General features: G+C 38.6%; 1 protein-coding gene across 1 annotated transcript; it reads right to left on the reverse strand.

Annotated features, from left to right (window-relative positions):
• Positions 1-2315: 2315 nt before the first annotated feature.
• Positions 2316-46587, reverse strand: LOC127650136 (forkhead box protein O6-like). Its single transcript, XM_052135339.1, has 2 exons — positions 45742-46587; positions 2316-7258 (listed from the first exon to the last, which is right to left on the reverse strand). The coding sequence occupies exons 1-2, from the start codon at positions 46207-46209 to the stop codon at positions 5600-5602; spliced, it is 2127 nt and encodes a 708-aa protein (XP_051991299.1). The 5' UTR covers positions 46210-46587; the 3' UTR covers positions 2316-5599.
• Positions 46588-72089: the final 25502 nt, after the last annotated feature.

Raw genomic sequence — 72089 nt, forward strand, 5'->3', positions numbered from 1 at the left:
TTATAAGTGCAAATCAGTGATTTATGCTGTGGCTGTAAATAACTTATAAGTCATTAATAACTCCCTTTGTAAATGCTTAACAAAGAGAATATTGAAGTGTTACCAGAATAGTTAAACCAAAAATGAAAATTCTTTCACTATTTAGTCAAAATCCCGAATCATCTGCTGTTATTTTATTCATGAAACACAAAAGAAATAAATCTTTACCTACTCTAACTGTTTTCCATATAACACCAAAATAGATGCATTATGATAGTAAATATGACATATTCCAAGTCCTCTGAAGCCATACAATAGCTTCATATGAGAAACAGACATAAATTTCAGTTGTTATTCACTGATAATGTTGTCCTCACAAAGTTTGCCTCTAGCCTGTGTTCTTGTACAGAATTCAAAAGTGGTGCATGACTTTCGGCTACTGCACATGCACCAGTGCAATTTTGGTGTTTTAATTCTTAATCAATTTGACTGAATCAGTGAATAATTTGAAGCTAGAGCTAACAAGCTTCAGTGGTGAACATAATCAATGAATAATGATTTGAATTTGATCTGTTCCTCACACAAAACTATCTCATGTCTCAACAAGTAATCTGCCACAATTACTAATTATTTCAATTAAACCAGAATACTTCAACAAATTGTAATCACATTACTAATTACTTTACTTTTAAGATACTTTTGAAACACTTCACAGAAAATATGTTTTTTTGCTTAGAAATAATGTCTATTTAAAACTAATTTAGAAATGTTTAATCCGTCATGTAGGGTACAACAGGGATAAAGACCTTAAGGAAAAAACTATTCTGGTCATAAAATGTATCAAAATGTAACTACTGTAATTACCCCAAATACTATTTTTTTGACTTATTGGACAGTTTTTTATTTTTTTTTTAAATAATCCCCTTGAAGAAAATTGATGATGATTTCAAGTATTTTGTTTCAAAATAAATGTGATCATTTCCAGGATATTCCTTAGCCACATACATTTGGATCAGGATTATTTTGCAGTGTTTAGTGACAAGCAGGTGTTTAGGAAAGTGTTGTGATAATTTTTGTTGCTATTTAGTGTTTTGGGAGAAAATAAAATCAATGGAGCCTTTCACCCGAAGGAGACTTTAGCCCTATTATACCCTACTTAAAAGTAATTAACTTTATTGAAAATCAGTAACTGTAATCTGATTACTATTTAAAATGAAATGTTACACTACTTTTTGACTAAAAGTAATTATATTACAAAAATATATATTTTTTGCTATGTAATCAGATTACATCCAACATAGTTTACGATTTAAGACTCAAAACAAAATACAGATGTCATATGAATTATTTTATACTTTTATCCTGCTTTTTCTGTCCTTTTTGGAGTTTGACAGCCCCTGGTCACTACAAGATGTTGTTGTTGCGTGATAAAAGTTGCGTAACGTTTCTTCCAAAATTTGAAAATATATATTTTTTATATATTACAACATGCACAGATTTGGCTTGACTAATGAACCAATTTACATTTTTGGCTGAAATATTATCTTAATATTTGTCAAAGTTAAATTTTGTTTTTATGGTTATCATTTTCTCAAGGGAACAGGGGAGGAGTGGTATTATGAGTGAGCATATGTTTCCAGTACGGTTTCTCCTTTTTTTTCTCTTTTTCTCTCGACTCAGTTGTCCGTCTCTCGCTCATGCACAGTCGCCTGTGGAGGCGAGGCAGAGCCAGAGATGAACGGAGTCAATTAGACAAGCAGCAGTGTGTGTGTGTGTGTGTGTGTGTGTGTGTGTGTGTGTGTGTGTGTGTGTGTGTGTGTCTCACAGAAAGCCATGGAACAGTATGGCTCTGCAGATGCTGGCATTCCCTCAGTGAGAATGCTTCCATTGGGACGAGTACAGCTGTGCTACAGCATCAGGGGTGTTAACGAGCCTTATCACACACACACACACACACACACACACACACACACACATGTTGGTGCAGCTATCATTATGAGGACTCTCCATAGACATGATATTTGTACTGTACAATCTATAGATTATTTCCCTTAACCCTAAACCTAACCCTCACAAAAAACATTCTGCATTTTTACATTTTCAATAAAACATTGCTTAGTATGTTTATTTTTAAGTGATTTCAATTATGGGGAGAAATGTCCTCATAAACCACATTTATAGCATAATACCCTTGTAATTACCAGTTTTTAACCTAAAAAAGGTCCTTGTAAACCACATAAACCTGCCCACACTCACACACTTACAACACACACACACACACACATACACTCACTCACACACACACTCACACAGCTCAAGATTTTCAAGTTCTCTTTTGTTTTATTTTACAAGCCACAAGATGAGCAGATACATCATTAAAAAAAGAAGAAATAAAACTGATATTTGCTTGTCAAAAAATATTATACAATTTTCTCAATACATATATTTGTACAGCATGGAACAGAAATGAACTGTAATAGAATCATGATCTTTTCATATAAATTTATGGGATACAGGAGCTCCATACCGTCACCCACAAACCCATATTTATACCCAATAAATATAAACTGTGTATATTATATTATTGATAGCCAGGCATAGTAAATACCAGGGCACATTTTCAGTTAATTTTCATACTCATTTCAGGTACATCACTGTGCTAGACACACACATACTCACACACACACACACACACACACACACACACACACACACACACACACACACACACACACACACACACACACACACACACACAAACAAACACACATGAAGCAGAGTACAGAGGCAAGCGTGGGCCAGCAATCAAAATCACAGCTGGATAACAACAGATTCCTGGCCACCTCAAAAAGAACATAAAGATGGGAATGAAAGAGAATGGGATGAAGACAGGACTCATTGTCCTTGGCAGGAAAGAAAGAGAGAGAGAGAGTGCAAAAGAGGGATGGCTATCTGATCAGGCTGTGTGATAAACGCTGTGGAGAGCCACTTGACATTTGGCCTGATTCAAACAGCTCTGCTGAAGGAAGCTACTCTGACTGACTCTCTCAGGCACACAAACACACATACACAACTCATTTTTCATTCAATCTAGTGCTGTCCTTTTCAACTCATTTTCTGTCAGATGTTTTTCTCTTTTGTAACCACCCTACCCATTTCTCATCAAATTTTAAGCAGAACATAAAGATTGCATCCAAGTCGTACATCTGTGGGCGGTTTTTCAGCCTCTGAGCAAGCACCTGACAGCATCAAAAAGGGGGAAAGATGCACTTTACATCACATCAATAATGGTCGACCAAAGCAAATAAAGATACAAAGAGGAGACAAAATAACCAAAAAGATATAGCGATATCAAGGACCTAATAAGTAGTTGTTACCATCACAACATTTTCTTTCCTCTTGGGAGTGTTGAAAGACTTCACATATTTAATAAAGACTCTCTGCACTCCAGAGCTTTACATAAAGGTTTGACAGTGGTCAGATTTGATGACTGGCCATGAATTACAACTTTAACCTGGTAGTCAAGAAATCAGTACTGAATTAGTTTAGTAGTGTGCATGGAGGTATTATACTCCTGGGATTATGGAACATTGTGGGGAATCTGATTTCATAAAATGGCATTTGTTGATGCTTAAGAAGAGAGATGCTGATTCATGTGGTCATTTTTAAGGCTGTACTTTGTAAGTTTCTGATTGTCTGAGAGCATTGACTTTCTCTTTGCCAATGCAGATATTCCATGTTTGGCAAATAGTAATTATATTTGAGCCTGTACCCCTTGACAAAATGGATGCTTGAGCAATTTAGGCACTGACTCTTCGCCGTCATTGAAAATCTATTAGTTGCCTCATGTTCCTTCCGTGCTAGTCAGACCTCTATGACATCTAAAATGTTTTATAATTAAGAATCAGTCTAAAAGATTTGGTTTTATCCTTCATTTGTAACAGTGATTTAATTCTTTCAAAGTGAGTGTTTCCATTATTTTGTCCTCTCCGTGTATGTCTAGTGGCCATAATAGGATAAGACAATTGGGAATTAGATGCATAAATGTGGCCCATATATTTCCTCAAACCTCACCAAATCACCTCATAATTAGAGTTGTCTTTCCCTCAGAAATCTTGGTGTTATGTTACATTCAGAATGAGAAAATACACACTTGCACTTAATTACTCGAGTCTGTGTAATCATATAAAGGCAATATGATAGGACCTGCAAAGCCTGCAAAGACAAGATAGCACCATTTTTTTGCTTGCTGACTGAATTAATCAGCACACAGTCCTGGAAGATGGTGGAGTACAGTCATTCTGTAAAATTGCTGTGACATGGAGCCAGATATGAGATGCTTTTCTTACAACCTTGAGGTTGCACTACTATCCAATGATTATTTTGTCAAGCTGATGCAAAGTTAAGATACATTTCCAAAGTCCAGCTCTGTCTTAAATGATCGCACAGTTAATGAGGACTGACAATGCTTCAAATATGATCAATCAGCATTGATAACCTAAAGGCAACCTGCATAGGCAGGATGATAATGGAGGATGATAATGAAGCCAATGCATTGGCTGCTGAAGGAGGAAGGTGGCCACAGAGTAGCTAAGCTGAGGTGAACCAGGAAAGAGCCCTGCACAGGATGTGCAGTAGTGTTGGATCGTTCCTTATTTCATCATAGCGAAAGCTTTATAAATTCATGGAATGGAGAGAAAGGGGGCAGAGAGTGAATATTTGCATTTCTCCTCATCCTCCACTATCTCTATCCACCCCCCCCCCCAACACTCACACATACACTCACACACACATTCACTTACTGCAGAGTGACTTTAATCATCACTTTCGCCAAAACACATTAAGTCGTTGTGTGTCCGGGGGAAAAACAGCCCTGTTCACTCCGAGTATCACGTTCTGTTTGCAACAGTGATGCATAGCCTGTGCATTACTTCGGAGATTAAAAAGGATATGTTGAATATCAATAGAGTGTATCTGATGGATGACTGTCCTGGCCCACAATAAAGGGACATCCACTAGACCTCCTTGGGAGGAGGTATGTACATTTACCAAAGAAAAGCAGTTCCACACTCACACAACAAGCACACAATGACAAATACACAAATGACGGCACAGACAGCCAGACAGCAATAGCAACTGTTCAATCCTGTACTCGTGTTTAGCAAAATGACACCAATGCTTATTTTTAATTTATTTTTTCAGGAAGGATAACAAAGTTGTTTGCATACATTAAACCCATGCCAGTGGACAATGTGATTTCCTTCCAGGTCGCAGGGTGGTCGTTACAGCATCAGAGTGGATGGCAACAGATGTAAAGTGCTTTGGAGCTTTTGCCCAGATAAGAGATGGAGGTGATGAATAGAGCACAAACTGAAGGACATGAACCACAGAAACAGTTTAAGGCTCTATGACATTATTCCACAGCAGGGAAAATACAGTGAGAGGAAGGAGGGGAGGATTTCGGGGGGGGCAGGGAAAAACTATGAGTCCAGAATCTGACATCAGCAAAAGGGAATCTTGGTCAAACTGTTTATTTGAGTCCCCGATTTGACCTGCCACCCTTCAGAAGGCTGTACGGTTGATGGATTGCCTATATGTAGGTCCTAAATCTCAGCAGAGTTCATCCAGGAACCCAGCTCTGGCTGTTGTGTGATTGTTGAGGACCCACAAAAGCCCCCATTCCCATCCCCAAACCCATCCCCAAGCCAACACCCTGTGACAGTGACCCATCAAAGTTAAAGTCTATTCCCTCTGCTGAGTCCATGAAGTCATTCAGGAGAATGGATTCAACATCACAATCCAGACTGCTTTGGTGCACATCCATTTCCAGCTCAGAGTGCAAACGGCTGTGAGGGTCCTGGTGATGGTTAGCTTGATGGTTGCCAAGGTAATTAGGATTATGTGATGGGTGGTGGTAGTACCCATGCCAAGGTTCTGTCATACCCTGGTGGAGGGGAGCACCTGGGTAGGACTGATGGCGAGGTTGTGGCGCCGAAGCCAAGCGACAGGGGTCCTGGGGCACATCCAAGACACTGGCAGGGTTAGGAGGCAGCACAGTGGAAGGGAGGTGAGCACGAGGGCCATACATGTTCTGCGATTTGTGGTTGTAGGGATGCAAAATGTCATTGTTGACCCTGGAAGAAAGGTCAGGTTGTCTGGAGTTGTTGTGATGCAAGTGATTGTGCATGTGGTTGGGACTGGCATTAATTTTGTGGTCATGAGATTGAATGTAGTCATGTCTACGTTGGTGTTTGTGGCCATGACTGTAGTCAAGACCTGGATGATGCTTATTATGAGCTTGATTGGAATTGTGATGATGGCTTGGGTTTTGCTCATGATTCATTCCATGGCCGTTAGAAAGGCTTTGACTGGGATTGTGATTGTGGCCTTGCTCGTGGTTATGATTGTGATTCTGGCTGTGAGCATGCACAGCACTGTTAGATTGTGACATAAGTGAATGGGATGCTCCTCCTTGCCCTACAGCCATGTCCTTACCACAGTATTGTGGCCCCCCAGCAAGCAGACTTTCAAGGGCATTGTTCTCTGAGTATGCCCTGATGGCATGCTGGAAGGTGGAAGGTTTGTTTTCCTGGATGGTCTGCATAGGTGTATGATGCCTAAGCATGCCCATGGATGGCTGGCCATAGACTGTTCCACAGTAGGAGGACTCTGCTTTGGGTCCATAGTGGTAGCCGCTGCGCTTCTGTGGCAGGGGCTGGGAGTAGCCCTCTTCCAAGCTGATGGCTCCTGTTAGATCAGCGAGGTGTGGGAGCTCGACAGGTGGACAATGTCCCCCTGTTCCCACGGCTGGAGATCTAGTGCTGGTAGGGCTAGGGTAGAGTCGAGGAGAGGCTGAGCAGGATAACCCTCCTTCTTCTGGTTCATCAGGTTCTGTTTCGGCCAGAATGGGTGACAGACATCCACTGAGCGTTGATGCAGAGGAACTGGTTCTGGAGTGCAGGTCTGTCCAGGCATCAAATTCGTCACCCCCCACTCCCATTGTTCCCTTTCCAGCTGGGCTTCCATGTTCTGGTGATCCCTGTATTCCAGGTGCTCCAAGCTCACGGGCCATTCCCACCACTCCAGCTCTCTTCCGGCTGACCCGGCCTCTGCTCTTCAGGTACTTGGTTCCATTATCCATAGATACAGCTCGTCGGCGGGGACCTTTGCCCATCTTTCCACCCTCTGGGTTAAGCATCCACCAAGAACTTTTTCCTGTTCCCTCATTCTGCACACGAATGAAGCGGGTGTGAAGGGAGAGGTTGTGTCTGATAGAGTTCTGTAGAGAGGAGAAAACAGGATACATTAGAGATCAGTTTAGAATTGATATATGTTTGCAACACCACTTAGTGTCTTACTCTTATTTAGGACAAGACGAGGGTACTTGCTTATTCAAAGAAATATTCAAATGTTTTGGTGAAACATTTAAACGTAAGTGGCATTCAAATCAATAGATACAGTATTCAAAATAATTCCATTCAGGTTGATAATATCACAAGATAATGCAAGTTCCTGTAAAAACTCTTCAACAGTTGGAAGCTCTCAGTGCAGGAAAAGGTGAAACCCCTCTTGGCTGCACAGGCAAATCAATACTGTAAGCAGACCTACTCCTGCATGCTGCACGCTTTCTCTGACTCACACTGCAGCTAGCCAAGCCGAGTCCACACGCACATCAAACCGTAGTCAAGGTTACCCAAATGAATCACACGTGGCAACCTGAACACAGACGCATCAATCGATTGCAGTCTTGGGGAAATATGAGGGAAAGCCAGAGAGTGAAATTCAAAAGTGAGAGTGAGGTGTGATTCTGGCACACTAGCTATTCTGGAGGAGCACAAGATGAAGGAAACAAAAACCAGAGAGAGAAAGAGAGGCTTCAGTGATGCAGATATATCAGAGAAATGCATTTCTCCTTTGCTATAATACAAAAATGGAGTAAAGAATGTAGATGAATTAGAGAGCAGCATTGAGTGCTACATTACACTATAATTTATGGGAATGTCTCAGTGTAAAAATCACACAATATTAATACAATGTGTTCAGAATATTTATCTTCCACTAACACACATATACAATAGCTAATTTTGATTAGCAGGGGAATGGATCTACTAGGCTCAGAGGACCTCAGATAGAAGGTGGTTAAAGAAAAAGAAAGATCTTTCTCTTTGACATCTACTGATAGTGTGGTGTCAGTATTTAGAGTACACTAGAACAACATATCTTTGGTTTTTATCTCTCTCTGGAAAAGGGACAGGGCCAAATCCCTCAATCTGCTACTCCCTGTTGAGTGCTCTCGCCAAAGTATGCTTGTGTTCACACCAACTGATCTATATCTCCCTCCCTGTCTCTCTCTTTATCTCTACAGCAGGAGAATCATATCTGTCTATCAAATTCTCAACATTACCAACAATCAATATAATGTGTTGACATGTGTACACAGCAACATTAATGTAGTGAAAGCACCACACCTTACACACATACACACTCAGTCTCTCACACTCAAAGCTTCAAGCCTTTCAAGGGTTCACACCCCCTCTCCATCACTCCACCCTCCCTCTCTCAGATTCCCTTGCTCTCACATTCATTCATCTCTTTCCCTGTGTCCCTGCATCTGTTTATCACTATCTTTTCTCTCTCTCTCTCCATCCAGCCACAAATTATGGCACTAATTTCATTCACCTGCTCTGACAGAATACAAAAAAGCAAATAATAAAAAAAAAACAAATCTACTTCGTATACCATTATGGTTTGAGTGCGTCTATCAGCCTATCTATACTCCATAATCCCCCATAGCACACGTTTATGGAAAGCCGCCTCTTGTTTTCCACTGTGATTCTGAGAACCATTACCGCTCATGAGTGGTCAGATATCAGTCACTGAAAAGAGCCAATTACCTTGGCAAAATTTACACTACAGCTGGATATCGACTGTAAAGAAGGCTAATCTGAGAGTGCGTGCTGTTTCAGGGTCACCTCACACCTGTGGGGCTAATTATTCCTCCAACAACATTGGTAGATTTGCTGCATCCATTCAGAGCAGTGAGAAATTGGATAAGAAAGATGTATTTATGTCCCCTCACCCCCAGGAAGGGCCTTTATTCTCTACCAGCTATTCTGCCAAATTACACACGCCCCCGTGCTAGTGAAAGAGCCTTATGCTTCATGGGCCACCTTAATCAAAGCCAAATTGAAGCATGGAGTCACGAACAGGTTCTGCATGCCGAAACGACCTGCATGAGGTGATCTAAGCACGACGCTCTGACAGCTCCGGCAACCACGCTCTGTTGCAGGGGTAACCATGACTACTGTGGATACGGGAAGAAAGGAGCTATATGTGAGAAGTGGGGGAAAGAGAGAGGCAGATGCTGTTTGATGCTGCAGGTATACTGCAAACAGACATTCATCTCTGACAGTCAGACGACTCACCCAACTCACAAGAGAGTTTCAATCATCAGCAGTCACACCATCGCTTGAGCTGTCTCAGAGGAACAGTGATTAGCAAGTCAACTATAGGCTGCACAACTTCTTAGTATCTATCAGCACCCCGCCACTCCACGGATCAACTCACCAAACAGCCGTCTACACATTAGTTTTTTGTAGAAAGCTCAAATTGTTTAAACATGACAAACTCACAGACTTGAAAGGCCACGCATCATCGTTTAGTCAGTGAAAAGATCCACTCTTCACCCTTAGTGGCTCCATTACGATTGGGAGTATAAGGCAGAGCACTGGGTGCTTTTCTTCGTGGATGTGGTGTTTGATGAAAGCAGTTTATTCATGAAGTCACAATTGCTGTGGTGGTAGTGTGGCCAGTGGTAAGTGTTATAAATAGAAGGTCTCTGGTTCAAAATTTGACCCAGACACCTTCAATCTCATATGCCTCTGAGTCATTCGCTGGTCAGTCATGTAGTCAGTCATGTCACCCACACATTCTCTCCAAAATAAAAATACTCACTTATCTTCAGCTATAAAAGATAAAGTGTGTAACTGCTGTCCCATTAGTGCAACCTCTTGGTTGAGTCAATGTTGCTCTGTCGCACTCAGGCCGCTCAAACAAATAGACCAATATTTTATAGTGCTACAGAGATAGGGTACAGATACAGTTTTTGATGAAATCAACTTAGGATTTACTTATAGATATCTCTGTATATTAGGCTGGGATAGGAGAACCAAAGCTTACAAATAGTGCCAGTGATTTGTTGCAGTTATACTTGCACATTAGGTAGTTCACACAGCGATTTAAATTCCTTTTCAATGAGAGTCTGCTATTTTAATGCAACTTGAGTTACAGTGATCGTTGGCGAAGCAACAATATTGCGCAGAGTTAACGTTATGCAAATGAGCAACATTAAGATGGGGCGACTACCAATCGGAGTGCAGACAGTGAAGCTCATGTGATCTACAGTTGGATAATGCTATTGAGTAAGGATGCCTAATAGCAATCCAAACTAAAGCAACTTGGCAACCTCCAGCAATGTATTGTTTAGCGTCCAATTAGAACATTGTGATAGAGTCTGGGTAGGTAATGTTCAAAAACTTACATACACACGCTCACTCATTGAAACACAACCTGATATACAGGCACTTTCAAATATGCCCAGCAAACAGGAAAAATCTGGCAATCAGTTTTAATCCCACTCTAGCCTACATAATCCAGAGAAATCTGGGGCTAATCCTGGTTAAATCTGGCTGCCCCACGGCTGACTGTGACCTCTGAAATGCAACAAAGTAATGGGGGTTGTAGGGATCACATGCTGGCCAGAGAGGAGGTGCGTAGAGAAATAGTGATGATGGGTGTAATAACTTGCACAGGGATCAAATTGTAAAATCAGGTGAATTTCATAACATGAGCGTTTAGACTATAACGGATATATCAGATCCTGGGTAATCAAGCTTCTTTAAAGCTAAAGTGTTTAATTTCTGGGCCACTACTTTAATTAAAATAATGATTGTTTTTAAACAGGTTTTGAAATATGACTGCAGACCCATAGTGTTTTCAGGGAAATCAATTTTGGGATGATGTACATATAGTTGTCTCTGCATATTAAGATGGGACAAGTAAAAGTATTTTGACATAGAAATTCTGCTTTATAGATCTAAATGGCATTGGTCATAATTTAGGCGTCTTGACAGATTTAAATGAATGCTCATTTAATTAGTCAAACTGGAGCTTATGAAATAAGTTCATTACCTATTTGACCGCCTGGCGCCATTGGTCAACCCACCCTCTTGTTTTCACGTCAGACTCGTCTGCCCACAACAAGTCATGAAAGTCATAAAAAAGGCTAATTTTACATGGAAAGTACTGACGTCACAATAAAAACCTTCATACAGTGAGAGAGGGAAGGTTTCAAAGCTTACATTAGATGTAAAATCAAATAGAAACCCCTGAGAGAACTCAAGGAGAAATTGTGATAGGATTCGTAAGGTGAAAGGACATATTAGGGCATTATAGTAAAAATATTTATATATTTTAAAAGGGGGTACATAAAGATGTTATAGTAATAACTACTTATACTAAGATCTGCATTTTTTGAAAATCAAGAAGGGAGCAGTCACACGTGATGATACCGACACGTTTTTACATTTACATTTATGCATTTGGCAGACACTTTTATCCAAAGCGACTTACAGTGCAATTATTACAGTGACAATCCCCCCGGAACAACCTGGAGTTAAGTTCCTTGCTCAAGGACACAATGGTGGTGGCCATGGGGAACCAGCGACCTTCTGATTAACAGTTATGTGCTTTAGCCCACTACACCACCACCACTTTTTAGTGTTCTGGCTGAAAATACCATCTGAGACCATTATAAATATCCATAGTGGTTTGTCTGGTTTATGCTGGTTTGGTGCTGGTCTAGCTGGTGAACTAGCATAGCCAGTTGGTTCACTAGCAAAACATACTGATCAATCAGGATAGTCTTTCAAAAGTAGCAAAGGAATTAGAAGCCTGTTGACCAAACAATTATGTCTTTTTCAACAGGGCTATCATCATTGATGCAGGCCTTGGTAGAACTTCACTCTAGGAAATGAACTGGATTTGGAAGGTGCATAGCAAATTTATGACAAGGTCAAAAAAACCACAAAGTGCTTATTAAATCATTCAGCTACTCTCAGGTACAAAATGCAATGATTGCAGTAGCCTCTCTATGCATGCGTTGTGTCTTCATTTCTGTACAAAGAGGTTTAAGACACTGGTTAAGACACTGTCTATCTCAAAGTTTTAGCAAACCATTCCGGCTACCATTTGTCAAGTGATCTGTTTTTCATTTTGAGGTGCATTCTAATTTGCTGAGCAGTCTCCTCAGAGTATTCATGGCAGTGTTCTGTTTTACATTCTGCCCAGTGTTCCATTCAACGCGGTCCGGATTGGGGGATTGTTCTGTCGAGCATTCTTGTGCGCTCGCAGGACTGGAAAAACCGTTTTCAGCCACGTTCACCCATAATTTATTAATCCATTTCACACAGCCAGCAGTCATTATGCATGCTACTGTCAATGGGTATCTCTCTGCCTCGCATTTATTTGATAATAAGCACAAGTGGGGTAGGAGATAAAAGCGCTGACTGCTTTCATTGTGCGAGAGGGAGAGAGTGAGCGAGAACTCCTGCAGGCGAGGAGACTTAAAATGAGAGTTGTGTGTGGGAACAGGGCGCATCTGCTAAGCCTGTCTGGAGGCAATCGATGGAAATTAGCCAACACTAAAGATGCACTTCCTGTGAATGATGTCACGGGCGGTGCTTGGCTGTTTGGGGAAAAGCAAGAACACTTACAGGTGATTAATGGGAACAGTGGAAGGTGAGCGCAGACAGAGGTGTGATCAACGTGACGGATGTGGCAATATGAAATTACTGGATCAAACAGGCTACATACATGATAATGATGCTAACAAAAGTATGCTAGCAATATTATTTTTGGGTAATATAGCATATATGTCATGTATTAACAGAGACAGGATATGGAGGAGGAGGTAGACCTCTCGTAGGACAATGAATAGTGGAAATCATAAGGCTCAATTTGGCGGTATCACCATTTTAACAGCTCCATCGCCTGTTTTATTTTCTCATTTACTCGTGCATACACATTAACTGGACTATATGCATTTTTTTAGCACGATTTGAGCAACTGAAGCACAATTTATAATGCCATTGTCAGATTATGTTGGTGATGCTGTTGAAATGTAATCTTGATGAAAAGTTCTGGAGACTTTACCCATTTCAAGAAAATGCCTGCCCATGGTCATTACCAACATGGCCACATAGTGAACAGACTTGACTTAAAAGGGATAGTTCACCCAAAAATGAGAAGTCCCTCATCATTTATTCACCCTCATGCCATCCCATGTGTGCATGGCTTTCCTTCTTCTGCAGAAAACAAATAAAACAATTTAGAAGACTTTTTCAGTTCTATAGGTCCATATGCAATGCTAGTGAATGGGTGCCAACATTTTGAAGCTCCAAAATGCACATAAACACTACATAAAAGTAATTCATAAGATTCCAGTTGTTAAATCCATATCTTCTCAAGCAATATGATAGGTGTGTGAGAAACAGTTCAATATTTAAGTCCATCTTCTTTTGTTTTTGGTGATGTGCATTCTCTGTGCATATCTGGGCAGGGGGGAGAATTAATGGTAAAAACTGACTTAAATATTGATCTGTTTCTCACCCACACCTGTCATATAGTTTCAGAAGATACTGATTTAACTACTGGAGTCTTATAGATTACTTATAGATTATAGATTAAAAATGTTGGCACCCATTGCATTGTATGGACCTACAGAGCTGAGATATTCTTCTAAAAATCTTAATTTATGTTCAGCAGAAGAAAGAAAGTCATACATATCTGGGATGGCATTAGGGTGAGAGAATTTTCATTTTTGGGTGAACTACCCCTTTAAAGGGACTTAATGTGTATATTCTGTTCACAAATACACCACTTCAAAAGTTTGGAATCACAAAGACATTTTTGTTCTTGAAAGAAACTGATGCAAAAACACTAGCATTAGCAATAGCATAAACATTTGTAATGTTGCCATTTTTATCATTTTTATATTTTATTATTATTATAAATTAAATTTGTATGATGTTAAAAGCACCATTTTCAGCAGAGATTACTCCAGTCTACTATGTGACATTTTTGTAACATGCTAATTTGGTACTCAAAAAACATTTATTTTTGTTAGAACAGCTGAAAATGCTGAATTGCTCAAGTATTGAGTACACTTGATTTCTTGCAAGTCACCTTATTCTTACAAGTCAAATTTTGGTTTTGAATCCCCAATTCTGAAAAGTATGAAAAATGCTAATAAAAACAAAGATTTGTGATTTGTAGATTATATTCACCCTTTGCTATATTGAAAGCACTACAACTACACATTATATGATGTTTTACCTTGTGAATTTTATAGTTTTGTTTTATTTTACAGTAAATTCAAATCAGATGATTGCAACAAGCTCCAAAAATGTTGGGACAGTTGAGTGTTTACCACTGTGAAACTTCACTATTTCTTCTAATAATGCATATTTAGCATTTTAATTTTCCCCCATTCATCCATTATGCAGGACTTCAGCTGAACAATTGTATGGGGTCTTGGTTGCCATATGGTATGCTTAATAATGAGCCACACATCATCAATTGGATGTGGTTTGAAGTTGTCCTGTTGGAAAATGCAGGAACGTCCCTGGACAAAAACTATATATCTGAATGGCAGTATGTGTTGCTAATCTTTTTTTACATATATGTCTGCATTAATGGTGCCCTCACAGATGTGTTACCCATGCCATGGACACTGACACCCCTGGCCCATACAGACACTGGCTTTTGGACCTGACACTGATAACAGCTTGGATGGTCCTTTTCCTCTTTGGCCCAGAGAAGATGACAGCTGTTTTTTTTTTATATATATATTTGAAATGTGGACTCATCGGACCAAAAAAACACAATTTCACTGTTCTACTTTCCATCTAAGGTGAGACTGAGTCCAGAGAAGTCAGCAGCACTTCTGGACAGTGTTGATGTATGGCTTCTCCTTTACATAGTAAAGTCTTAACTTGCATCTGTGGATGCAACAATGAATGGTGTTGACTAACAAAGGTTTACTAAAGTAATCCCAATCCCATGTTGATGATATCCATTACAGATAGATGATGTTTTTTAAGACAGTGATGTCTGAGGGATCAGAAATCACGCACATTCAGAAGTGGTTTTCATCTTGCCCTTTACACACTGAGATTTGACCAGATTCCTTGAATCTTTTAACTATATTGTGCACTGTAGAGGGTGAAATGCCCACACTCCTTCCTATTTGTCTTTGGGGAACATTGTTCTCAAAGTGCTGGATTATTTACAAGTCTTGAATGATCCTTGCTCTTGAATATCTCGGCTGTTTTTGGAGGCTCCTTATATACTATTACACAATTGTCTCACCTGTTTAACATCTCCTGATTCACATCAACTTGTTATTTTAACTTGTATATATATACAACTTTTTTTGGAATTGGTGTTGTAAAAATGGCCAAAAATAAACACATCTCTCTAGAAATTCATCAGTCTATTGTTGTTGTTTTTTTGCACTAGTGTCTTTAAAAGAATAAATCAATCTGGATCTAACCAGGATAGAGAGTGATGTGTACGGCCCAATTGCACAACAACAAGCAGACAAGAACATCAGAGTCTCTAGTTTGAGAAACAGACTCCTCACAATTCCTAAAATAGCAGCTTCACTCACTAGTTTCCATTCACTTGTTGTCCCTGTTTTGTTATCAACAAAGTGAAAATACGTATAAAAAAAAAAGTTTATTGCTAATTGTGCACATTTCACCTCCCAGATGTCCCTAATTGTTTTTATATTACTTTGTAAAATGGGGAGAGTATTGAGACATTTCATTGAAATTAGCCAGCTTACACTCATCTTCATTTCACAAATAAAAGCAATCAGAAGAGGAGGAATTGCAATCATAAGGGAGAAGTTGCCCTTCTGATATGACTGTAATATTGGTCCTGATGGTGCACCTATCGCAGGTTGGCACCGGTTCCGACCCGAAAGCAAATCATCATGGCCCTGTTCAAGCTGACAACCTGCACCAAGTAGTGGAGAAACTCTCAGTCTCAGTATAAGGATCATCAATCGATGTGTATATGATGTGTGCACAACTATTAAAGGAATATGATGCGGTGTATTATCAGGGTTTACAAATGAAACATTCCTGATATTCAACAGGCTATTTTGAACAATCATCTAATCTAAAACATTACCATCACAACTGCATTATGTCCCGCACCAGCAACTTTTAACCACCAACTGAACTTGATTATCAAATGAATTTTAGCGTCATAATGCAATGTACATGTTCTGAAGAAGCACAGCAAATGCGATCCGATGGAAAGAAGGTTATATTTAAAATATTTAAACGTTTTAAAATGTCCATAATCGTTTTCTGAAAGTAAACTCGGCATTGGACAAATAGTTCTGATAGTTTATAGTCTTGAAAAAAGGCAGAACATTCTGAGAACGTCATTCAGATGACTTTTTGCATCTACAGAACAGGGTAAGGCTAATTTCAGTTTTTGTAAAGAAATGGCACATATATATATATATATGCCTAACAATATAACTTCTTCATTTGGTCATTTATTTTATTTAATACAGGGAATTTTGCCTGCATTTCATAGAATTGGGCTATGTGTTAGTGTTCCAAAAAAGCACACTAAAGCTTTTCTCCTAGTATTGTGTATTACATTTTTTATTTAAAACATAGATCTTTGTGCATAGAAATTATGTTTTGTGGGCTAATGCCATGACTGCCATCTATTATTGTGAATGGTGTGGAAAAGGAACTTTAACAAATAAACGGATTGCTTAAATGATTAAATCAATCGCAAAGAGTGGCCATTAATATTTTCTCCTTGTACTTGTCGATGACAGGTGCATGATATGAGATATTTGTGTCGGCACTCATGGAAGTGTCATGATGCAGATGTGTTTGCAGCACTTTTTGTCTCAAAAAAACCCTTTGATGGAAACATAGTTAATGACCAGTACACAACAAACACCAGTTTCATGAACAACAGTGAAGAGAAGACTCTGGATGATGCCATTTTATGCAGCCGTTCAGAGATAGGATTGAGTGGTGAATGATTAGAAATGAGTATTATCGCTAGATTAGTCAAAGTTTGAGCTGTTGAGCTGATGTTAGAAATGCTTGGTTGGATAATCTGTGAGAAGTGTCCAACAATTACATCTTTGGGAAGAGTTCTAGAATAAATTGACTGCTAATATGTAATCATATAATGTGTCATTGCTGCAAGTAGATGATTCTTGGATGATCAGAAGAGTAGGGTAGTGTACACTGTGTGAGATTTGTTTCATTTTGTTTAAAATCTTCTACTTTATAATCTTAATGCTTGTCCATGTAGAGTTATTTAATGGTTTGTTTCTCTGTGGTGATAATGGACAAAATCAACAACGAAAAGTTAAAGAAATAATAAAAAATAGAACCACTAATGATACAACTACAGTACTCATATCCTAAAAACAGAGCAGAGCCATCACTACAGCTAACTCTTCCCTGTGGAATGCCCGCCCTCCAAAGGGACCAGGGAGGAAGGGAGGGGCCGCGTCTGGAGCTTTAGCCTAACCTGAGAGAGGTAGACTGGGAACGGAAAAGAAGCCGAGGCCCCTGGGGGCCTGTAGGTGGGAGCAGCTAGCTAGTGTGCTCCATCCCCTTGGACTGAGCACTAATTGGAGCTGCTGGCTGAGCTGGGCCATGTTCCCTGGGAGAGGGGAGAGCCTGAGGGATGGAAAGGGAGTTGGAGGAAGTGAGGGATGGACGGAGAGAGAGAAAAAGAGGGGAGGAATGTTTAAAAATAGAGCGGGCAGATTAAGGAGCATCTGAGAGCGGTGCAGGGGATCGGAAAATCCGCCCTACGTGCCAGAGCTGACCAGACCTTCAGGGTATAAAAGCCATTTCTTCACTGTGGGGTAGTGGGCATGGCATAGCACAGCCACCCCCTGGCAAACTTTTGACCGGTCATCGCATGGCATGAAGCCCAGACTGGGGCAGCACTATGAGCTGAGAGCAGTGTTGGCCTGAACCGATGACAGTCACTAGCTAAGCTTTCACACAACAGGTGGAGAGTACAGACACCTGTGGGAGATCGCACAGACTCTGCTGTCTCAGAAGAACTGAGGTCCTACACCTGGGTCTTACATGCACAGATGCACACTTCTTGTCACGATATAAACGTTGCTATAAACAATATTTGATTAACACAGTAAAGACTACATCATTTCAAATATTGGCCCCATTCATTTCCATTGTAAGTGCCTCACTGTAAATCAGATTTATTGTAATTTAAAATAATGTTTTTTTGGAAATCAACATTATGCCACATATTCTGTTGATTGAGCTTGACTTGTATTGAATCTGGAATATTAAGTATTAATATGATTATTTTTACTTACCAGATTGTCATTTTTATAACATTGCAACTTAAGTTAAACATAAGGTTTATGCTTCAGAAAAAAACAATGGAGTTGGATGAAGCACAATTCTAGTTGTGATATAAAATGAGCTATAAACAATGTGTTTTTTAAAAGAATAAGGGCCATATTTTACGAGCGCTAGCATTTTAAGTGCAGCACTATGCCATTAGTGAAGTTTTTATATTTTTGTGCAAGCATGCGCTGTCTCTAGGTACAAGTATAGGCCAATGGTCTGGATTAAGTGCAATTTAATTCTGAGGTTTTCTCTGTTTATTCCACTGTCTGTGTCCTATTATATAGTTCATTACCTCAAGCACCAGCGATATAAACAAAGACAGCACATTGATAAGAAGTTGGTAGTGTAAATGGACTGTATGAAATGAATTAGAAGAATAGAAATATGGACTTTCTTTTATGCATTAACTGTTTCGTTGATGATTGCCGGCATATTTATATAACAGTGATGCTCCTTTTATAAAGCATAGAAAATGTGATTCTTGTCAAGATTTGGATGAATTATTATTCATAATTTTCATCTACACGAATCATGGCTGGTATTAACAGTGATTGTATCGGCACACACTTCACTTCTACTGGTCGATTTTGATTTTGAACAATGACATTTATTTATTGAAAAACAAACAAATTAAAGCAAATATATTTCTAAACTCAAATTACACTTCATACAAAATGAAAATATAATCAAAATAACAAAGTGGCCAAAAAATCATATTCTAAAAATTCCAAACATTTTATCCTCTCCAAATTCTTCCACCGGCCTGATTAAAAATCACTCAGTGACAACAGGTGGAAAAATACCAACACAAATTAGATCATACATGTTACATTTAAACATAAGAATTATAATTGAAAAATAAACCATTACTATAGATAGTTTAACACAAATCTCTTTAACACATTTTAGTTATTTTTTCATACTCTAGTATGTTCCACTATATTTTCAGAGTTTGGCCATTAACTTTATTACCACCTGCTGGTGGAATCTCAAAACAACAAATGCAGGAACTGAATTTAAACGTTGCTCTAAGTTAAAACATGGTTTTCAAACGTCATAGTACAACAACCTATTTCTCAGGAAAATAGCAGTTTGCTCTTTGCGTCACTTCATTAACATACGATACACCCAAAGTTTACGCACATACACCCACAGATAGCGCAAACACTCCCACACATGGCAAATTGTGCTTAGAATTAGCACTCTGACGAAAATTGGATGTCATTGCGCTTAGCGAGCTCACGAAAATAGAGCCCTACATGTGGAAACTGTAAACTAAAACATTTTCTTAATCAGTAATTTTGTGTTGTCTTCCAGAAAATATCAGAACGTCCTTAAAACATCATATATATATATATATAAATGTGTGTGTGTGTGTGTGTGTGTGTGTGTGTGTGTGCTTGCATAAACTATTAAGACTTGTTTTCAGAGAACATATCTTGAATTATGTCTATTTTTACTGAAAAGATTGGCAGTTTTTTTTTTTAAGTTTAAATGTATAAATGTCAAATATAACACTTTATTAATCAGTATATTTAACTTCCAGTAAAAATATCCGAACATACTTAAAAGAACATATAAAATATGTTCTTGCATTAGACATTAAGACTTTTTTTTTTAAGAATATTAATTAAGTTTATGTTAATTTACTACAATGGCAAATATTACAAAAACACTATAATGGGTTTTTTTTATGTTATTTTTTTCATTTTTTATGTTTATGCTTTAAGAAACAGTGCTACAAGAAAACACTAGAGTTGGATGGAACACACAGCTTGCAATAGAAACTTTGCTCTGATAGAACCACATTTGAAAACCACAAAAAAATATACATATATATATTAATTTGTCAAACTAATTAATATCAAACTTCAATGACAGAAAGGTAAATAATAGATAATAAATATATAGTTAAATAAGAATAACGTGCTGCTTGGAAACACTTTATCTCGCAAACGTTTTTAAAGTACCCAGTGTTATCTTTCTCTTCACAAACAAAAACACAAGCGCACACAGCTAAGACTGACTTCATCAACAAGCACAAAGTCAGCCTCTGTTCTAGGCAGAGCATGCACAATTAATTAGTAAATCATTAATTAAGTCACGCATCAATTATTTCGGTTGCAGGGTGTGGAATGAGCTGATCGCTTTAATCAAACCCCAAACAGATTGGGAAGCACCTCGTCATATGACTGTTAATTAAAACTCAGCTATAGTAATGCGGATAAAATTTATATTTTAATATGACATATTCAAATTCATGTGATAGATTCATGATTCAAAAGACATTTTGCATTCTCTTCAGATTTGGAGACCGTGGGTCTCATGACAGTCTTTACAATAAGACAGGCACACAAAGATGCGCTCTGTTACATACATGCACACACACACACACATTCATGCTCTTAGCCTGGCACATAGGGTCCGCTCATTACAACAATGCCAAGCTACTGGTTGCTAAGGAGACCTGTGGGAGAGGGAGGGATCCTGTTGCTATGGCAGCAAGCCTGCTTCCTGCCAACTGTCTTTCCCCAAGAGACCTGACCATAGTAGGCAGAGAGAGCAAGAAAGAAAAGAACACAGGGAACTGAATGACGAGAGATGGAGCGAGCGTGAGGGTGTGTTGAGGTGAGGGGGTGGGGTGGGGTGTAAGAGGGGTTATGGGTAAGATGTTGAAAAAGAAAGACTTTATAAAGAACACAGCAAGCAGGGTAGAAATGGAGGAGGGGTGGTAGACAAACCACAAAACCAGGGGAGAGAATGTGCTGTGAAAATTGATAGAGTTCGAAACAGAGGAAGATAAAAGGCTCGCTTGTAAAGAAACCGTGCGACGGCGCCTACCAGAGTACCATTTTCAGACGCTCTTTCCCATGAAGCGGCTCGTTGGCTTACCATGCCGCGTCCTATTGTGCTAGTGTACTAGTGACTGCACAAGATGGCTGCAAACTACCTCTAATTGTACAAAGTGAACACTCCAGTGCACTAAATGCCACCTCCCAGAGTGCACTGTCATGAAGTGACACTTGTTAACAACTCTAAAACTCGCTTTTCCAAGAGCCTGAACTTTCCCAAACACCAAACTAGTTTCTCTTTGGTGACTAGTTTCCATTGTTGATAAAGATATTTTCATACGCCCCTCCAATAGTACTAGTCGGTCATTTGAGTGTCATCGAGATGAGAGGTGGTTTGTGAATATGGATGGGTTACCCGATAACGTTGCAACTTAAGCTTTTACAATCATCTTATCGAACTTCACTCGTTATTTTACGATGGTGTAACACCTGTTTCTCAATCCAGCACATAGATCTCTCTTAATAAAGTACTGCAGGAGCTGTCCAGTCCAAATTGGTTCTGATCACTTTCTCCAGAATGTCCAGGCGTTTGTATTCTCAAAATGAAAATAATGTGGAAATAATCACAAATATGGAAGTTGTTTGTAACCTTGTTGAGGCACCGAACTGTATTAACTATTACAGAATTTAGTTAAAGAAATAATGATGGCTTTAGAAAGATGGCATTTGAGATGTATTGATGCGCAATTATAGAGATTAATGAAAGTGACACAATAAATCCATTCACGCATACACGTGAATGCTCAAGACGTGAATCATAAGGGGCTCCCATGTAGCCTAAAGTTTTGTTACTTAGTCTGGAAACTTAATAAATGATGGGCATCAGTATTGAACTACTCATAGGCCTCTCTAAATATTAATAAATCATCTGGTTATAGTTCAAGGCGCTGCATACTTGTGGCTTTACTGCCATTATGCATCATGCAATTTGTTACTGCCTTGTAAAAAGATTATAGGCGAGCCGATTTGAACCAGCCATTGGAGGAAGGAAGAAGAGGAGGAGGATGAAGAGAGAGAGGGAATCTCTCATTGCACATTCTCACTCTAATCTTCTTTGTTAACCACATTTTAATTCTTTATTTTGGCATATTTATTTAAGTTTTAAACTGCGTGGTCACATTACTCACATATGTCTTCTTAAATAATCTGCATATGCAGACTGCGGAGACTGGCGACTTCATAGCGATTTGCTTTCCAATGATCAAAATATATTCATACAATTTATTAAATGTCCCATTGTCTTTGATAAACTGTGAAAGAAGCGAGAAAGATGTTTAAGTTGCACTTAATGGACTTAAGATTCAAAAGTGCTTGATTAAAAAAGTCATGCTCAGCAGTTCACAGTATGATAGATATGCTTTGTTGTCATTTGTGAGCAAAGACTTATGGTGCTTTAACACTCAGCAGTGATGAAGTCTCTTAGTAAAATTTTAATAAAGGATAATTAGACTTTTTGACTGCTTTCAGTTCAATAAAATAACTTAAAAGATGGTCATTTGGCGTCATCTGCAGAAGCAAGGGCGTAACTTGACGATTTGGTCAGTGAACGAATCAATGAACGAATCTGAATGAATATTTTTGGTGAATGGAATCAAAAGAACTGAGGCACTGATATGAATTAAAATCTCCACTGCTAGCCAACATTTAAATTACACAACTAATTTGTGTGCTTTCCAATTCATTGTAAGTTGCCTTTCTGTTTAGTGGAGTTTGGTGTAATAGCTTTGGGAGACCACAAGGGGTGATGCCAATCGTGTCGATGTAGGACACATCGATGCAGGACATGTCGATGCAGTGCAGGTGGCATTCCAAAGTTGTGAATCTAGTCACCATATACACAGAAGTTACGAAGGTAATGGAGTGGTGGTGGCGTAGTGGACTAAAGCACATAACTGTTAATCAGAAGGTTGCTGGTTTGATCCCCACAGCCACCACCATTGTGTCCTTGAGCAAGGCACTTAACTCCAGGTTGCTCCGGGGTGATTGTCCCTGTAATAAGTGCACTGTAAGTCGCTTTGGATAAAAGCGTCTGCCAAATGCATAAATGGAAATGTAATTGTAAGTGACGTTAATAATTGTGCATGAAACTAGCATATTTGTGCAAACTGAACGATTACAAATGGTGGTTAATCAAATAAGTTTGGCCTTGAGTAGGTTTCATTCAAGCTGTCAAACCACAAAAAAACATACTTGGCATTGCAAATGCATTGTGTATGCTATAGGAAAAAATTGTTTCTAATTTTACACGTTGTCCGTCCGGTGCACATTTTAAGATACCCGGCCGCTCACACTTTACCAAATTTGTGTTGACAAATATGTATGAAGAGACCAAACCTACTGAACAACGAGTAGCCTGTAAGGCGGAGTGCCAATGTGTTTACATTCAAAGGCAAAAAGTAAATGTATGATCTTTGAGAAAATCAACAAATGAACTTTCTCACAATTAGCAACTCTTCCTGAGGCATCACACCCCACTGAGCGAAGACTGTAAAATCACACCTCGTTGTTGCTCTTACACATCTGTCCCATTCTCTCCCCTCTTCTCCTCATCCATTCCCCTTCAGCCCAGAATCACCTCAAACTCACCTAAGATCTGTATGTAACAAAAGACCATATCTGATGTATACAAATAATGTAACTTGTGTAACATGTTTGGTATCATTTAAAATGTCTCAGTGCATCTGGTATAGTGTTTTGTACCCAGGTTTGTAAAACTTAATGACAACAAAGTTATAAGGTCTTTGCCAAATACTGAATAATTCCGGAGGTCTAACCCCTCCTTGAAGGTGTAACACCAGGAAGCCAAGAACCCTTTTACCCCCAAATTCTCATTGATCAAAGGATAATACCATTTGGTACACAATGTGTATTCCCTCTGGGTATTTAAGGAAAGCTGGCCCAGAGCTCAAGGTTCTCTGTAGTCAGATGATCCCACACCTCAATGTGTGTAACTGTAATAATAGGAATCTGCATTCAGATTTCTCATGCTTTGCAATTACATGTAGTTTTCTCAACTGCCAGGTATGTTCTTTGACTTGTTTCTTTAACTTGTGTTTTAAATCCTACCTGGCAAATAAATTATTACTTTTTTATTTATTCTGTATTCCTCTGAAATCATTTATATCAATACTGGGTCTTTAAAATAGAAGAAACCGCTCTGGAGGAACCGAGCAGGAGAATCCCATTTTAAGAATCATTTCTATCATAACTGAAGCTTTAATGTAGGAGGAAGCCACTTAAAGACAATCAGTTTGAATCTCATTAGAAACTGATCAAAAGGTAAATGAATAGAAGAGGATTCAGAGTAATCAATAACTTAAATGATTAAAATAAAAGAATAATCAGAAAGAATTTAGAGCTTTAATCTAAATCAGAGGTCAATTTAAAATTGGAGTCAGATTAATATAAAATTGGAGTCAGATTAATATAAAATTGGAGCCAGATTAATATAAAATTGGAGTCAGATAAAATTAATAACGGGATGAATTCGTAAAGTGCAAATTATTAACAATAATTGCTTTACTTCAGTGCTCAGAAAAGACAGAACAACGCAGAGACCTTCAAGGGGCAAATCTATGTATTTTTAGCAGTTTTGCCTGCCATTTTACAAGCCCTATTTATTTCTTAGAAAATGCTGATGTAGATCAATAATCTTTTGTCAAATGTTCTGATTATGGTTGTGTGAAAAAGGCTTTGATCCCATGCCAACTAGCTACTCTACAAGCTACAATCTAAAGTAGCTAACTACATTTAAGCTACTTAAATGGTCATGAAACCAGAGAACACATTTTTTGGGATGTTAACAGTTGATATTACTAAATTCTGCAATAAGAAATTATCGTCTAATATATATTCTATATATATATATATATATATATATATATATATATATATATATATATATATATATTTATATTTTTTTATTTTTTTTTTTTTTTCATGTAGCTTCAGTGTTTTTTGGTTTGTAGCTTGTAGCATAGCTAACTACTTTTTTAAGAGGGTAGCTTGACTGTAGTTAAACTACTTTAAGTTATGAGCAGCTTCTAGCTTAGGAAGCTACAGTGTCTAAGCAGCTTCTCCAACACTGGTGCTGACAATACTTATGTGACATTGTCACAATACTCTGTTGTGTGTTGGACAAATTAGCTTGTTACACTATATTGAAAACAGCTGAATTATTGTCACGTTGCTACTTTTTCTGTTGTTAGCTACACTCCCAAACGCTGCTTTTTTCCTCATGAAGTGCTAAAGCACAGCGCTCACCTATCCAATCTACACCTGATAAAAGATATGTGTCATGGCAGGTGTTAGTAATAAAAGACATGACAGAATACAAATTAATTATACTGCACTGTACAAAAGAATCATTAAACAAATTCAGGGCAGATGCAAGAAATAGTCACGTCAAATCAACACCCCTGCAAAACACAGCGGTGCAACTGTGGAAACAAACATCCTGAACCAGAGCAATTGGGAAATGGTGAAAAAGTGGAAAGGCAAAGACAAAATGAGGTGATATTGATCAAGATAAGGAGAAGACTGTCAAATGAGGAGAGAAAGGGAGCAAATTTACTGTCTCCGATGTAAATGAGTTTTTGGCTGCCGTCAGATCAGAATTAGTTCCATATTGCCTTGCTCTTCTCTCTTTGTGCTGGTTTTTGGTTTGATTATGGCTCTCATGACAGTGCTGTTTAAATGAGAGGCATAGGAACACTGGCACATATTCTCCCACAGATAAAGTGGAAATAAAGTTGGATTCGGGGGGTGGGGGGACAATGGAATCTCCGAATTCTTTTCTAAGCAAAGCACATAGACTCAAAAGACATTTGGATCACAATCGATGAGAATCAGGAGACATCTCTCTGCCTCTCATCCCTCTCTCTGTCTGTGTCTGTTTCTCATTCAGAGGGAATGTGGCATCTGTCTCAATCTTCCAGAGCATGGGAGTATAGCCTTCCACATGGACACACACACACACACACACACGCACGTATTGTTGTTTGTTTTTAAGTACATATTTTAGGACGGCCATTATTGACTTATTCATGCATGTGCTTATTTCTAGAGCACAGCGTGTCTGCAATGCCCGATCCCGTCGATTCCCCCTCCCTCTTAACTGGAGTTGGTGGGTTCACTTGGGGTTCTCCCATATTAACTCTCTCGTTCTCTGATGTCTGTCTGCCTAATGCCTATTACCGTAACATTTATTCAGTCAACCTTCCCAGGTGGCTATTGTATTGCACAGAAGTTATTTCAATATTGCTCATGAGACTTAAATGGATAGTTTTACCCAAAAATGAAAATTCCCTCATCATTTAATCACCCTCATGCAATTCCAGATGTGTATGACTTTCCTTCTGCTGCAGAACACAAATTACAATTTTTAGAAGAATATTTCAGCTCTGTAGGTCCATCACAGAACTTCCATTGTATCACTCCACAGCACCCATAGCTAACAGTTACAGTATACACTACATGGCTGAGTGCATAGTGTATACTGTAAGTGCATAGTGTATACTGTAAGTGCATAGTGTATACTGTAAGTGCATAGTGTATAGCACAGCTGTATTAATGTTGTCTAGCAATGTTCTGTTTATTGTTCTTTGTCAGGCTCTTTTTCTTCTTGTGGGAGGATGCCATTTAATGATTTTATTTCCAAAATATAACATTTTAATGAACATTTGTGTCCTTAATATTCTAATAATTTGGTGAACATGTTATAAAAGCTATAAGTCACTTGAGGCCGTGACATATTGTGAATATAGTCATGCTTCCTCAGAGACTATTTAGCAGAGATGGGTCACTTCTCTTAAAATGAATGGAATAAATCATAACGGCCATTGGACGTCTTAAGAGAGTCCCGCTCGCTAAAGTTAAAAGAGCCAATCAGCTTTTGGATACAGGCGTCGCCTGTCAATCAACTCAAGAACACTCTTTTATCATAATCTTGACCAACTGTTTTGGAGGTTTCGGACTTTCCCCATTTAAGTAGATAGAAGCTGCACTTGTACGCCCCTTGTTTACATAGAAAAATAGCTCCTCGTGAGTGTTCCAAAGATGGCCGCAGAGTGGCCTGACTTGCTAAAAAATACTTTGGCTTTGTGTCGTACCTAACAATGCCCTTCAGCCATGACTATATTCACAACATAGCACAACCTCTCTAGCTTTATTGCTTAAATAAATCCTGATGGCCATTAAACCCTACTGAACTTTATGTGCAGAGTCTCTAATGGTGGCAACTCCTTAAAAATGCTACACTGGTGTCCACTTTTTATTAAGGTATATTTTCAAAGGTTACTAATTTTGAATGAGTGTTATTAAACATTTATAACAAACATAAATTGTTTTTTTTTAAAGTATTGTATTCATGTTGTTAAAACCGAACATCCATTATATATAATGCATTTGTAAACCAATTACTAGTCATAAATTAACCCTTTATAAATCCTTATTCAAGGGAACATCCATGTAAGGTGTTTTCAAAACGTGGCATTACTGGCTCTTTTGATCGGAAGAAGCATCTCAGAAGCTGACAATTTCCTCAAATTTCTGTTTAGGAGAAACAATTGAGATTTGGAAAAGATCTAATTTACGAGTTGTAATTTTTTTAGGGGTTTGGTCCGCATCTCATTCTGTGAACTGAATCTATGGGAAAGCGTAAGGTAGGTCTGCATTTCTTCAAACAAAGACAGCCCAATTAAGTCAGTTTGAGTTAGGGTCTGTGCTCCAGAGAGAGGGGAGGAGAGGCGGAGCGGGAAAGAAAGATGCAGTCCATAAGATCAGTGTAACGATGAGGAAAAAGAAGGGGAAAATAGAGGAAGAGAAGTAAAAGCGGAAAGCTCGAGCGACTTTGTAGCCGAAGCGAAGCAACTTTTTTTTTTTTAGCTCCTCAATGGGAAGACGTATGAAATATTAATAACAGCTCTAGCCATCGACTTCAGAGGCCCACGCTAAAACTTAATGTCTAATGAGACTCAGCTCATGAATTGCTAATGAGGATGCTTGGAAAGTGTGTTTTAAGTGTTTGTGTGTGTGTGTGTGTGTGTGTGTGTGTGTGTGTGTGTGTGTGTGTGTGTGTGTGTGTGTGCATTGTGGGGGGGAGGGGTCATTTGGTAGTGTGTGTGTGTGTGTGTGTGTGTGTGTGTGTGTGTGTGTGTGCGTGTGTGTGTGTGTGTGTGTGCTGCGTGGCGGGGGGGTTATGAGGAATTTGAAATCTTTTGGAGACTTAACGGAGAACTTCATTAAAAGGCGGAAGTCTATACACAATCAGAATATTTAACAGCCGTTATACATACTTGCATATCACTTCAGTAAACATCTACAACCAAAAAGACTTGCATTTATTGACCTTAGATTTAGCATATGTATCAGGACACCCTTTTAGGTCATTAGTTTAAAAATAAAATAATATACTAAAACTCTCTTTTCAATCAAAACTGTTCTGGCATGTAATGAATGTTGCTGTTAACTCTGTTTTTTATTATTATTATTGAGATTCTTAAAATACATTAGAAAAGACATTGCTAATGTGCCTCTGGAAATCAAGTCTTTGCCTTCACGTGCAATCGGGTTGTTTGCTACTCACACGACTTTAAACTCAAAGATAATTTTGATACCCGACTTGGGAGGATCAATCAGCATGGTGTAGGATATTACAGATCCTCCAGTGAATGATAGGTTTCTTTCATATTTCTTAATTCAGTGTGGACCATATGAAAATAGTTCTCTTTCTGTGAGCACTGGAGTCTGGAGATACAGTCGTGTTAGGTGTAAGTGGATGTACACCCAGTGTAAAACAAAATCTGACCTGTATTTCTGATCTTTGCCACATATTTCCACCGAGTCCACAAAGAATCGTGGGTCCCACCTAACATTGGTTTCTTTAAATACTTAGTACTTACATTAAGCATTGATACAATGTCCATATTGTGTGAGCAGGCTTATGTGTTATTCTGCAAAACACTTGTAAAATTTGCATTAGCTGTCAAACCTGGAGTAAAGATGGGGGTTAGGGGAAGGTTCAACAGTGTAATTACATGAATGTTTGTCACTGTGTTACTGCTTCATGCTGCTCTCAGTTCACTTTATGTGGGATTTCTGTGCAGCTGCACATTCTGGCACAATTCTGTGAGCGCGTTTGCGTGTAACGTTACCGTGGGTTAAAGAGAGCCTGAACTCTACATGCGCTGAAGTGCAGCGTCCACTTATGCACATTTAATGGAGAGATTACGCATCAATGTGGGTTTATTCATGTATGCTGGATGAACAGGGGATATGCCGCTCTTCATATATGTCTGTGTGTGTGCGTGTGTGCGTGTGTGTGTGTGTGTGTGTGTGTGTGTGTGTGTGTGTGTGTGCGTGTGCGTGTGTGTCTTTCCGCCTCAGTGGCGCTGTCGGTGGGCATCGCTCAGATTCAGCTCGGCAGGCCGAGCACATCATTAACGGAGACAGGAGGAGAGAGAGAGAGAGAGGGAGAAAGGGAGAGTGACACAGAAAGGAAGACAGATTAGACCGATGTTAGAGAGAGGGAGAGTTTGGCTATGCTCTAAATGGAATACTATTGTACTGTGTTTTAAAAAATAGGCTGTATTCAGTGTACACTTCAAAATATGCAGTGTGTCAAACAGTATGCATTACACAACATGTCGAACAGTAGTATGTCACATTTATGTGTCACATGACCTCATTGCCTGCATGTTAAATTAAGTGTTTGGCACCCAGTTATCCTATCACCGATAGATATCGTGTTTTTAACTCTTAAAGGAATTATTAACCCAAAAATGGAAATTCTGTCATCATTTACGTACCCTTATGCCATGCCATCTCAGATATGTATGACTTTCTTTCTTCTTCTGAACACAAATGAAGATTTTTAGAAGAATATTTCAACTCTTTTGGTCCATACAATGCAACTGATGGGTGCCAAACTTTTTAAGCTCAAATCAGCATAAAAGTAATCCATAAAGTGTTTGAATCCATATCTTCAGAATCCATTTGATATGTGTGTGTGAGAAAAAGATCACTTTCACATTTTTCATCCTCTGTTTTTGTGATTCACATATGTTTATGGATACCACCCCCTACTGGGCAGGGAGAAGAATTTATAGCAAAAAAATTACTTTTTTTAATTACTTTTATGACCTCATTCCACACCCTTTATCTCATCCATTTTTTGGAGTTAAGCCCCACCTCTTTAATATTCCTCAACTTTTGTCTTATGAATAGTGTAATATATATATATATTCTAATTGCTTGATTACCAAAACCCATTAAGTTTAATGATCCGAGGTATGTAATAGTGTATCTGTACTTCCATAAATCATATTTTTATATACGTTTACGCATAAATGTTATACATGTTATTTGTTCCTTAAGGGGGATTTATTGTTTCAGTGATTGACTTGATTTACACTTGACATTGCTTTTTGATGAAGAAGCAACATGGAAGTAAACTATAGCAAGTACAACACCTGAGCATTATGATCTGACTATTGACATTTGGGTTTACTACTGAAATGATGTAAGTTGTATGTCTGTTTAGACTCAATGGGCCTCATTCATGAAACTTTCATAAATAAATACATTCTGAGTAATTTGGCATTAAATGGATCTTCAGGAAAATTTTCCTCCAGATTCACAAACACTTAGTTTTGTTAGTTAAATGTGTGTATGTTAGTGAAATCCAATCATTCATAAATATAAGGTGTGTGCATGCCAAAACGCTATGTAAGGAAGGCACCAGATGTGCTAGTAAATGCAAATAGGGATATATGGGACAGTAATGAATGTGTTTTCAAATGAAGCGCATTCAAATCACAGAACGCTGTTTTAGCAAACACGCTGGTGTGGTCACATAGAAAGTGAGGTGGAACTTAAGCCTGATTTATACTATGGAAGAAGCCAAACTTTTTCTCCTAGATTAACTAAAGCACCCTAGGTGAACACAGCCGACATTTATACCATGTTTTAAAATGATTTAGTCTATGGTGATGTCACATGTTTAACGCACAGTTCTAGCCACTGAAGTAAGGCCAGTAATGCAGGTTTTCTCTCCATTTTAGCGCTTCTTTGCTTTATTAAACGTGTCATGGAGCCCCTTCCACTATTAAAAACTCCAATCTCTCTCCACTCATTTATCGTGGCCACACTGTCTTTGTGGAGTTTGTGCTGGGAATCATATAAAAAAGCATACTTCTGCACAATCTCTGAGAGAGTTATCCATTAATCTCTTCAAAATTATCCATTTTAACAACAGTTACCTAGGTAACAACCTCAGCTCAGAGTGCATCGCCAGCATCGTTGTTGAAACTTCTCAGGTAGGCTAAATTAATTGATGGTAATATTTGGTATTTCCATTGCAACTTGAAGACTCTTCAGAGAAAATGCTGTAACTCTTTTATCAAAATGTTGTAAGCTAATAAAGATTTGCAAGCCACAAATTTTTCCTGTTGCATTGTGAATGCGCCTGTTCACGACACGTATTTATTTATGTTAAACAGCATTAGCACTGACCGTACATTATCAACTGAATGCAATTTATAACCTAAATAAACTTATAAACCTAAATTATAGAGCTCATGTCAAAAGAAACTGCCCAAACATTCACATTAGAGGGCATTGCTTATTTTGATTTAATTTGTATTTATTTTTTGGAGAAAATGCCAAGCACTTATGCTGGAAAAAAAATAAAATAATAATAATAATAATAATAATAATATATATATATATATATATATATATATATATATATATATATATATATATATATATATATATATATAAAAAAATAATAATATATATATATATATATATATATATATATATATATATATTTATATATATATATATATATATATATATATATATATATATATATATATATATATTATATATATATATATATATATATATATATAAGCATTTCTCCTTATATTCCGCTCATTGTTTCTTTTCCTTTACATAGCTTTCACTAGCTATGTTTGGACCAGCGTACTCAGGTACTATTCTGTTTTTCTGCAATATATATACTGTGCACAGTATGCATATGGAAGTATAACAAAGCACAGTGCACAGAAAACGTCTTGGTTACTGTCGTAACCTCTGTTCCCTGATGGAGGGAACAAGAAGTTGTGTCGATGTAGTGACACTAGGGGTCACTCTTTGGAGCCCCAAACACCTCTGATCTTTGAGAAAAGGCCAATGAGAATTGGCAAGTGGAATTTGCATGCTACTCCCCCGGACATACGGGTATAAAAGGAGCTGGCTCGCAACTACTCAACTAGCTGGCCGTGAGGCGAGCTGGTCTCATCTTGGAACTCAACAGGGCCAAATGGGGCATGCTGGGGAATGGGAGGTCCGCAAGGATTTACCCGGCGGAGCTATGCTCATTGAAGTCCCCAAATTGCCTCCAGCGGCAGCTTGGCCAGCCTTGTACCCGTAAGTAGAAGGTGCAGCACGGGCTGGAGAAGAGATGGAGTGATGTGGTACAGGGGGATGTGGAGCTGAGTGGACTTGCCGATGACTGGTACCAGCAGTGTCAAGATCGGCCTCTTTGGAGGAGGCTTGTGAAGGATGCTGCTGGCCAGTTGGAGGCAGTCGCCCTCCAACAACAACGGAGGGCAGAGGAGCGACGCTCACAACAACGAGCAGAGCGCAGGGTGGCTAAAGCACTGCAAGTTGGCACAGTAGGGGGCACAGGTGGTGCATCAGCCAGTCATCTCAGTCATTCGACCCGTGTCACCGGTTGGATCTGTTCCATGACCTCCTGCCAGCGGGCTTTCGACACGTCACGTGGCCTAAACGTGCACATAGCCTGGCACAAGCATCGTGGTGACGTCACCGCCACTTAGTGGCGAATGGCGGTTGTTTGTTTTTGTGCATGTGTGTGTGTGTGTGTGTGTGTGTGTGTGTGTGTGTGAGCGTGTATTTATCACTTTGTGGGGACCAAATGTCCCCATAAGGATAGTAAAACCCGAAATGTTTGACCTTGTGGGGACATTTTGTCGGTCCCCATGAGGAAAACAGCTTATAAATCATACTAAATTATGTTTTTTGAAAATGTAAAAATGCAGAAAGTTTTCTGTGAGGGTTAGGTTTAGGGGTAGGGTTAGGTTTAGGGGATAGAATATAAAGTTTGTACAGTATAAAAACCATTATGTCTATGGAAAGTCCCCATAAAACATGGAAACACAACATGTGTGTGTGTGTGTGTATGTGTGTGTGTGTGTGTGTGTGTGTGTGTGTGTGTGTGTGTGTGTGTGTGTGTGTGTGTGTGTGTGTGTGTGTGTGTGTGTGTGTGAAATAGGGATTACACTTGGAATAATGACAAGAAAACTTATATATATATATATATATATCCATAAGGAATATATATATATACAGGATTACTTTTGGATTTTCTGTTGTAATATAAATACTAATCCTTAAAGGGACAGTTCACCCAAAAACTAAAAACCCTGTGATTATTTCCTCACCCTCATGGTCTTCAAAACCTGTTTAAATTTCTTCTGTAGAACCCATAATTAGATGTCAGGTAGTATGTTAGCTTCAATAACCACGCACTCTTATTGTACGGCGAAAAAAAAAGATGCTAAGAAAGTCTATGGCGACTGAGGCTAACATCTCTCTTTTTGTTTCATGGAAGAATGAAAGTCATATGAGTTTGGAACAACATGAAGGTGAGTAAATTAATTTGGGGTGAAATAACCCTGTAAAGGATCCTCTAAGAATCAGAGAATATCTTAATGAATAAACTTAAATTCTAAAAAATAAACTGAAAAAATGAATTTTAGTTTTTTCATTAGGATTATACTTGTTCTCATTAGTATCCTTTAATATTGGTTTGTAATTATGATAGAAATTCCAATTGAGATCTTGAAAATCGAGAAAAATGGGAGATAGATCATGCTGTTAGTGTGTAAAAGATGGAAAGATGGGAAGCATTAAAAGAGACACTGAGAAAGTAAGAGACTGGCGAGCAGAGAGAGAGACACATGGAGATGAAAGGGACACAGGGTTCATTCCAGGCTATGTGTCATGTCTGAGAGTTAGCAGTGACATGGGCAGCATATTAAACGCTTGGGTCTGAATCCTGACCCATTTTCATCAAACTGACAAACAAAATGCACACACTGTCTTCTTCACACACACACACACACACACACACACACACACACATCACCACACCGATACACACGCTTATCTACCGTTTAATGACGCAAATAAGATATGTGAGTCTACTGAGCCAGAAAGAAGAAAATAAAATATGTGGAGAACGAAATAGGTTGTATTTCCTTTCCTAGGCAGGAAATACCAGTAATATAAAATGTAAGACTGTTAATGGAAACAATAATACAATTTTAATCGAAGTACTTAAGGTATGTGCTACTAGATCAAGATCATGCAGCTTGTTGTGGAAGAGGTGATCAATAGAGTGTCACAAGTCTGCTTCCGGAAGTAAAAATCCCATTCATTTCCATTGGGGAATTGATTATTAACTGAGTCTAAAAAAAACTTTAAAGACAGACCTACGGTGAGCTCAGAGGTTGTTAATCGGTGGTATATGCCTCTGTGGAAGCCATCAGTGCATGTTATTTCAACTACATTTTGTAATAAAAATATGTTTAAAAGCAAACATTCTGGTGAAGAACTACACTACACATGATCCTGAAGATAATCGATCCACCAATCAGAGAACCGCAGAGAACAAAGTGCAGCAAAAGAGCTCTGCATCACACCATGAATGACCCAATCCAGTTGCTCTCCCTACACTACTATTTTTGTATATACGTATCTGAATTTTATACTTTAAATATATTGTTCATTTACTTTATCTTCATGGGTGATCAGACCATCAAATTGGTGAAAGAAAATCCCACAGATTGACATTGAATGAGGGAACTGGGCCACATATAGAGACCAGACTCTCACAGAGACACAGGGGGTGGAGTCTTTAGATTTGAGCCAGTAAGCAACCACCAAGAACACCTTAAACCAAAAGTGGGCTAAACAACTACTCAGAACACCTTAGCATTCGCAACATCTCCATGAAAACCTAGCTTTTTGCACAGCCAAGTACAACTCATATTTTCTTCAGAAATGTTTGTAATCTAGCTTTGATTACCAGACTTTATGCTGATAGTCAAAAGTCTGGCTTGCGAGACTAAGGTCAGACAAATGCTCAAAGGAGCCCAAACCATGTTCCAACCCTCGACTGGAGCTCATGCATGCCGTCGTGCCGCACTGTCAGGCTTTTCTATGCGCATGCATTAATCATGGCTGCTCGTCTCTCGCCCATTACAGCTCATCAATCTCCGTTTGCCCGGCACTCTGGAGGGGAGGAATCTTATGTAGATCTGATTAAATATGTAAGCACCTGATATTAGCAGCACATGCAAGGCTTCAGAGTCAATTGTCTTTAATGCATACAGGCTCTTGTAAGTTGCTAAGAGATTGCGGTCAGGGCTGAAGGTCAAAAAGGGTCAGACGTTTTGGTGGGTTCAACTAATTTACGCTGATATTGAGTGATAGTGAAATACTATGTGCTACAAGCATAGTTTGGCTGGCTGATATTGCTAAAACAAATAGAATCTTAATTCAAAGGGTAAACATACAAAATTCATTTTCATTTCATTAATTTGAATTGTATTCAAAGGGTAAACATACTAAATAGTTGTATAAAAAAATTATATATATATTATATATATAAAATATATATATTTTTAATCATTTAACCACACCAAGATTTCTCAAAAACAAGACTTAATATCTCTGGTCATTTTGCTTTTAAAGTAATATTTCTTGTGTTAAGGATGTAAAGATATTTTAACCATAGTATCTGACAAAACTTCTCAGCAAGGAAATGAATTTATTGTTTTACTGAATCAATATTGAAATGGACAGTGGCTGATTCACAGAAATGAATTGAATTTACCAACTCTAATATTCATTTAATCAGATATTTTAGTAAACTAAATGCTCTAAAAAGCTAAGAAATAAGAACTAATTTTCATTACTTGAACCGTTTTAAGTCCCTGGTCAGCAAAATCATTGCAAATATACTGTGAATATTTGATATTCTGCCCAGCCCTAACAGGTGAAAAATCCCACCAGGGAATCTGATTATATTACAAGGTCCATAGCAACTTTACTGTAGCATTTTTTCCCAGGTACTAAAATGGAAAAGGCGCAAATGGCCATGTGACACTCAAGGGTGTGTGTGTGTGTGTGTGTGTGTGTGTGTGTGTGTGTGTGTGTGTGTGTATTTGAGAGTGTGTGAGCAAAGCTTCATGGCTTTAATTAAGGTGGAATCAGAGCGGGATCTGTGCAGGCGTGATAACGAGCCTCATCTGAATTATTAACGAGAGCTGCACCCCCCCTGGACGTGAAAACCCGTCAGACTGCCTCTCTCTCTCTCTCTCTCTCTCTCACACACACACACACACAAATAAACAATTCCAGAACATGCATTAAAAAACACAAGGGGTATCCAACCATATAAAAGCATTGTAGTGTATAGTATAAAACACAACGTATATCCAACATTGTCAAACTACAGTCTGGTCTCATGCAGTGCATTTGCCAACACATGAGGTTGCCAGGTGCCGTCAAATTCCTCTTGCAGGATTACAGGATATTTTTATTGCCTCAAATTAGTCTCACTAAACCAGATTTTTGACTATCGGCATCAAGTCTGGTCCACTTTGAAGCTGATTATATTATAAAACGTCCAACCACAGCGGGGCATCCAATTTCAGACTGATATTTATGATAGCACATTTATTTACATTATGGCACAGTTTTTAAACAAAAGTTTAAACAGACAACACTAAAGAAATTAGTGTAAAAAGTGTGAAAAATGTACAATATCACAGACAAATCAGAACTGTTCATCTATCTTAAAACAAATTCAAACAAAACTCCTGCACGTGTTTCAAACATTCATGTTAATTATCCAAATCCTGTGGCTAGTTTTTCTTTGGAAGTGTCAAGCATTTCGTACTGAGCGTAACACTGGGTTTTCATCTTTTTAAAACCTGCTTTAACCATGAGTGAAGCCGTGTTTCACACTTGTAATTCTGAAGGGGGTTAGCACCATTTTTATCCCAGGCCCAGGGCTTACGAAACTTCCAAACCTGAATAAACAGCATTAACTCTGGTAAGGAGTCTCCACTAGGCCCTTTCCCACTTACAGTCCTGGTACTTTTCCCTTAGTAACTTTCTAGATGAGAACTCTTACGAGGAACGGAACACCCCAGGAGACTTTCGCATTCATAAAGTGCCATAGTAATGACGTCATCTAGTATCGATCAGCAACACCGACAGAGGACACCGGGATCGAAACTACACTTTGTTTTTATTTTGGGCTGTTTTATACGAACTGTGGCTGTATCGGAAAATGCAGGCAGCTGCCCTCTCAGTTAATGGTTTAAACAAAAGGGTTTTTTGATGAATTTAACAAATCTGAACAGTTTAAAAAGCTTCTTATTTCATCCTACTTTCATACATCCTTATACAGCCAATCTTTTACAATAAAGTCTTTTATGACTCCGTAAAAATTACAGTACTGATACTCACTCATTGAATTGAAAAAGACGTCTTGATGCAAGTTAACCACGCTGTAACATTCACGCGCTACTTCCCTCATGTAAACTAGATTTAATGACGTTTAGTGTATAATAAAGTTTAATTACCCACTTTCGATAAACATCTGATTATTTATATCCATCACCCCAATATAGTCACACAGTACAGATGTGATGAAATCTCAAATAGTGTCTCCCTATGAAGTCACTCACACACACACACACACACACACACACACACACACACACACACACACACACACACATGTTGGTCTACCTATCATTATGGGGACTTTCCATAGACATAATGACTTTTATACTGTACAAACTATAGTTTCTATCCTCTAAACCTAACACAACCCCTAAACCTAACCCTCACAGAAAACCTTCTGCATTTTTACATTTTCAATAAAACATTGTTTAGTATGATTTTTAAGCGATTTGAATTATGGGGACACTAGAAATGTCCTCATAAATCACATTTATAGCATAATACCCTTGTAATTACTAATTTGTAACTTACAAAATTGTCCTCGTAAATCACAAAAACATGCACACGTGAAATGGGTGATTCTCTTTGGAAACTTTGTTATACGTTGTTTCTGTTAAGGGAATTGTAAAATTAGCGCAAACCTCTGAATAGCACGCTAGCAGCTAGTTTGTTTACTAACGGTGGCTGTGGAGCTCCTCTCCTTTCTCAATGCAGGTTTTTGACAAACCACAGGCTGGAGCACCTCCCATAGTCCCACAGTTCCTATATGCCTCAAACGTATCTACCCCGGAGTAGGAGCTAATATGTCCCCTAAAACGGTTTCAAGGAACTATTGTTCCTTAGGTGAGAAAGCGACAGAAAGCACCAGTCCCTGGGAAAAGTACCTAAAACTGCCTTTAGTACTGCCAGTGGGAAAGGCCCTATTGGTGTTATGGCCCTATGATTACAAATGCCAGTTAAATAGCGAAAGGACTATGGGATGCTAAACATTCATTAGAGAAAGTACAATGTACAATGAAGGGGTTTAAAGTCTGAACCTCCAAGTTTGGACAAATTATGGACACATTTTCCTGTTCTAACTAACTAGCCATGTTTGCCTTCAGATATTTCAAGATATGACTTACTATAAATTATTACGAGCCTGATGACAGGAAAACAAAATTTCAAAAGGAAATTAGATTTTTGATATTTTTTACTGGAAGCACAGTCCCAGCTCAGTAAAGTGGTCTATTTAAAGGTACCGTAAGAGCCCAATAAAAATAAGGTTTTATTTAAATTAAGTTAGTTTAGTTTGTTTTCCCATAACATTTTAAAGTAAAACAATTTCCAATTCTTAAGGTTCCAGATATCCAGCGTAAACAAGAAATGCAGTTTAGTAATTATGTTAATTAGTAATTAATCGCAATTATGTAACCAACCAACTTTGAGCTTGTACCTCCACCATTTTTGGATCCAGTAAAAAGAAAAAACTTTGTGCAATAGTGTGTGGGTTTTTTTACGTAAATTGAGCACAATTTACGAAACAAACAAAAAGAATTATTTGCCTTGTAGGGTTAGATTAGGTCTTGTTGTGGTGTTAGAAATTAAAGATAGTAGGTCTACTTGTATCAAATACGTACATTATATGTCCAGGTCCACATTTAGTTACAACAAGGCCCCGAGGCTTGAACGTTTTGCTGTGTATTAATGCGGCCCTGGCCATGACATTAAACTTTCTGTCCAACCAGGTATCCAAAGTTGGCAACCCTGCTACCTAAACATTGTTTCCGAGTGGACTGATGAAAATGACTTGACTGTGGCAACAATTATGAAAATGTTTTTATATGGTTCATTACACGTATTCTCGGTAGTTCTGATGTGAAATGTTCACGCCAGTTCACACTGCCCCTACAACGGCAACACTTCAAACATTGTAAAGTTGGTTGTTGTATATCGAGTCTTGAGAAACAAAACTGTCTTGTTCACACTGATCCTACAAACTTACAACAAACGCACACAAACAAACACCAACAAACTTGAAACTTGAGTCAGGTGACTGAAAAAGAAGAGAAGGCGGATGAAGCTGAGCATGCGCAACTTAATCTATAAATGTATACACGTGATTGGTTAAATATGTTTAGCATGTATTCCATGTAACATTAGGCTGTAACTTATTCATTCTGGGAGTTTCAGGGATCAGAGTTTCTTGGTGTTTTTTGGAAAATCATACCAGACTGCAGACTGCATTTCAAGACAATACAAACGGCAATTAACAGATGCCAACGAATGCCAACAAACACCAACAGGGTGAGCACATTGATCCAGCAAAACCCAACAACTGTTGGATGCACTAAAAGCAATCTAGACGTAGTGCAAAGAATGTATCACAGCGCAGGTATCTCAACGTGTGTTTTTGAAAATGTGAAGTTCTTTTTAACTTGACGTGGTGTTTAAACAGTGCCGGTCCTGTGCGAGACGCTGACGAAAAAGCGATCTATGAGACCAGGCTGTAAATATTTGAAGCGTAGCAGCTAACCAATCAAAATGGAACTTGATAGTTTTAAAAGCTCTTGCGATTTTTTGTGTTCAATCTGCATCAAATGGCCGATGAACAGTCAGTTAGTATGCATTTTGTGGTTGAGACTAGCTTCAAATTGGCCTAGACATATCTCAAACACTGACATCTACAGTAATAACTCCCATAATAATGTCAAATTTTCAGCTATTCTAGAACACCTAGCTTCCTAACTGTAAAGTAGAAGAGCTCTGCCAGAATCCTGCTTATTCCATTCCCCTCCTATTCACACTAGGGATGCCAGACTCTTTATGTTCAATATTTGTGGCCATAACAATGAGTGTTTCTCCAGAGCTGAGGGCATACAACTGAGCCACAGCTCTGGCCACATAGACCTGCCCAGCATCACTGCCAGGCTGGCCAGCACTGCCACAGCTGGGGTGCAAGAGTAGCTCAGTCCACTATTAGAAAATGACTGCCACTGTTGCTAATGTTCCTCTATTTCTTACTCTTTTTTTTTTACTGTTTACTTTCATGCCTCTCTTCTACTAATTCCATACCATTACTTTCACATTACAGCATTCTGGTCTCATAGATTCACATTCAAGCGATCGAATCATGTATTGCACTTGAAATGTGAAGGACTGAGGTGGGAGTCCTAAAGAGCATGCGAGTCAAAACGTGAGCCGAAAGTGTCATAGAAGAACCACAAAATGGCGTGGTTGCTTCAATAATTACATTTTTCATCTCACATTTGCTTTTATGACACTATATGTTAGGTTTAGGTTTAAGGTTTAGGGTGGGGAGGTAGATTGTGTTGATTTAAAACTCAATAGAGCATTACCTTAAAGGAGTATATCACCCAAATATGAAAATTCCATCATTATTCACTTACCCTGATGCTATCCCAGATGTGTATGACTGTCTTTCTTCAGCAGAACACAAATGAAGATTTTTAGAAGAAGATAGAGCTCTGTCAGGTCCTTATAATGCAAGTAAATGGGTGCCAGCACTTTGATGGTCCAAAAGTCACATTTAGGCAGCATAAAAGTAATTAATGTGACTCCAGTCGATCAATGAATGACTTCTGAAGTGAATCGATACATTTATGTAAGAAACAAGTTGATAATTAAAAAGTGCTTCCTGCTAGCAATTGATGCATCACATAGTTGTCACGTGACACAAGCACGTCGGCGAGTTCACACAAGAATTCGGAAGTGGCACTTATTTACAACAGAACCCTTGACGGATGCGCCAATTTAAAGTTAAAAGTATTTTAATTATTGACTTGTTTCTTACATAAACTTATTGATTCACTTCAGAAGTCATTCGTTGATCGACTGAAGTCACATGAATTACTTTTATGCTGCCTAAATGTGACTTTTGGACCATCAAAGTGCTGGCACCCATTTACTTGCATTATAAGAACCTGACAGAGCTCTATCTTCTAAAAATCTTCATTTGTGTTCTGCTAAAGAAAGACAGTCATACACATCTGGGTCCTAGTTACCTAAAGTCCTCTTCAAAAACACCTTTAAACTCTTTATTCTCATTTACCACATACATCATATCAGAAAGCCTGATGACTTTGTGTACATAGGTTACTAATATCTGAGCAATAGAAATTTTACTCTAGGTATAGGCATAGATGTAGATAACATCCCTGTCTTGAAGAACATATTTGTAGTTTCTCTCCACTCAACACACATGCATTAACAGTGAGGCCCAGCATGTAAACGGATAAATCAAAGACAAACACAATATATACTTTGGAATGATTGAGGAAATCTGATTAGTGCTTTCATGCATCTCAACAGTCACTATCAGTAACAGGATGTGACACACTGTTGATGTACTATTATATGAGATGTCTCGCATCACTGGGCTCATGTGAAAGCCTCACGCTATGCCACAGAAATGCAGATACACTTTAAAAGAATGTGAATATAAAGCAAAACACTCTAATATGGTATTCCTCCCCGCTGTGTGTGTGTGTGTGTGTGTGTGTGTGTGTGTGTGTGTGTGTGTGTGTGTGTGTGTGTGTGTGTGTGTGTGTGTGTGTGTGTTGTAAGTGTGTGTGTTGTAAGTGTGTGTGTGTGGGCATGTTTAAGTGGCTTTAGGTTCAAAACTGGTAATTACAAGGGTATTATGCTATAAATGTGGTTTATGAGGACATTTGTAGTGTCCCCATAATTGAAATCACTTAAAAACATACTAAACAATGTTTTATTGAAAATGTAAAAATGCAGAATGTTTTTTGTGAGGGTTACGGGAAAGAATCTATAGATTGTACAGTAAAAAAATAATTATGTCTATGGAGATTCCCCATAATGATAGCTGCACCAACGTGTGTGTGTGTGTGTGTGTGTGTGTGTGTGTGTGTGTGTGTGTGTGTGTGTGTGTGTGTGTGTGTGTGTGTGTGTGTGTGTGGAGCACTCTTATGGTCCCTCCTGCCCTCTGTACAACAATAATCCACAGAAAACAGAGGCCTATTAATAGCAGCTAATTGATGCCAAAGAAGGCAAGGCTGGGTGTCCGGACCAGGCCAGCCAAAAGACCGGCTGCCACAGTTGAGACGGGCAGCTCTCTGACGCTATTACACAACAGCTATTAAAGAGTGCTTTTAATGGCTCTCGCTCTCTCTCTCTCTCTCTCTCTCTCACTCTCTCTCTTTGTATCTGTTTCTCAGTTCCAAATCCCATCAACAACTTGCCATTGGTGTATACATTTCAGTTTTTAAAGATGTTAAAACTATAATGCTGTGCAAAGTCAGCACACTGTAATTACTCATTTTGTCAGACAGGTTTTGTCAACTATACTCAGAGTGTGAAAATTTCGTTTACAACAATATCCACTCTTAAACCTTATAACTTCACAGCCTTTTTCTAATTTTTTCTCTTAATCTATTCATCGACACTGCTGAAAGTTGTAACCTGCAGTTGTTATCTTAAGGCGGTTAATTCTACCTGATTTAACCCTTAAAATGAGTTTTGTTAGTGTAACCTCATGTATTCAGGTTGATCTATCTATAAATGTGTATGAGGGTGCTAAAGGAGGCACATGTGTTGTATACATGTCAGTATTGTTTGTGTGAGCTCATGGCACACTTGTGTCAGAATTAAAGGCGCATTAAAAACGATGCCAACTGTTCCAGGGCCAACATGTGTGAGCATGTGGGTCTGTTTTCCACAACCTTATTTTGATTTAATCAAGTTGTTTTTCTATATTTTGCCTCCTGTCAGCCAATCAAATCTCTTGCCTTGTTGCGGAACCTTATGGGAACATATGACTGACATCCAGCTGTACATCAATGGGCAGCACAAACAAGACGTAAGGAATTAAAGCAGATTTAATTTCAGTTTAAAACTACAGGCTTAAGATTAGTTTAGCCTGACTGTTTGTCCTCTATAACCAATGAGATACAAGGATAGCGAGAGGTAAATATCCCATTTAGAAATCGTAAAAATAGACTTCCGTTGTTAATGCTGTTTTGATGATGTAATAAAAGGGATGTGTGTATTAACTATTGCACAAGCTTTGAAAAACAAAAACATTCCCTAACACAAGATGTAGACAAACAAGTCCTGGCCATCCCATTGAACAAAGAATAAATGATGTACTCGTATGTGTAGTAAAGAGAAATAGTTGCTTTAAAATGGTTATTGTTTTGAGACGTGTGAAAGAAACATTCAGGTTCAGGCACGTTCTGGCACAAATTAAGTTTTCTTTAAAAAAAGAGGTAAAAATCTGGGTTCCAGTGAGACACCTACAATGGAAGTGAATGGGGGCCAATTTTTGGATGTTAAAATACTCACTGTTTCAAAAGTATAGTCACAAGACATAAACAATATGTGCGTTAACATGATTTTAGTGTGATAAAATCACATAATAATCTTTTCTGTGTAAAGTTATAGCCAATTTTACAACTTTGTTGCCATGACGATGTAATGTTATAAACCCTAAAACACAAAAATGAATGTAAACATTACAATTTAAACAACTTTACAGCTCAAATAATACACAATTATTAACAGAAGAATTAATTTAAGTGCTTTTATAAAATTATAAGCTTAACATTTCTGCCTTTAAACCCTCCAAAAATGGGCCCCCATTCACTTCCATTGTAAGTGCCTCACTCTAACAGATTTTTGCTTTTTTTAAAGAAAAGGAGGGATGAGTCGGAATTCATTTTTGTGGTAATCAACATTTTCATAAATGCTGTTGATTGAGTTTAACATTGCATTTTGAAACAATGTATTAACCCTGTTCACTAAAAGATAACACAAAACATGCAATTTCTAAAATGATTTTCTTCTAGTGGTCAGAATTTTCACAATATTGATTTGCAGATTTCAATAACTCGTTGCGTTTGACGTTATTTTGAAATCTCCAAATCAACATTGTGAACATTTTGACCATTATCTGTTTTCCATATGAAGAAATAAGCACCAGACTTCCACAGATCAGGTGAAAGAAGACAGACAGCTCATAGTTGTCTCACGTTCTTGACGTTTTCTGATTTGATCCTGGTGATATAGAATGTTTGAAAGCCCCAAACCACAGAAAGAAATAGAATTCAAACAAATTCAGCAGTGTCTGATTATCATTTTCTAACTTAGATGTTGGTGCTGGGGGGGGGGGGGTCCTTTGGGTTCTGCATGAAGCATGTGTAAAGATGAGAGCATGTGCATACAGTTCAAAATATTAAATCTGATCTAATTAAAATCTTTGAAGCATATGACTTAAATATGAACAGCTGAAACATACAGCATTTTTTCTTCGTTCGCCAACCAATGTGGTGCAATTATGTGGTTGCATTTGCCTCACTAAATAACACTCTTCGATTATGTAATGTTTTAATTACAATTTACACAGCCTATTTTATTTCCCAAAGTCTTTTGGACGGATGTCAGGACTGAAAAGGAGACGGGGAGGTACTGGAGATCTCACGCAGACAGACAAGGCGTGCGTGCGTGCGGTGCCGAACTAGCAGGGCAGCTGACCGGACCCACGCTTGTCCCCCAGGTGACCTGCCTTCAGTACATTACAACGCATCCATAATCAACGATCAATGAGTCAAAAACGCCCGTGTTGCGTCATAAAAGCACATTATTGCACATTTAAACATGTAAAAGCGATAGAAGAGTCTAAAGCAGTGAACCCACTGAACTCTACCCCTCCTGCAATAAGCAGTATAATGGGAGAAAGCCATAGGTTTTCCCATCACCAAAATGTGAGCGGCCACATCGAGCCATTATTTTGTACCTATATGCACATGCCAAGCGCTTGATATGCAGTTATATCATCTAATCTAGGTGTGATCAGGTGACAACTGTACCTTCCATCCGGCGGAGCTATTGCTGTCTCCTTTATCCTTGAAATATGGCACAAATCGCACCATCCAGTCATAGATTTGGGATAAGGTGAGCCTTTTTTCGGGGGTGCTCTCAATGGCACGCGTGATCAGATCCGCGTACGACTGGTTGCCCCACGCGTTCCGTCGCGACGACTTGGATTTCCGCAGCTGCCCGGCCACATCCAGCGCGGCGCCGGACATGCACATCGGGGCGGCCGCTATAGGGGCGGGGGCGCCGGCTGGATGCTTGAACTCCGTCGGCGCCCCTCCGCTCCGGCACGCTGGCACGTTACGCGGCTCCACTTTCACGGACGCCACGGGCAGCGCTCGGTTCTCCTCCTCCGGACATGGCAGCGGCCAGGTGCACGACCTCGGGCGGCAGTGAGGCTCATAGTCCGCGTCCAGATCAACCTGATGCGCGTCTATGCCGCCGCTCTCCATCATTAGCATGCTGCTTTTGCGCGCCAGGCAAGGTCAAAAGAGAAAATAAAAAAACAAATGCGCCCTTAAATCCAAAAAGGATGAGTGGATGAGACTGTGGTCCCCGTCTGTCGTCTTTTACACCAAAAGCAATGCGTGAATAACAGCAAAAGCACCGAAAGCCGTGAATAGACTGCTCATTCTTGACTATACTAAACGCGCAAATGCATCCAATGCATCAAGATGTGCAACAGTCTGTCTTCCATATTACTAAACAATTCAGTCGGGTGTCCATAAAGCTGAGGTGCTGAAATCACACACCCATAATAGTGAGCCGTGCCAAATCTGAGTCTTTAGTCCCTTTAATCGCGCGCTCGCACCAACTGTTGATCTCTCTGACAGACAGGGCAGCACTTGTAAATCTATCTCATCAAGAAGAGCGAAATCATTTGACTTCCTCTGGAGTCTGGCGACAGTTTGCGTTTGTCTGGAGCTCTCCGGTCCCTTTTTTGTCTCCTGCAGATTTGAAACCGGTTTCACACGCGAGCACAGTCGGTCACTGTTGCTAATAGGTGAATGGAGCCGCAGAATTCGCGCGCTCGAGTCGCGTCTTTTCCAGATAATACGGACGCCGCGATTGAAAATCAAAAGAAAAAAATCACTCTTTTTTCGTTAGATAAAATATTCGGACGAACATTCCTTCCACGTTGGTTCACGCCTGTTTGCGGATGACTAGACGGGGCTGTAGCGGCGGATAAATGCTGCTATCAGATAATTGGCCGGCGCGTGAATCAAGTCACTCCCTCTTGAACAGGTTTATCCGGGGGGACGCGCATCTTCTGCCACACAACATTCATGGCTCTTGAGAAAGATTCACATAGAAGCATTTCCTTATACATCTATGATATGACGATATTTGAAGCAAAATACTATTTATTGGGGGAATGGGTATATTTCGAGCAAAATAATTTATATTTCCATACAGAAATCAGATGTGTTCAAATATGAATGTACACTGTACATTAACTTATAGTTCATATATTTGATATGGTGGCACAGGGGTGCACAAAACAACAAAATTAGCAAAGCAAACAAAAGTTGAAAGCACAACGGAAATAAACCATTACACACCAGAAAAGATGCAAAACAAATAAACCGCAACACACACAAATGAAGCTACAACACAACCACATCAATATAAAATCAATACATATATTTAAACACTGTATTTTAATAAGTGTGGCAGTTTGAGGCCATTATTTAGTTTGATCCTAATTCTATTGTGGTGTGGTTTATTTTGTGTGTGTTGTGGTTTATTTTGTGTGTGTTGTGGTTTATTTTGTGTATGTTGTGGCTTATTTCTTTGTGTTGTGGTTTATTTCTTTGTGTTGTGGTTTATTTTGTGTATGTTGTGGCTTATTTCTTTGTGTTGTGGTTTAGTTCTTTGTGTTTTGGTTTATTTTGTGTATGTTGTGGCTTATTTCTTTGTGTTGTGGTTTTTTTTGTGTGTGTTGTGGCTTATTTCTTTGTGTTGTGGTTTATTTTGTGTGTGTTGTGGCTTATTTCTTTGTGTTGTGGATTATTTTGTGTGTGTTGTGGCTTATTTCTTTGTGTTGTGGTTTATTTTGTGTGTGTTGTGGCTTATTTCTTTGTGTTGTGGTTTATTTTGTGTATGTTGTGGCTTATTTCTTTGTGTTGTGGTTTATTTCTTTGTGTTGTGGTTTATTTTGTGTATGTTGTGGCTTATGTCTTTGTGTTGTGGTTTATTTTGTGTGTGTTGTGGCTTATTTCTTTGTGTTGTGGTTTATTTTGTGTGTGTTGTGGCTTATTTCTTTGTGTTGTGGTTTATTTTGTGTGTGTTGTGGCTTATTTCTTTGTGTTGTGGTTTATTTTGTGTATGTTGTGGCTTATTTCTTTGTGTTGTGGTTTATTTCTTTGTGTTGTGGTTTATTTTGTGTGTGTTGTGGCTTATTTCTTTGTGTTGTGGTTTATTTTGTGTGTGTTGTGGCTTATTTATTTGTGTTGTGGTTTATTTTGTGTGTGTTGTGGCTTATTTCTTTGTGTTGTGGTTTATTCCCAATTTGTTGTGGCTTATTTATTTGTGTTGTGGTATATTTTGTGTGTTGTGTCTTATTTCTTTGTGTTGTGGTATATTTTGTGTGTGTTGTGTCTTATTTCTTTGTGTTGTGGTATATTTTGTGTGTGTTGTGGCTTATTTCTTTGTGTTGTGGTTTATTTTGTGTGTGTTGTGGCTTTTTTCTTTGTGTTGTGGTTTATTTTGTGTGTGTTGTGGCTTATTTCTTTGTGTTGTGGTTTATTTCCACTGTGTTGTGTTTTATTTTGTTTGTGTTGTGGCTTATGCCCAATTTGTTGTGGCTTATTTCTTTGTGTTGTGGTATATTTTGTGTGTGTTGTGGCTTATTTCTTTGTGTTGTGGTTTATTTTGTTTGTGTTGTGGCTTATTCCCAATTTGTTGTGGCTTATTTCTTTGTGTTGTGGTTTATTTTGTGTGTGTTGTGGCTTATTTCTTTGTGTTGTGGATTATTTTGTGTGTGTGTTGTGGCTTATTTCTTTGTGTTGTGGTTTATTTTGAGTGTGTTGTGGTTTATTTTGTGTATGGTGTGGCTTATTTCTTTGTGTTGTGGTTTATTTTGTGTATGTTGTGGCTTATTTCTTTGTGTTGTGGTTAATTTCCACTGTGTTGTGGCTTATTTCTTTGTGTTGTGGTTTATTTCCACTGTGTTGTGGCTTATTTCTTTGTGTTGTGGTTTATTTCCACTGTGTTGTGGCTTATTTCTTTGTGTTGTGGTTTATTTCCACTGTGTTGTGTTTTATTTTGTTTGTGTTGTGGCTTATTCCCAAATTGTTGTGGCTTATTTCTTTGTGTTGTGGTTTATTTCCACTGTGTTGTGGCTTATTTCTTTGTGTTGTGGTTTATTTCCACTGTGTTGTGTTTTATTTTGTTTGTGTTGTGGCTTATTCCCAAATTGTTGTGGCTTATTTCTTTGTGTTGTGGTTTATTTTTTGTGTGTTTTTGCTTTTTTCTTTGTGTTGTGGTATATTTTGTGTGTGTTGTTGCTTTTTTCTTTGTGTTGTGGTTTATTTTGTGTGTGTTGTTGCTTTTTTCTTTGTGGTGTGGTTTATTTTGTGTGATTGTTGTTGCTTTTTTCTTTGTGGTGTGGTTTATTTTGTGTGATTGTTGTTGCTTTTTTCTTTGTGTTGTGGTTTATTTTGTGTGTTGTTGCTTTTTTCTTTGTGTTGTGGTTTATTTTGTGTATGTTGTTGCTTTTTTCTTTTTGTTGTGGTTTATTTTGTGTGTTGTGGCTTATTTCTTTGTGTTGTGGTTTATTTTGTGTGTTGTGGCTTATTTCTTTGTGTTGTGGTTTATTTTGTGTGTTGTGGCTTATTTCTTTGTGTTGTGGTTTATTTTGTGTGTTGTGGCTTATTTCTTTGTGTTGTGGTTTATTTTGTGTGTTGTGGCTTATTTCTTTGTGTTGTGGTTTATTTTGTGTGTGTTGTGGCTTTTTTCTTTGTGTTGTGGTTTATTTTGTGTGATGTGGCTTATTTCTTTGTGTTGTGGTTTATTTTGTGTGTTGTGGCTTATTTCTTTGTGTTGTGGTTTATTTTGTGTGTTGTGGCTTATTTCTTTGTGTTGTGGTTTATTTTGTGTGTGTTGTTGCTTTTTTCTTTGTGTTGTGGTTTATTTTGTGTGTTGTGGTTTATTTTGTGTGTGTTGTTGCTTTTTTCTTTGTGTTGTGGTTTATTTTGTGAGTGTTGTGGTTTATTTTGTGTATGTTGTGGCTTATTTCTTTGTGTTGTGGTTTATTTTGTGTGTGTTGTGGCTTATTTCTTTGTGTTGTGGTTTATTTCCACTGTGTTGTGGCTTATTTCTTTGTGTTGTGGTTTATTTCCACTGTGTTGTGGCTTATTTCTTTGTGTTGTGGTTTATTTTGTGTATGTTGTGGCTTATTTCTTTGTGTTGTGGTTTATTTTGTGTGTTGTGGCTTATTTCTTTGTGTTGTGGTTTATTTTGTGTGTGTTGTTGCTTTTTTCTTTGTGTTGTGGTTTATTTTGTGTGTGTTGTTGCTTTTTTCTTTGTGTTGTGGTTTATTTTGTGTGTTGTGGTTTATTTTGTGTGTGTTGTTGCTTTTTTCTTTGTGTTGTGGTTTATTTTGTGAGTGTTGTGGTTTATTTTGTGTATGTTGTGGCTTATTTCTTTGTGTTGTGGTTTATTTTGTGTGTGTTGTGGCTTATTTCTTTGTGTTGTGGTTTATTTCCACTGTGTTGTGGCTTATTTCTTTGTGTTGTGGTTTATTTCCACTGTGTTGTGGCTTATTTCTTTGTGTTGTGGTTTGTTTCCACTGTGTTGTGGCTTATTTCTTTGTGTTGTGGTTTATTTTGTGTATGTTGTGGCTTATTTCTTTGTGTTGTGGTTTATTTTGTGTATGTTGTGGCTTATTTCTTTGTGTTGTGTTTTATTTTGTGTGTGTTGTGGCTTATTTCTTTGTGTTGTGGTTTATTTCCACTGTGTTGTGTATTATTTTGTTTGTGTTGTGGCTTATTTCTTTGTGTTGTGGTTTATTTTGTTTGTGTTGTGGCTTAATCCCGATTTGTTGTGGCTTATTTCCGTTGTGTTGTAGCTTTGGTGGCTTATTTCCATTGTGTTGTGGTTTATTTTGTGTGTGTTGTGGCTTATTCCCAATTTGTTGTAGCTTATATCTTTGTGTTGTGGCTTATATCCATTGTGTTGCGTCTTACTTCTGTGTTGTGTCTTATTTCTTTGATTTGTGCCCTATATTTGTTTGTGTTGTGGTTTATTTAGCTTGTGTTGTGGTTGATTTTGTTTGTGTTGTGGTTTATTTAGCTTGTGTTGTGGTTTATTTTGTTTGCGTTGTGGCTTCTCTGTTGTGTTGTTTATTATTAGCCTACTTTTGTGTTTTCAGCTATTATTTGCTTTTCTAATTTTGTTGTGTTGTGCCCCCCTGGGCCACCGTAATTTTATTATTCACAAGTATTTGGGAAAATATTTGTTACATGAAAGCAGTCATTTTTGTAGTGTTTTGAATCATATGCTCCATATGTTTAAGTATGCAACTTTTTTATATCAGTGAAACCCATTCATGAACATATTGGCATTTATCTGATTTATCAGTCTTTCAATGAAATTGTGTGGAGACGTAATATTTATTACGTATCTGCGTTTAGTATATTGTGAAATCAAATGCAATACAACCTGTTGCACTGACAGGGACGGGAGGGGATGTGACCATACACCGTAAAAGTCACACTGCGATGAGCGACCTGCACTGACCGTGCGGGCTTTTACATGGTTTTACTGCCCACTTTATGTTAGTTCCCATGACAAAACACTCCAGATGAACCATTCACTGATGGGTGTTAGAAGATAATCTCCTCCCAACATAATATTATCCTTGAGAGACACTGAAGCGCCAAACGGGCGGGCGGGCTACATTTCTTTTGGGGATGATGTCTATAATTGGCAAGCGGTTCCTGTCACTCGTCCCCTGTTCTCTTGTCTATGACCTAGTGCTGTGGGCGGGTCGCGAGTAAATGTGGCATTCAGTGTATAGCCCGTGTGTGACTCGCTGATAAATTGACCGGCGGGATTCCGCCCACGCCGCGAGCCAGAGCGCGCGTATCACCTTCTATTTAATCCGACAGGCGGGAGGGACTCACAGACCCGCACCTCCAATCAGCGTGCGCCTTTAGACGCTCCTCTGCGCTCATTGGCTGTTCCGCGACACAGGTAGGCGGGAACGATATGCATGTACAAAACTGGTATAAAAGCCATAACCCCCTTTTCAGGTGGAAAATCCCCCAATGATGAAGTAACGGTCGTCAATGGCAACCTAATCCTCCGATGCTCTGTAGTGGAATGCTTTCACCGTGATTAAATGCCGCTTTTACAACATAAAATGTGAAAAATCGAGAAAGAGAGTAAGAGCTACACGCAGGAGAAGGTAGAGATAAGAGCGAAATAGTGTAAATGAGAACAAACAGAGGTTTAATTCCAGTAGTGTCAAGCGGTGGGCATACTCTGAATTTATGAAACCCCGCCCCCCATATTACATGTTTATACATATGTAATTATAGTCCCACATTAATTTACAAAATGTATACCAGGGTACGTTTTTGGCTGGCATGGTGTACAGTACACTACTAAGAACCATGGTGTTCAATCTGTATTTAAATTTGTATGTGTAATTTATGTTCCTTTCATTAGGCTAATTAATTGTTAAATTGTTAATACTATAAGTACTTTAATTAATAAACTAATGCATACAAAATAATATGAAAATATAATATTTTACCATATATAGTCTACATAAAAAGTAATGTTTATTATTATTATTTATTTGTGTACTATAATGTGCTTTTCTTTGTAGTGTGAAATTGTTTTCCTACTTTAATTTTGTATTATTATTTAATATCACGAGATAAAAGCAAAAATAAATAAATAAATAAAACAAATACAACATTTACAGTAAAAAAAAAAAAAAACATTTTACAGTATATAATTACAGGACACAGTTGTCCAGCATCTGCAAAGAGCGTAAAAAATTAGCACGGGTGCAATAACATTTAGTATTTTAACAAAGTTTAATTTCATAAGTTACTTTTAAATATATACATATAGAGTATATATTTACGTCTAGCAATGAAATAAATTTACAGTGCAAATTATGGTTACTCCAGGGATGCTTGCGCATCAGCATTAGACACTGGAAATGTCCCGCCCCTTACTGAAACAAAAAGTTTGATTGGTTAGCAAATATCCAATTGTGTCTGATTGAACGTTATGATTGGTGGATCAGCTCAGTCAAACTGTCTACCTTGCCAGTGCCATCAGTCCCGCTGATCCGTGCGCGTTTAAAGGGTAACTAAACCCTAAACCAACATTCTTTAGTTAATGATCTGTAAGAATGGGGCTTTATTAGTACTGGTCATTGATTCAAGTAATTTTTTTGACATTTGTGTATAAAGTGTTTTAATTCTACAATATATGGTGTAAAAACGTCTGAGTGCTGCCCTCTTCAGGTTGAACGGTGGCTACTGCAGTTGAATTTTCCTATTGGCTGTTTGCGGTACTTCGTGACGTAACCGGTGACAGCTGACGTAAGCAGGTTCCAGCTCACCACGCCCTTGGTACGAGCTACCACGCCCATGGCAGTATAAAAACCATCTCGTTTCGTCAAAACCACTGTAGCGAGTCAGGAGTTGGAATTGCCAGTATTGAAAACGATCAGGATAGAGTATTTTAGCATCTATTTAGCATAGCATTTATATAGTTATTTTGATTATTTAGTGTAGTCTAGATAGTTAATTAGCATATTTGTTAGTGTAGTATTGTTAGAAGCATAGTTAGTTAGTAGCATAGTATTGCGTCAGTTAGGATAGCTTCAAGTTAGCGTAGATTATCTGTATTTAGTACAGTGGTCAGGATGGTACGTAGGTGTAGTGTTGCTGGTTGCAACAGCACTGCTGGACTGTATAGCTTTCCAGTAGACTTGGAAATTAGGCGCCAGTGGTTGCATGTCCTTGGCCTGGAAGACCGCGAGTTCCTGCCTAGAGCTGTAGGAGTGTGCAAACTGCATTTTACGCGGGATTGCTTCTCCAACGCAATGGAGGTGGAAATGGGCTTCTCCAAACAGCTCGCGCTGAAAAGCGACGCAGTGCCAAACGCTGCTCCTCCTGCATGGACTCCACCACCGCAGCGTCGTCTTGAGGTGAGTGATCATATATATTTGAATCACAATTTACTGGATTTTTTCACATAGCGGCAAAATATGAATATGCCTACAGAGCGCGCGCTATTGACATCAACTCGATAAAACTCATCAGATTCATGTACATGCTTGCGACCATGTGAGGAATAATAATAACATAATAGTAATACTCCTGGAGAAAATTACCACTCCAGTCACTCTCCATTTTAGAGTCTGACAGCAGCTGTCAATTAATCCGTCACTACGGGTCTCAGGTGCACACCCCCCCACTCAGCCCCGCCCTCGTTTCGTCCCCTCTATCCCCGCTGGTGTCTGCCCACTTTTCCAGCATTTTTCAAATATTGCTAGTGGGTGGAGTCAGACTCTGAGCAGGGGTTTAGTTACCCTTTAAAGAGAATCGCTGTAGGCTACACTTAAAAATTAATATTGTTTATTTTTTTTTATATATATATATTTTAAAATTAAAATATTTTTAATTACCTCCACTCAGCGGTGCTGTGGCATCGCATAAGTAGACACGACACAATATCCGGGTCAAAAGACAACTCGTTGTTCTGGCAGTCATACGTATCATCACTTATTTTAGGTGGGCATACGCAAAATCCTAAGAAAGATAGGTGGGCATATGGCATGAACTACACTGTTTCATTCACAACACATTGGCCTGTGGTTTAGGAAAGGAGATTTTTATGCACCGCAATGGAGTTGTATCAGGAATCCTTCAATGTGCAGTGAAAACACAGAATGCAAGCCAGTTTAACAGATTTAATGGTGTGTGCTGTGCTGTGAAACAGACCTGATGGAAATATCATAAGAACATTTGCTGCTTGACAAAATGTACCAAAACAGTGATATGGGGAGACCGGGGTTAGTTGTCACACAGGTAAGTTGTCAAAACAAATGAACATATGGACTAAACTATTTGAATATTAAATTTGTTTATTTTAATTCTAGGCATGATGTGACATTTTGTGGTGTATTTAATACATTTATATTTTTAAATGGGAGAGTTCTTTGTTTAGATTTTTTTTTTTTTTTGCTGAAATTAGTTGATGTATTCAGATTATAAAATCATGGTTCAGATTTTCAGATTAAGAAGAAATTCAGAACTTCAATTACAAATCACATTCAGGCCACGCCCACACTCATAATTTTAAAGGGGATTTGAGCACTTAATTTTTTTTTCTGACAATGCAATGGACCAGGATATGATGTCATGAGTCACGTGGGAGAGCTTCTGCATAAGTAAATAATCTTATATAAAATAAATATTATATGAAAACTGTTAAAATATATTGTCTATTCACTTTCCTGCAATAACACTCAGCTTGAAATCAGGGGCGTTTCTAGAACTTCATTCAATTTAGCAGATTCTCACTTACCACTGTCTCGTTTTTCTTTTCCTCTTCCTCTTGCTTTCGTTTTGTTTTAATATGCCCGAATGGGTAAATCCGCTTCATGGTCTGTCATTTAATTGCCGCTCTGAAACTACTAAACTTTTGACAGCAAGCTTGTAGCATGGGGGCCCCATAGGGGGGTTCCGGATGTGTAATTGCAGTGTCTTGTACCATAAAAGAATTTAAGGGGTTTCCATGTTGTCATTGCTGTGGTCCAATGTAATCAGCCATCCTTGAGGGGGCCCTCTTCTAGCTCGGGGCCCCCAAGTACAGCTCGCTGCATCCTGCGGTGGATATCCAACCCGGCCCACATCCAAGTGTGACGTCAGAAGCCACGCCCATCCAAGTGTGACGTCAGAAGCCTCGCCCATGTCCAAATACGGCACGTGACACGATTTGTTGTACGCATGCGCAAAATGGCGCTGCTTCCTGTCGGAAATATGTTTACGGTTGTTATCATAGTTATTGGTTTATAATAAAGATGAGGTTATTTGTGTAGAGGTGTCTCACTCCCTTAACAGCTGTATTAGACAATACGTTACCTCTGCATTGCTCACTGGTTTTGTAAGTTAATGACATGGTAGTACAAGTAAACAATGTACCTTAAAACGATATTTTTGTATTTCTCTTGTATTTCTGTTACACAAATGGTAATCAATAATCATGGTTTTGCTATAATAAACGTATAAGGGAGCATCTATACTTAAACTAAAACGAGTTTTTGTCACTTTCTTAATTATATGGGATCCAAACTGCACTTATAGTTACCCCTTCTAAATAAAAAAAAAGAAATGTAAACATTTTTTACATTTCTTTCTATGTGGTTATAGAAATATTGCATTTTTACAACCAAATTAAGAATTTATGTAAACCTTAAATTAAAGAACCAATATGGTGAAACTCGAAAAATTAGAATATCGTGCAAAAGTTCATTTATTTCAGTAATTCAACTAAAAGCTGATCCTAATATATAATATAGACTCATTACATGCAAAGTAAGATATTTCAAGCCTTTATGTGTTATAAATTTGATGATTATGGCTTACAGCTATGTTGAATTACTGAAATAAATGAACTTTTGCATAATATTCTAATACATATGCAGTACCTGCCATGCAGTATACCTTATTTCAAGTCTGACCACCCCCTGATGATGGGCAGGAGGAACCACAAATCTTCCTGTGAATGTAGTGTGGCTAATAATATGTTTATCCCGCAAAGGGACAGTCAAGAAGAGGCAGATATATACATGTATTCCAAATGTATTATACATTTTAGTGCAAAAAGATGTAGAAAAGTTATTAAAACGGATCTTAAAAAGACTGGAATAAATGACTGGTGGATTTTCCTCAATCTAGGAAGGTTGGATCAGCCAATGCAAAACCCCTGCTCAGGAGGCCCCTGGGGAGACAGAAACAGGAGACAGCAACCCAGCACCAGTCGAAAACAAGACTTTACTAAACACAAGTCTTACCCAAGTTGGACATGCAATGTACATGACATAACATACGAGTAAAAAAAAATAATTAAATGTGTGGACTTACCAGGCATACTAAAAACACCCTTCTTATGAAGGTCCATTACGACGGACACTGGATGGTAACCACACGTTACGCATGCAAAGGTGTAGGTGTGGTCGGACAGTGCCTCAAAACTCAAGTAGGCATGCAGGATCCTTGTTTTTGAAGGAAAGGCTTTACCCGAGGTCCTCTCCAAGACCTCAATTGCACTTCCTACAGCCTGGTGAGTCTGCCAAATAGAGGTCATATTATGTAGACTTTACAATACATATTCATGACAAATTCTTTGTTGTTTTATACGACAAATTCAATACAACATGGTTCTTTACCTGGAGACTGTTGCGCAGAAAATGGCACAAGTGTATCGACAGAAGTATGTGGTCGTCAAAATTATAGATACCATCACACCACTCCTGATATCGATATACCATGCCACATCTGTAGCACTGTTTCCTGTACATTGATATTCCTACCAAAAGCAAGTGCCAGCAAAGAGGTTACCAATTTTTTTTTTGTCACAGCTTTACGGAACAACCATAATACATTAAACACTAAAATGAGTGCATGGAGATGTTAATAAGCCTACAAGTGGAGAGAAAGACCCTGACAATCATGGTCATCAACATTTAACAGTACATGTAAACAGGAATTAAATGTTGAATTAATGATAAATTTAAAGAAAACATAACAAACCTTCTATGACATTGGTCATCATCAGGATTTTGGCTTTTGATGTGATGATCACTTAGTGGAATTACCTCAGAACATTCTGTGCAAAAGGCTTCAGATGGTGTGAAGCTCAGAGGACAATTACAAGAGTTTAACAGATCTGAAGGGATGACTGCAGGTAGTTTCTTTTTATCAAAGATGTACCTAACCATCCAAGACAGATTCTGGCCTTCGGGTGGGTACTGGGCTCCTTCCTCTGCCTCAAAACCTTCCACATTGGTGGGAAAATGTTGTGCAATACTATCCTCCTCCACACTTCTGGTTTTCCGGAAGAGTGCCCTGTCCACTTCAAATAGGTGCCACTTTGCAACATTTTTGTGAAGGCATGACTGCCTTGGTTTAGCACAAGGACAATGCCAAGAAATTGTTTTGGCATCATAGGTAACCATGACTCGACCAAGCCTGCTGTAGTAGGAAATGGTGGGCTCGAACACAGAAATATTTTTTTTTATGGCTGGGCCCACAAATGGTCACTAGGCAGGAGAGAGGGACTCCTGCGTCAATTGCCTCTCTCTGGCGTGCCAAACATCTCTCCTTCTTGTCCTTTCCAAACCACCTATCATCAACCATGGTCTGTAAACCTTGCTCTGTCAGTAAGGAAATCTCCCTTCCGGCTGGTTGGCAGTATGCAAGTGATCGAAGGTGATGGCACTCATAGGAACGGATGTTTGATCTTTCTGCAAATTCTGTATTAATTCTGCAGATATCAAGTTCACATGTTGTTCTTTGTTCTGAGCCCCACATCTTTCTGATTATGTGCATTGGAGTGTTGGGTGCTGAAAATGCTTTGGCTACTGCATAGACACCATTTCTATAATCCACACACTGTGATTTAAGGTGGTTCAGAGTGCTAATGTCCGTTTCTGTTGGTGTATGTCGTCTCAGAATGTGTAGCCTTACATTTCGTCTGTTAAGTAACAGTCCACAATGAGGACACATGACTGTGTTGGTCTTCTTTTGAATTTTTGGTGGGGGTGGTGCAAAGGAGCCAGGATCAGAGGAAAGGGGGTAGAGACTGGAGCCTTGGTAACTACAGTAGCTGGGGGACAGGGTGTCGGGCATGCAGCTACAGAGAGAGCTGGAGATAGGGTAGGTGCTGCAAGTACTTCTGTCTTAGAGCATTTGGAGACATGGCTTATGTATTGTTCCTTGCGTATTACTGTCTGGCTGCAGTACAGACAGTGAAAATGGGCTGTGGTCCTGCACAGATTGTTGCATTTTGAGATGAATTAACCTGCAAAATTATAGCAACTAAGTTATCAACAGTGCAGAGTGAACACAGTAAGTTTAACAAAACACAGAAATAGATAAATAAACGTAACAACAGTGTCATCACTTCAGTGTAGGGCTATGTGATTTTTACGTTGACTAGTTAAACATTTAAAGAAATCGAAAAGGAATCGGTCAATCATTCTGAAAAGGAAAAATCAAGATTTTATTTTTTTGCCATATTAGCCCTGCCCTACTTCAGTGTAGTTTCTACTTCAAGAAACTACAGCTCATCTTGTTTGTCTTCGTTTTGAGATGCAAGTACATATTTAGATTATACAAACATATTTGTGATTTAAAACCACAAAAATGTATCAATATCTAGAGAAATGCTCCCACCATACCTCCATGCTCCACTGCATGACTTATATGGTTCTCAAGATGAATAGAAAATGAGAATTTCTCTTTAGTCATAAAACTGCAGCAGGGACATTCGAACCACCCATCCAGGCAGTACTGATCTGCATCAGGCTTGAACTGAAAATGTGTAGGATGCTGTAAAACATGACAATGACAATAATTATGTGATCTTTCCATTAATCTAGAATAGATAGAAGGATACATAGATAATATGCCACATACACAGATTTATCAAGTAAGATGTAGTGAAATGATTCGGTTGCTCAACCAAGTTACTTTGCAAGGTTTGTAAGTGATAAGTGATCAGACCAAAACGTTTTAACCTAGCTATCGTTAAGTTGTTAATTCCATTTCAGACAAACCTTTGGCCCGACAGTTAACAGTACGCTAACTTGATTAGGATACAAACCAAATTTTATTTTTACTTACCGACATGGCAAACAATCACTTGCTTTCAAAATTGTAGTACTCCTGAAAAGAAGTATAATATAGTTAGGAAAGGCTTCTGATGTGATGGCTGGCTTGCCGTCACTGTATTTACTATGAATCAATAATAAAACTTATTCATATTACAACAGTTTATCATCACATTACATTATCTAAACATGTATAACTTCTTTGCATAGCAATGACTGAACAACTTCAAACTTTTTCAATATGCAGTATTTACAACTGACAGAGTGACAATCAAATCTCATATTCTTTACAAGCAGAATAAGATTTACAGGATGTAAGTTCACACATAAGCACTGAAATAATATATTTTTCATATTTACCCTTAATCCAAATAACAACATGAAACTGGTGATATAATAATGCAGTTAGTATAGTATAATAGTAATAGTATACAAAACAAAATTCTCAGTTGAGAATCTAACGTAGTTACTGATACGAAATTCACTCAGCCAAATGTAACACACAACTCAGTTAAGAGACATCACAGGGGAGTTAAATGACCAAATATGTAAGTTGAAGATAATTCATAGCTCTAAAACAACATCATCAAACCTTATTGATTCGAATTACATCGATATTTGGACAATTTATTACATATCGCGGGCTTTGCGCTAATTGCGGAGCAGGCATGCTAGTCAAGTGATCAGCCCCACCGCACTGACCTCATTACAAACTATTATTAAAGTGATAAGAGCTGCTTTCAACAGGTAACATCTCATTCTCATACAACTCATTCGTATTATGTTGAACAGTGTTTATACTAAAACCGCAAGTGTGTTTTGTGCATTTTGTTTCGCAGTTACCTTCGTCTTCTAGTCTTCTCTTCTCGATGCTTCTTCCTGTTTTTAAATGGTAACGTTAATGAGAATGTGTCCAATTTGGGCATGGGCGTGGTGGCTTCTGACATCACACTTGGATGTGGGCCGGGTTGGATGTCCACCGCAGGATGCAGCGAGAGGCTACTCGGGGCCCCAGGCAATTGCCTGGTTTGCCTACCCCATTGCAACGTCTCTGCTTGAAATATGTATTCAATAGCCACGTTTACATGCAACCATATAATCTTTTTATAATCTGACTGATAGCTCAATCGGATTGAAAAGCCTTCATGTAAACATAAAAATGAGCTGGATCCGAATGAAATTTCCATCCGATTGAAGGGGGTGGTGTAGACCTATAATAATCGGATTAAAAAAAAATATTAGCCATGTAAACGTTTGAATCCGACTACTTTCTCAATCGTATCGTATGTATGTTTATACATGATACTCTTCGTATGAACCTAATTTATACAAAGCAATGACAAAACACATTATTAAGAGTATGCGGCTCACACTGAATACTCTGCAGAGCACATGTGTTATTTCATGAGATCACGGAAAGCAAAAAAGAACGTTGTGTCATTCTTAATAGGGACTCTAAGCAGCAGGCGTGGTTACGGCATTCTGTGTTCCATTGCGTTCTGTATTCATACACTTCCTGATGTCGAAACCATAATTTCTAAAGCATTGCTTCTTTGCCATAGTGACAGTCAATCTTACGTGACAGATTAGGAAAGTAAATGTAAAGTAAATGTAGAGTAAGTTTTACAAGGTATGATGCAAAGTGAACACACATCGTCCTCAAAACTTGTATAATCACAACCCGGCCCCGCCCTCCGCCCTGTCACAAGCATATTAATAATAATATCTAGGTTTTAGACGTAAGCTATTTATATCGTACAAGAGTAAAACTCTTCTGACTGTTATTTAACACTGCGAGCATCCCTTCTCTTGCTGTTTAAATTGACTACCTTTTTTTCTTGAAAGATTAAATGCTCCTTTCCATCGTCATTATTACTTAGTGATTTTTGCGTAGCATCCCATCCGCAGCTGTTGTTTAAAGTCCCTATTGTTTTGTTTCCATTCTACATCTGTAAACTCCTTTAATGACAACTCTCACCCACTGTCTTTACTTCATACTTGCATCCAGAGATGCCTGCGGTTAGATTGGGCATGAGGCAAATAGATGGTAAAGTCAGACAGGGTATATTATACGCTGGTTGTAATTCTTCATTTGGTAAGTAGAGTGAGTTACATAAGAAGAAAGCTTTTCTGATCTATTTTTTAGATATCTCAACAAAGTTTGGAATACATGTAATGAACATGTAAACCAATATTTCTATCGGATTGTAAAGTTTAGGGTACATATAAACAGTACAGAGAATCCACATTCACTTCCAGGACAGCGGCAACACGCAGCGCATATGGCAGGGCACACAGGCTATCACCAACTACAGGACAACATCAGTTGCCTGTGACAAAGATGCCTCCCTTCCAGATGCACTGAATGACTTCTACGCTCAGTTTGAGGCACAGAACTACGTGGTGGCGAGGAAGACCACCCCTCCTACCTTTGACCAGGTGCTCTGTCTTACCATGGCCGATGTGAGAAAAACTCTATGTAGAGTCAACCCACAGAAGGCTGCTGGACCAGACAACATTCCTGGCAGAGTGCTTAGAGGATGTGCAGACCAGCTGGCAGATGTTCTAACCAACATCTTCAACATCTCTCTGAGCAGCGCAGTCGTTACAACGTGCTTCAAGGCCACCGCCATCGTACCCAAGCCAAAGAAGTCTTCAGTGTCCTGCCTCAATGACTACCGTCCCGTCGCGCTCACACCCATCATCATGAAGTGCTATGAGAGGCTCATTATGAGGCACATTAAGACCCAGCTGCCCCGCTCACTAGACCCACTGCAGTTTGCGTATCGTCCCAACCACTCAATAGACGATACCACCCGCCATCTGGCCCTCACCCACCTAGATAAAAAGGACTCATACGTTCGAATGCTGTTCATAGACAGCACCTGATTGGAAAGCTGAACTTGCCGGGCCTGGACACCTCCCTCTGCAACTGGATCCTGGACTTCCGTCCGGATTGAGAACAGCATCTCCACCACCACCACACTGAGCACTGGGGCCCCCCAGGGCTGTGTGCTCAGTCCACTGCTGTTCACTTGGCTGACTCACGACTGTGCAGCAATGCACAGCTCGAACCACGTCATCAAGTTCGTAGTTGGTTTCATCAGCAAGAACGACGAGTCATTATACAAGGTGCAGCGGCTAACGGACTGGTGTAGAGCCAACAACCTGTCTCTGAATGTGGGCAAAACAAAAGAGATGGTTGTTGACTTCAGGAGAGCACATAGTGAACACTCCCCACTAAAAATCGATGGCTCATCTGTTGAGATCATCAAGAGCACCAAATGACTTGGTGTTCACCTGGCGGAGAACCTCACCTGGTCCCTCAACACCAGCTCTATTACCAAGAAAGCCCAGCAGCGCCTCTACTTTCTTCGAAGGCTGAGGAAAGCACATCTCCCACCCCCCATCCTCACTACATTCTACAGAGGGACTATTGAGAGCATCCTGAGCAGCTGCATCACTGCCTGGTTTGGGACTTGCACCGTTTCGGACCGCAAATCCCTGCAGAGGATAGTGAGGACAGCTGAGAAGATCATCGGGGTCTCTCTTCCCTCCATCATAGACATTTACAAAAAACGCTGCATCCGCAAATCAACCAGCATTGTGGATGACCCCACGCACCCCTCACACAAACTCTTCACCCTCCTGCTGTCTGGCAAGAGGTACCGAAGCATTCGGGCGCTCACGGCCAGACAGTGTAACAGCTTCTTCCCCCAAGCCATCAGACTCCTCAATACTCAGGGACTGGACTGACACACACACACGCACACACATCTGTACACCATCCAACCTTTGCACATGTCCAGAGTTGCACTTTAATTCATTGTCACTTTATACCTGGCTGCTACCTCAATATCTGCTATGTCCATAGAATCTCATAGTATGTTATGTTTACATTTAGCATTTTAGAAAGTGTCATCTTTTTGCACTACTCGATTACAAATGTGTACCGGTCGGCGCTGCACTGTCTCTTACTGTGCCTATTGTCCTGTTCCTTTAGCAATTATTGTACTGTCCCGTACTTTTTGCACACGTTTGCACATGCACTTTATGTAAAAATGTTATTTAATCTGTGTAGTCTCATGTGGTTCTGTGTTTGTCCTATGTTGATTTATGTAGCACCATGGTCCTGGAGGAACGTTGTCTCGTTTCGCTGTGTACTGTACTAACTGTATATGGTTGAACGACAATAAAAAACCACTTGACTTGAGTACATTCAGAATCTGCAATCAGACTGAATTGTTTGATGAAAATTATTGCACGTAAACATAATGTAATGAGCCAAGGTTCAAGAGGTCTTGGCATGACGTTTCAATCTTCTATTGGTCATGCATCCTCTTGTCAAATGGATTTGTGTTTTAATATGCAGGATATTATGAAATTTCTTCACATAAGCTTGTGTTTCCGGTCTCCCGTGGTCTGATGCATTTGAATGTGAGTGAATGGAGCGAGTAGTGTAGAGTGACCCATCTGAGCACACTCAGGTGTGTAAAGTAATGAATTACAAATACCCACATTACTGTAATTAAGTAGTTTTACCCATGAATTGTACTTTTTTAAGTAGTTTAATTCTTTTTTTTACTTGAGTGCATTTTAAGTGCTGTAACTACTTTTAATGTGCTGTTATCCCACGTCTGTGTTTGCTATTTCCCTGTCCTGATTTTATTTGTATTTATCAACATGATTGGCTAGGGAGAGACACATGACTCCCGTAAAACCAAATTACATCTAAAAAACTTGAACGGCATCTGTAGATCAGCGCTAATTGTTTTGGATGTGGAGAAAGCCTCAAGCACAGTTCAAAACCTGAACATTACGGCTGCATCTGAAAGGGATTTTCGCAGTGAAAAGGCCAATTGCTTGATTGTGTCATTTGAGTTTAACTTGCTCAAGCCAGATATCAGCATTAATCCTGCCTCTAATTTTAAGGTAAATTTCATATTTCTACTTACTAGATTCTGTGTGTCTATAATGTAGCCTGTAATTTAACTATCTATCGCTGAGATTATTGGGTTGATGTGAGAGATTAAGGCAATGTTATCAATAGGGCAGGGCGATTAAACAATCTTGATGTTTATCAGAAAAAAAGAGAGATGTCATATCAATGATAAACTTTTGAATAATTTTCTATACTTAGCCTATGTTCTACATATCGAACAGGGGTATTAATTACATCAATTGTGATAGCAAGACAACCACTGGTTGGTTAAAGTGAACGTAAATAGTGGGACAAAAAGAGTGTTTGCATCGAAATGTTGGACTTGAAGTGTACATGTAACCGAATTGAGCACTGTCTAGTTTTTATGTCATAAAAAAGATATTCTTGTGGTGCCTTTTACATTCAATTTCATTCACTGTTTTCTGCTTCATAATTGTTTTTGTTGCAATTTCACTGAAAAGCTAATAGACTTTGGGTCATGTTGTCACCCCCCTTATGCTTTTCTTTTCTTGATGTATCTTGATATTATCTTGGAATATGGGACCAAAATAAGCAAACAGTGCTAGCAGTCTCATAAGGGAAATGTGACTGTGGCAACGTTTTACCAGCACAAAGAAAATGTCACATTTGTAACATTCTCTCCTCAGTTTGAAGGATTTCATCATAGGTGTGTGGTTAACCACAATATGTTTTATTATTAGAAAGACGTTATTTCAGTCATATTATACTATTATATAGATATTTTAGATCCCCCAACCTAACCAATTTTCAACAATATTTAAATATAAATATTACATATAATATAACAGGCAGATTAATTTACATTCATAATAAATTTAATAATAAAATTTAAAAAGTGAGTTCTGAATGACCGTTAATATGAAGCCACATACCTTTTGGCCTTTCAAAGCTCTCACAGTGGATGGTAAAGTCTTCAAAGGGCATAGGGATGATCTTCTGAATAGAACGCTCCCTCATTCAAAACAGTAGCAGGAGGCGCTTAATTCATAGTGACTTTAACATGATTAACGTTCATAACGTTAACACCATTCTCATAAAATGTCATTATTAAAATGTGGACCATGTTGTTCGGTGGCTGGATGCCCCCTGGATGCCTGGAACTAATGGAAAGAAAGTGTTTAGATATTCGAAAAAGTAACCGCAAATAGACCCATGAATCGCTGCAATGAAGTGTGGGTTTTGAGTGTCCTGGATCCACGACGGAGGATGGTATGTTTTGTTATGTTAACTCTATATTCTTCTTGAAAGCTTCACTTATTTAGTTGACCAGCTACTGGAAGCTTGCTTCTAAAACAACCAGGTCAATTTAACTGTTAAACTTGAGTAAAATCACCTTGCAACAACTGCTTTATGCAGCACACTGAGCTAGTAGCTAACAGCTAGCCATCGTGTTATTGTTTTGGTCAGTTTGTGTCTTGTTTAAGATGATGTCACGGCAGTAGAGGCGGCGCAACTATTACGATCAGACTATAATCCCACCCATGTTTGAGGCGGCACTAAACTGCAGTGGAAATGCAAGCTCAGAAAAGTAAAGCGAGTAGAGTTGAGGCGAGTCGAACCACAACGTGCAGTGGAAAAGTGCCAATACATTACATTTTTACCCCTCTGATGGTTAGGTTTGGTATTTGGGCTGGGGGTTTCAGTTTATAAAATATGCATTCCTCACACTGTATGAAAGCCTGTACAGCGGAAAACAACTTGCTTTTGGCTCCCCTCTTTGGATATTACACCCAGAAAATGGAGCTCACATGTGCACATATGCCCAACAACACTTTGGTCACTGGGGGCAGTGTTTCAAATTTCGGTAAGCACAGACCTATTTCAGCTAAAGAAAAGTCAACCTATTGTTTATGATTTCACTGTGAGATCAGTGATCTGATACAACACTTTAAGGAAACATCTGTGAATCTGTTAGTTATGCATTGTGTAATAAAAAGCCTGATGTATGTGAATAGCCTGTAGTATGCCTCCTTCGTCTCCTAAACCGCCATGTTTTTTTCTTCTTCTGTGGAATACAACATTGATTTACCTCTTAAAATCATGGTTAGGTTTAGGGTTTGGGTATGGTTTACACTTTTTGAAGCTCACAGTACTCTGACGTGTGTGGAACTCAGAGGCATTTACCAACCAAACAGTGACGTGTCTGTGACCAATCTTACTATTGTTGATAAACCTTGTTCGTGTTTTGACCGGATTGTGACAGTTTCCTCCGCCTATCTCTCAGGCTGTCCCATGTGCTGTTGCTTTTCTCTCTTCCTCATGTTTGCCATGGCAGCGCTGATTCATTCTGCTTGTGATTATTGGCAGCACCTGTCCTCAATCTTTCCTTCCTCTATATATTCTCTCCTTTGTGTTGTCTTCCCCACCATATCGTTGTGTTCAGTCTCCAGTCCAGTCGAGTTGTTCCTGTCTGTTTCCAGTTTTCTCCTGCTGATTTATTTTTAGTTCTATTTTTGTCTTATTTTCTCCCTCATGAGAGTTTTTGTTTGTATTTGCTTTGTGTTTATTCAAATAAAAAAACGTTCATTGTCATTCTGCATCTTGGGTCCTTCTTAAAAAAAAACGTGTTACATTTGTTGTAAATGACACATGCTGCTAATTGGCTAATGAGTCTAATCTAATGTGACCCACCTTTGCAGCTTAATTTGTAATTGTGATTTAGTTCCTTAAAAGTTAAACTCCTTTATTATGTGGTAGAGAAGCTTTGACTGTAAGCTTATTAGCACTGAATCTGCACCTGCAGAACTCCACAGAAAGCTCTGCAGATTTACCCAGCATTAGAACGCCTGTCATTCACAACATTTTGCATGTATCCTGCCCCTTGTGTTCTTTTATTAAATATTTGGACAAATCTGAAATGGTTATGATATTTTCATTACCACAATTTGAAAAAATGTCAATTATTTTTAATTAATAATGCCTTTTCGTCATTACAATTTAAAAAAATCATTGCATAACAGTAATTTTGTATTATAATATGCAAAAAAATAACTATGTAATTTATGGTAATGAAAATCATCATTGAAAACAATGGGAATAGTGAAATTAAACGTGCACACGTTTCGGTAATGAGAATTGGGGATAAAATGTGCTTAGGTGTGCTAAAATAATGTTACGTTGTAAAAAATTCTTGATGGTCCTAATTTAATTTCCTTTAGCCTATGCTAAAACATATTTCATATTTGTATTGTATTTTTTTATGGTTAACTATGACCAGGACATTTTCTTGATTTGTACATTCTCAGTTTCATGAGAACGTACAAGGAACGGCAGCCAGTGGAGTTTCTGGTGCGCCCCTATAGGGTAAGATGGTGCCCCCTTAGGGAGTGTACTATGCAGACTGCGAGTGTATGGAGCGGCAGCGCCAGTCAGTAATACTACATTGAAGATGCATAATACCAAGAAATTGACCATGTATTCAGATGGTCCCTTACCACATACTTTTCAGTTTTAGCAACAAATGATTTACGAGTTATTAATTATTAAAAGTGTATATCATTTCTTATATGCTGAGAACTTCCCTAACCCATGACTTATAAAAAATATTATTATTATTTTTATTTCTTCAATTATTCATCTTATTTATACATTGTATACATTGGTGTTAGTTTATATGTATTTTTAAATTTTATTTTATTTACATATTTCCTTCACCTGTACTACTTGTTTTTAAGAATCAGTGATTGTATTCATGCATTGTTGGATCTGTGTAATTTTGTACATCTTACTGAACATTATATTGAACCTTCTGTTTTTCAATAAAAAGAAAATCCATTGTTTTAGTTTTATATGTGGACTCTTCAGACAGTCCCTTACCACACCCTCTACAGTATCAACACTTTTCAGCAAATTTTGTAGACTTTTCAGACGATTCAACCACAGTATGAAAAATTTCCAACTTATATCAATGTTGAATAAATGACCAGGAACAATTTCACCGTGACTCCATCAGACCCATATTGATTCGACACAGGATGCATAATTTCATATTTAAATAAGGGACAATCCCGTATTTTACATGTAGGAATCTCCAAAAAAGTCAGTGGATTCTCCAGAAGGGGGTTGCGCCAACTCCAAAAGGGGGCGACACATCACAGAAAGTTAGGGAAAGGGTTTGGTAAGGGACTCCCAATATCTTTGAAGCTCCCGTCCCGTGTTTGCAGCTATACCCCTCTCGTATTTTAAGGGATGGGTGGCAACCCTACTTGGAGTTCAATTACATTCTCATGAGCAAAGTGTGGATGCTGAAAGTCTTGAGTTTATCGGGAGAAATTGTAAACCGTGAGTGCAGCGGGAGGAGGGGTGTAAAAATGGGAGAAACCCAGTAAAAGTGTTGTCAGGTATGATTAAACACTAGAGTTTACGCTATTGCAGAGTATATTTTAAATAATTTATGTGTATTTATAATAACATGAATGCAATGTGCGACTTTCATGCAATACTTGCCCAAAGCATTTTATATTACATGTTATAAATGCTTAATAAATTCACTTATTCATACTTCTATTCATCAAAAACATATAAAATGCCTTAATTCTTGATTTATGTCGCAATGCAGCCAAAATAGGCTATTTATAGTGAGATCAAAAGGAGGGATTATGTCATTTTGTGTTTATATTTATGGATAATGTCTGGACTCACTTGTGTCATCACTTTTCTTGTCATGTTGATCTCAAAAGCTTGGTGCTACTCTGAGTGCTATCCCAACTTACCTAGTCACCTAAAAAAACTTTTCAGTGCTTCATATTCATTCACAACAGATATCTTAAAAAAGATGACCTGATTACATTAAACCTAACCTTTGTGTACTAGGTCACTAAATTTTGCAACTCCTTATTACTGTACATTAATGTACATTCTTATCGGTGGCATAACTTGGATCTTGCGGGCCCCATTGCAAAGAAACTGTTGGGCCCTCTCCTTGGGGGACCTTCGTCATTTTTCACCACCCCTCGGACCGGTGGTCATTTTTATGGTTTCTTGATGGTTGCAGGCCCCCTCTCACTCCGGGCCCTGGATTCTCATATGCAGGGCTTAAAGTATTCCGGCCGGGGGCCGGATTTCCGGCTTGAGGGCAGGTCCGGCCTCCGGCGCAGGCAAAATTTATTAATCAGGCTGCAAATTACAGTCGGGCGCTTGGAAAAAACGAGTGCGGCGCTTCCATTATGAGCGCGCATACCGCGCGGCTGCATTTGAAACTGGGAACTTGAATGTGGTTTAATATTTTCGAGTCAATTGATTTCACCTACCAATCATATGAGAGGAGCGCAGCTCTAACTAACGTCACAAGCCTATCAGAAGCAGAGCAGGGCGGGTCCTGGCAACAGTGTGATTGAGATCCATACCTCACGTTAGCGTTGTCGGTGAAAGCATGGAGCGCAGAACTCCAGAAACAACATTAGGTGACTTAATGTCATCATGGATGAAAAGAAAGGAGATGTGAGTTGGTTGATTTCAGTAAATTAGCTCAGGTCAGCATAATCATATTTTCTGTCTACACCTTTTGATGTTAGCCTTACGTTGACTGAGCTAACATTAACATACACTGCTGCTAGGTAACTTCAGACTGTTAGTTAAATATTTAATGTAGAACATTCTGTGTAGCTTACTAAAAAAAACATTATGTGTAGGCCTACCATGAAAACGAGTCCATTTTAAACCGCTTTATTTTCTGTCAGCAATGTATGACAAGTAACGTTGCAGTGTGTACGCACCTTTAGTGCTATCAACGTTAACGTATGCGATTTCTTTTTTTTTTGTCCAGCTTTAATGTTTTAAAATATTTAACACAATTAACGCTGCATCCGTTCTTTGTCATTCTTTAGCTCTTAATAGTTATTAGTTTGTCCACCAAATGCTTTAAACCATTAATGTGCGACAAGACAAAAAAGAACGCACTTCAGTAAATGTCCTCCTCACACACACACACACACACACACACACACACACACACGAGGCACAAAAAGTCGCGAACCAGTATCGAATTCTCTTTCGGCTTGAACGAACAATAACACACACATTTATGCCAAAATGTCCGTTTTGTCGAGTATCCTCACAAGAATCAATCATTATTAACTTTAAATGAGTTAAATAAAATCTTAAATGGAAGTAAAGAGTAGTGAGAGAATGAGACGCGTGAGATCCTGTCACCAGCTGTAGATCTTAAAGTGACAGTAGCCACTAATTCTGTCTGTCAGTAAAGTTAACCAAAGAACAAAGGGAACAGAGAAAACTACTAACTACTCTTTGACTAAAGAACGCTTGTAGCTTTAATAAGGATTAATCGAATTTAATTTATAATTTATGCATTTCGGACTATTTTATAACCCTAAAATTTAGTATACTAAATAAAATATCAGTGATACTGGCCTTCATTAATAAAAAGATGCCATTAAGATACAGCCGTAATACTTAAAAATAAATGGTTCCATTTGAAGATAAGTCCGTCTCTGCAAAACAACCCCCCCCCAAAAAAAGTTCAGGCTCAGCAATTTTTTTCACTTTAAGCCCTGCATATGTTACTAATAACATGTGAAGTAAAATGGCTCACTATTTGGTAAGTATTGCATGTAGGTCGCTTTTTACATTTACATTTAGGCATTTGCCTTTATGCATCGTTTATACAAAGCGACTTACAGAGCCCTTATTACAGGACAATCCCCCCGGAACAACCTGGAGTTAAGTGCCTTGCTCAAGGACACAATGGTGCTGGCTGTGAGGACCGAACCAGCAACCTTCTGATTACCAGTTATGTGCTTTAGCCCACTACGCCACCACCACTTTTTATATTAATGTTGTTATAACTACATATCAATGATTTGTAATAATATTTGGTCATTAATAAACCCTTTATAAATCCTTAACAAAGGGGACATTAATGTAAAGAGTTACCATCTTAACTATTGCTGCAACACACTCTGATAACGGCATCAGCTGACCAATGAGAATTGCAGACTGGTAGGTGCAATTGTGCTTTCGTAAATCCAATTTTCTGTATTCCCGCTTGATTTTAAACCGATCCGCCTTTCCCCACCCTTAAACAGATCATCCTATCAGTCAAATGCTCCCTGACAGAGCTCTCTCTAGTGTGTAAGTGCCATTTAGCTGAAGGCCACACATGTATGGGAAACCTATGTGCATTCTCAGCTAGGAGCTTGAAGGATCTATCACACTATCTCTGCATAGCAGATCTTCCATCTTAATTGCCATTCTCAACTATTCAGTTATTCTCACTAACACTGACATTTACGCACACACTCACTGAGGTGATAGAGAATCTCTTTGACAGCGAATTAAATGAAGTAAACACGCAATTGCTGCTGGGTTTAAAGCGAGCCTCTAGCATTCACATCAGAGCTCTGTCAGTGTGATTGCACTAGTGTGCTGTGCACTAAGGGGTCCGTCATAGGAAAGCAAAACTAGGGCATTTAATAAATATGCTTAAAAAGATTTACAGTGAGATGAGTGACTGAATTGTTCCCAACTCCACATCCCGTTCTCTTACTCTA

Source organism: Xyrauchen texanus, chromosome 10 (assembly GCF_025860055.1).
Source record: "Xyrauchen texanus isolate HMW12.3.18 chromosome 10, RBS_HiC_50CHRs, whole genome shotgun sequence".
Classification (NCBI taxonomy): Eukaryota; Metazoa; Chordata; class Actinopteri; order Cypriniformes; family Catostomidae; genus Xyrauchen; species Xyrauchen texanus.

Excerpts from the sequence above, each read along its gene's own strand:
- LOC127650136 (XM_052135339.1), bottom strand. The coding sequence starts at position 46,209 with ATGCTAATGATGGAGAGCGGCGGCATAGACGCGCATCAGGTTGATCTG. Across the intron at positions 7,259-45,741 it reads ATAGCTCCGCCGGATGGAAG|AACTCTATCAGACACAACCT; the intron begins GTACAGTTGTCA and ends TCCTCTCTACAG.